This window comes from Lolium rigidum, chromosome 7, assembly GCF_022539505.1.
Source record: "Lolium rigidum isolate FL_2022 chromosome 7, APGP_CSIRO_Lrig_0.1, whole genome shotgun sequence".
In the NCBI taxonomy this organism is placed as follows: domain Eukaryota; kingdom Viridiplantae; phylum Streptophyta; class Magnoliopsida; order Poales; family Poaceae; genus Lolium; species Lolium rigidum.
In genome coordinates this window covers 119,850,829-119,922,917 of record NC_061514.1, presented here as the reverse complement: position 1 = coordinate 119,922,917, position 72,089 = coordinate 119,850,829, and the positions used below count along the sequence as shown (strand labels likewise).

General features: G+C 42.6%; 2 protein-coding genes across 2 annotated transcripts in view; both read right to left on the bottom strand.

Moving 5' to 3' along the window:
* Positions 1-180, bottom strand: part of LOC124674108 — a 597-nt gene extending 417 nt beyond the window's left edge. The window contains exon 1 of the mRNA XM_047210140.1: positions 1-180. This exon is cut by the window's left edge and continues 417 nt beyond it. Coding sequence (XP_047066096.1) covers positions 1-180 — 180 coding nt within the window.
* A 28,256-nt stretch (positions 181-28,436) lies between these two features.
* LOC124674107 lies at positions 28,437-34,006 on the bottom strand. Its single transcript, XM_047210139.1, has 15 exons — positions 33,930-34,006; positions 33,690-33,857; positions 32,153-32,218; positions 32,008-32,077; positions 31,771-31,910; positions 31,322-31,423; positions 31,183-31,239; positions 30,949-31,049; positions 30,779-30,860; positions 30,407-30,499; positions 30,254-30,318; positions 29,847-29,859; positions 29,681-29,761; positions 29,067-29,175; positions 28,437-28,988 (listed from the first exon to the last, which is right to left on the bottom strand). Exons 2-15 carry the CDS (start codon positions 33,816-33,818, stop codon positions 28,867-28,869), a joined length of 1,230 nt encoding a protein of 409 aa, XP_047066095.1. The 5' UTR covers positions 33,819-33,857; positions 33,930-34,006; the 3' UTR covers positions 28,437-28,866.
* Positions 34,007-72,089: the final 38,083 nt, after the last annotated feature.

The window sequence follows — 72,089 nt, the reverse complement described above, 5'->3', positions numbered from 1 at the left end:
GGTCTTGTTGATGGTCTCTTGCTGGTACAGGGTGAAGCTCAGCGTCCTGCCGCCATGGCCGTCGTCTCGGGTCTTGTTGCTGCGTGACGGTGCGGCAGCTGCAAGTGAGAAGAGCTGGAAGTGCAACACAATGGCGATCAAGCACAGCAGCAAGCTCGCGGACCGGGTGTTGGTAGCCATTGATGGGTTTGCTGTTTGAGCCACACTAGCTACAAAGCTTCTCTATAAATAGGGCCGCTTCGAGTCGATCGAGCCTTAGTGTCAAGGTTTAGTCCTCACGAGATTTCACACTGAACTGTTGGTCTTGGTCCAAGTCAAGCCGTGGTACATGTTGCTGAATGTTCTCTGTTTCTCTCTCTATCCAAGGAGATATATGGTTCGCAACCCTCGCCGGGCGTTAGATCTCGTGACCCGAGGCACACGGCCGCTCGTCGTCTCAGCAGAGGGCCACAAACCTTGACAGAACAGAAACAGAGAAGATTCAGCAACACGTACCACCGCTAGCTACAAGCCTACAAGGCTACAACAACCAAAACAGACTTTTGACTGAGAGAAACAGAAAACATGCAGCAAACTAGAAGGATTTGACGCGCTTCCCCGCGCCCAGAGATTGGGCATTGTTTGAGAGGGGATATTCCGCAACTAGTTGCGCCCGCACCCCATTTTTGTTCTGACATTTTTAAGTTTCCAAAAAATGCAAACTAAAATTCTAGACATATATTTTATTGTATCTTGTTTATCTGTGAAATTTCATCCAAAAATATGTCAAAATGTGGCCTACACAAAAAGAACAAATGATTTGTAAATTGTACGTGACACTATTTACGTACGTCTTCTCTTTTTTACACATGTCACATTTTGACATATTTTTGGATGAAACTTCACAGATGCACAAGACACAACACAATGTATGTCTAGAATTTTAGTTTGCATTTTTTGGAAACTTAGAAGTGTCACAACAAAAAATGGGGTGCGGACGCAACTAGTTGCAAATGAGAGTTTCCCGCATTGTTTGGATTGTGGCCAACACCCTACTCATTTTTTTTTAACACAGGGAGGGCCTAGAAGGCCCCAGAAACTGCATTAATAAGGAGCGGTGGGATTACAAGTTACACAGAGGGACTCAAAGAGAAATAAAATTACAAAAACACCCTATAGTTTTTCACAAAGGACCCCGAAAAGAAATGTGGAAACGCCATCGAGTCCTTCTCCACCGAAGTTGACGAAAAGCTCGCCGCCATGGCCACCCACGCCGTCACCGGGGACGGAACCACTTGGGACAGGGCAGGTGATGGACGCATTGACGGTGTTGAGGAAGATCTTCCCCTCTGGCTCTTTGGCCTGGAGGAAGTAGTTGAGGTAGCACCGGCAGTTTGCCGGAGCCAGCGCTCGGAGCGTCCGCCCTTCGGCCATGAGAGTCGGCGGCAGGACAGCACCTTGCCGTCGACGAGTTGCCGCCGAGGGTGTGCTCCTGATGATCTCCTTGGTTGCAGCTGCTGGACGATCCCGCTTCCCAAATCGGCAACGGAATCCAGGATCTATCCCTCTGCCTTTCCCATCCCCACGATGGGCAATAGCAGAAGAAGAACCACCAGAATCTGCCCGCTCTGGTTCGCCACCGCGCTTATTGAAGACGGCTTGGTCAGCTCCGCCTCCAGAAACCGACCTCCACCACGGAGATCCGCCGGAGAGCGCCGCCAGCCACCACCCAGTGCTGCGCAAAAGCACTAGGAGCATCAGCCGCCACGGCATAACGCCATACTCCACGAAGGAACAAACCCTAAACCTACTACTAATATATACAGGAGACCGGCCTCCTCTCCCACATCCCCTCCGGCCGGCGAGGCCGCCGGAGAGGAGGGGGAGAGGAGCCAGGGGGAGGGAGGAGACTCTCAAGGGGATAAGGTTGGGAGAGAGCGAGGTGGGGAGAAATGAGCGGCTATTGCGAACCCTAGAGGTCCCCCTACTCATATTTTGGTCATGGACAAAACTTATGTCTTTGTTTGGATGGTTGCCAGTGATTTTGTATGCCAATGCCTCTTTGGCCAATCCAGATCACTCTTCTAGCCCATGTTGACGAACTCATGCGCAATCAAAAGGTTAACAAAAAATTTGGGTAGCCAAGTATTTGATGGGGCAACCATGGGTGTGTTGATGAATGATGTCACGCCATCCAGACTGAGTAAAGAAGTCGACATATATGCGATCAATAGGTTATAGGATGGACACAAACCCGTATTTTTATGGTCTAATAACTTTCATTCACAAAAATAGGAAATTTCCAAAATGAAATATCAATAAGAAAATCCAATAACATAGTCAGCTACAAATATATATCTTCAATAATACAGGCTCCTGAAGCTAGATGGTTCTTGCATGATCTATGTAAATCAAAATAAGGTTACTAATCCTTATTTATCTTTTTTCACTCCATATGTTTACGAGAGCTATGTTTTCTAGCGGCTTATTGGCTATGTTAGCCCTCTACACAGCTACTATGATATCTCTTTTTGTTTTCTTCCGTTTGAATCTGCCTAACAGAACTAGTTATGTTTGTACGTATCCCATTTGGTCGCAGACCTGGTTTCGAGGCACTGACATAGGAGGAATGTGCTAAATTTACTGTGTCTGGTCATGATTCAAATTAAGGAGGTGATATCGGCTTGTTTCGAACAAAAAGATGGCTTTATCTATCTATTATCTATCTATCTATTATATACTAAAAACAAAATGCAGAGGTCTAAAATAGAGACACAAGGTTAATCCACATCATCAAAATTATCTAATTCGTCTGATTTTGGTGGGACCTAATTATAACGGCTGAGATCAACAAACTTTTATTCACATAAATAGGTACAAAGTGATTGTTTGTCACGTCTAACCTGCCATGCACATCACGATTGATGAGACTTCCTAATAGACCGTGTACATATATAGTCATGGGGCACGTAACAAGAAAATATGTTATGTATCAGGTACAGAGAATCCTACCCAGTCACGTACCTTTATTGCAAATAAAAAATTATCTACAAGTAGAGAGGAATTTGCACAGCCCACGACATGATCGAATTTGACTCGGTTAACAGAAAAAATGATACTCGGATGGCTAGCCGATCAATCAGATTACCACAAAAAAAAAATTTATACGCATGCATGTACATCATCAGTTTTGAGTCGTTAGAGCGTCTAGCCATACGAAGGGTCATGTACATATTGATGGAGATTGCATAGAATGTATATACGTACGTCTGCATCCAACTAATATGGGTGTTAATTAATTATATCATAGGATTTAATTTTGAGGGTAGTTTGTTTCATGGTGCCATTGTTTGCTCTACTCATCAAACTTTTAAACTTTTATAAAATAAGTGTTGCAGTTTTGTCTACACATAGATGTATCTAGAGTTCTAGATGTATTTTAGTTACATATTCATCCGTATATAGAAAAAGTTTTCAAAATGGAGGGAGAATCTACATAAAAAAGTTACTCTCATCAATCACAACCTCAGTGTTACTAGCTGTTTTATGTAAAATGAGTGATAGATTGTAAATCATCTTACTATTAATGTAGCATAAACAGATTTTCCTTTTTTACACACAATGAGTATTCAAAGTACCGATAAAGATATTGTAGTCAATATTTTGCCTCGTGTGCTTCCATAGATTCCCAAAGCGGCTGAAAGGTTTTCTTGATTGAAATATAAGGACGGCTGAGATTAAACGATACCTATTCGGAATTAGAGGTAAGATGACTGAGATTAAACGATATCATGATACCATTTTAGGGGTTTACACTGTTTTGAGGCTTGGGGTTCTAGAGAAGCACAAGCTATTTTCAAAACAACAACATTTATTATACAACAAACGTAGTAGCATTGTCACAAAGATACTTGAGAATATATTTCATGTACAAGCTATACCAAATACTTTTTTGACAAAAAGTTACCGACGATAATATGCAGGAATGAAAAACTTATTACCATATCATGACACTGACTAGCTACAAGAGATGTCAGATGCACACGGAGGTGAGGGGGCGTGTAATTAAAAGGAACATCAATTTTATCTCGGCAAATCGAGAGAAATATACTATTGTGGAAGTATTGTTACCAATAAAAACATGGTTGTAGTCAGGTAAAGAAGTCAATCAGGTTTAATCTTCTACATCAACAACGAAGATCTATAGCTTTTAATCAATTGTCATTTAAAGACATAATTTTTAGTTCAGGTGAATGTTTATTTCATAGACTTTTTGCTTGCAAGATTACGAATCTTATGAATATCTCTTACATATCATGAATTAAAAGTAAAAAACTGCTTTGTGTTTAACCTTTTGGAAATATATTATCTAGATCGTGGGTTCGTATGTCTTTCCTAGAATGAATCAAACACATAATTATGTTAACTTAATAGAATGTCCCTTTTGCAATCTAGCAATGAAATTTACAATTGACTGAGATGACATAACTATATCGTGTTTTTGGAGTAGCCATGTAACACAACCTAGCAAATACATGCGACTGAGATTGTACGAAACTAGGTCAAAGGGCGGAGGATAACTTAGAGAACAACTGAAAATATATAAAATTAGTATTACGACCATTTTGGATAAACAATGTGTTAGAAAATTTAGTCAAACTACTCTAATTTTGTCCTTACGATGTATAAATATGCTATTGGAAGGGTTGACAAGAAAATAGTAACACCATTTTTCCTAACCACATTTTTGAAACATAATCATCTACTACCTTCGTTTCAAAATAACTGCCTCACTTTTATCTAGATACGGATGTATGTAGACGCATTTTAGTTTTAGATACATCCATATTTTGAAAAACTTGAGACACTTATTTCAGCACGAAGTGAGTACAAAATAATTATCAAGATTTCATTTTGGAGATCATCAACGTGTCTAAAACATCATGCATTTCAAAAGTTAGTAAGTAATTGAAAGGAACAAATAACTCAAAAAATAACTAACAGATAAAGTTCTCATTGTTTTGTTTGTCCTACCCGTTAAATGACATTCTTACTTATTCATCTCATCTAATATTTTTATTTTTGTATTCCATTTGAGGACTCAATTGGACGTCATCTAGACATTGCTCCTTTAGCTAGACCCCTATCATTACTTGGACCACAACATATAAACTTTCATAGTTGTACATCGAATAGAAAAAAAAAATACCACCGTATGTACGATATGATTATAAGAAAGATACAATATCTAACGAGGTGAATTGAAATTTACACAATAATCTAATATCATATACTAGCAACACATATGATTATTAGATGGTCCTTTCAAAAGGGTGCAATAATCACTTGCATAAGTACAGTTGCTTGAAGATGTTACCTACAAAACAGGTATCTTAATTAACACAATATCTAGGTGGTGACATAGTTATTTTATAAACTTCACATAATATGAATATACGTGAAATCATAGATTTAATTCACGAACATAGAAAAGTAAATACGGTGTTTCCCTCGCATTTGCGAGGGCCACCCTTCTAGTTGTTAAAAAAACTAGTTTTATGGCTTTAATCTCATATGTTAATTAATGTTTGATTAGCGTGTTCAGCAGCTGATGTTTATTTGACTTGTGTATGTTACTTGGAGAAGTATAATATATAACCTCTGATTATTATTGAAGATATGCACATCTACTGTTTATACCTTATGTCATCGTAAATTTGTGTGATTTACATCTCGGAGTTTGGCATGCCTTCATGCTAATTTATTCTACATGCAACTGTGTAAGCAACTTTATAGCCATGTGATTTGAATTGGAGCTTAACCATCTTAATCCAATGAATATTTGTATTTATTTCCAACAGAAGAATGTGCATGAGATATTTTATACCGCACGGCCGCATGAAGTTGTAGACTGAGATGCAGTCTACATGGGTGCGTTTGGTAGCTCGTATGCCCCTTGGCTCGCATCTGGATAGTAAAAAAAAATGGTCGTACCGTTCCCTTAGGGCATGTTTGGTAGGGGAAGACTTGTATAGGATCACTCCATTAGGTGAGATCATAGGATCGGCTAACAAAATTCATTTGTATAAATTGCAAAAAAATCTAAAACTTATATACAACATACCTACGGGTTGTATCTACAACTCTAAAAAATATTCAGCCCAAATTCCATCTACAGACAAAGAAATAAAAATAATAAAGTCTATTGTGAATAGTGCTAGCTTTAGGTGAACAGGATTTCACAGTATTCACACCCAAGATTTGTCTTTTTATTTGTTCTCTAAGTGTAGGTCGAATTTAAAGCTACGGTTTTTAGGGGTTGCAAATATAGGACATATGTTTGTTGCCAATTTTTTCTAGAATATTTGAACATGGTTTGTCTGTTTAAAAATTGTGATCTCACAGATCCTATGCAAACACAGATCCTATCCAAGTTGCCCCCATGTTTGGTAGCCCAGATCCTATTTGGGGCTTACTAGCGCAGTGGTGCGAGGTCACTTGTGCGTTCGAAACGAGCCACGGACCAGAATTGGGTTATTGTTTGGTAGGTCGGGTTGCATGGTTTGGGCGAAAAGGCTTTTTTTATTTGTTTGCGTGCAACCAACCCCAAATCTCGATGGAGATGAAACTACACACGTTTGGTACCATCCATGCAAGCATAAGGTCACCTCTTCTCTACAACGGGTAGCCTTACCATACTATCACCTCCCATCACACAGAAATCACAGTTCATCAGTTGCACACTTACGAAGCTAGCAGCTCACGAATTCAGCCCTAGCTATTACAAATGGTACTTCATAACGATACTCCCTAGGTACTATGAATTCATCACGGGGTAGTTCAACATACGGGGATCAAATTGGGGTTCGAGAAACATGGGATTGATGGGATTCGTAGCATAGAAAACAAAAAAATTCCTACCACAAGAACGAATAACAAGCCAAGATCTAATCTAGTAGATGGTAGCAACGAGATGAAGATCGTGAGACTAACCCTCGAAGATTCCAAAGCCTACGAGATTAGATCTCGTTGTTGATGTAGTCGATCACTTGCCGCTTGCAAAAGTGCGTAGAAGATCTTGACGGTGCCACAATCGGGCAGCACCTCCGCACTCGGTCACACGTACGGTGTTGATGACGACGTCCTTCTCCCTGTTCCAGCGGGCAGCGGATGTAGTAGATCCTCCTCGGAATCCCGCCAGCACGACGGCGTGGTGACGGTGGTGGTGGAGATCTCCGGCAGGGCTTCGCCGTAAGCACTGTGGGAGAAATAAGAGGAGGGAGGAGAGGGCGGCTAGGGTTTGGGCGCAGGGTGGTGCCGCGACTTGGGAAGCTAAGGATGCGACTTGAGGTGCCCTTGGGGTGCCCATTGGTCCCTTTAAATAGGTGTCCAAGCCCCTTGGGTCGTCCATAAACCTGCCCCCAAGTTTGACTGAGTTCCGATAGGTTTCCAGTTCCGAAAACCTACTCCTTCTCGAACTCTTTTGCCAATTCCGAAACTTCATTAAGAAAAGACTTATTTTCCTTTAACGCAACATGGTTGCACCTATTATGGAACCCTCCGGACTTCCTTAGACATCCCGGGTCGTCCCGGACACTTCCGTAACCTTCCATAATATTCCGTACTATTCCGGTCCTTCCAAAACCTTCTAGAAGCTCCGGTCAAAACACCGAACTTTTTCCGAACCCCGGAAAATGACTTCCCATATATGAATCTTATTCTTCGGATCATTCCGAACAACATTCGAGCTCCATTCCATATTCCATATCTACTTAAAACGACATCAAACCTTAAGTGTGTCACCTTACGGTTCGAGAACTATGCAGACATGATCGAGACTCCTCTACGATCAATAACTAATAGCGGGACATGGAGATCCATAATAGCTCCCACATATTCAATGATGACTTCGTGATCGAAAGAACCATTCACATAAAATACCGATTCCCTTTGTCAAACGATATTTTACTTGTCCGAGGTTCGATCATCGGTATCTCCATACCTAGTTCAACCTCGTTACTGACAAGTACTCTTTTACTCGTACCGTGGTATGTCATCTCTTGTGACCTAGTCACCTGCTTGCAAGCTAATCAGACGACATTCCACCGAGAGGGCCCAGAGTATATCTATCCGTCATCGGGATGGACAAATCCAACTCTTGATCCATATGCCTCAACTCACACTTTCCGAATACTTAATCCCATCTTTATAACCACCCATTTACGCAATGGCGTTTGATGTAATCAAAGCATCCTTCCGGTGTAAGTGATTTACATGATCTCATGGTCGAAGGACTAGGTAACTATGTATCGAAAGCTTATAGCAAGTTGAACTTAATGACTTGATCTCATGCTATGCTTACTATGAGTGTGTCCATCACATCATTCACCTAATGATATGATCTTCTTATTAATAACATCCTATGTTCATGATTAGTAAACCATGATCATTTATTAATCAACAAGCTAGTTAAATGAGAGGCTTACTAGGGACTCTGGTTGTTTACACAACACACATGTATCAATGTTTCCGGTTAATACAATTATAGCATGGAGTGTAAACATTTATCATGAACACTAAGATACAACAATAACTATTTTATTATTGCCTCTTGGGCATCTCTCCAACTGTCTCCCACTTGCACTAGAGTCAATAATCTAGTTTACATATGTACAGATATAACACCTTGGCCTTCTGGTGCTTATCATGTTTTGCTCATGGGAGAGGTTTCAGACAACGGATCTGACACGCTCAGAAACGTATGTATTTTGCAATTCATTTGCGTCTCAACGCATCACTTATTTTCCAAATGAGTCGGCATTAATCATATATGTTCAGTCTTCTGGTGGAACCTTAATTCCGCGGTCTGAAATATGTCACTAATATTGTCACACACAATATAGCTTCAAAGTTCTGACACTATCGGAACTACACCAAGTTCTCAAAGAACTCCTCGACTTAAAACTCCTTAGTCATTGTCAAAACAATGACATACTCTGCCTTTGTTTGTAGAATGCGTCACAATATTTAGAACTCATCTAAATTTAGCATAGACTTCTTCTAACTCATTGTGCTACCTTTTAATCAACACTTAGCCTAATTGAGATTTTATATGTGACCAAACTAATATCGGTGCAACACCTTACAGTGATTTGTTTGTCATTACCCCATACAAAACTAATATCCTTGGTTCTTCTAAAGCACTCAGGGATATTCTTACTGTTGTCCAATGATCAACACATGAATCATTCTGGTATATGCTCCTAACTCTTTAGAGCACAGGACATATGATTGTGTACATATTATTCGTGATCTAAAATCACTCATGTGTTTTTACTCATTGAGTGTCAGATACACTCAAGTCTTGGTAAACCTTCACACGAAAAGAACACCTTCTTAATATTTTTATATTGAACTACTTCAATATTCATTCTATGTACTTTGACTTAAAGTTATTATGCGTTTCAATATATCTTCATAGATCTTGACGCTAAATATGTTTCAGTCCATATCCTTTCATAGAAGTTGATTTTCAATGAAACCTTCTAATCATATCAAGTACATGATTACATTATTTATAATCAACGATATGTCATCTACATAAAGTATTATAAATATATCTCAGCGCTCCTACTTAATTTCTTGCAAATGCAAGCTTCTTCATCGTTTTTGATGAAATCATAACTCTTTGATCATTTCATCCGGTGAAGATTCCAACTCCGTGATACCCACTTCATCCAGTGAAGTTTGTACACCTTTTTAGTATTCTACGGACTAGCAAAACTCTCAGTTGTATCTTGTATACACCTTTAATACACACTTCTGTTAAGTAATGTATTTTGCCATCCTACTAGCATATCTCATAAAAGAAATATGCAGCGATTACTAGAATAATCCACATAGACTATAAGCATCGCTACGGAAGATCTAATCTTATCGTAGTCAACTCTTTGAACTTTGTCGTAAACAACTTTTCGACAAGTCGAGCTTCTTCAAGGATATTCCATCCAAGTCCATCAATTTTATAGATCCATTTACTTTCAAAAAGTATTCACCTATCTTGGATTTCATGGCGCATAGCCATTTTAACGGAGTCAGGGCCCATCATAACTTATTTGTATGTAGTTGGTTTATCATTGTTCAAAATCATTTATTTGATCACAAAGTAAACCAAACCTACAAGGTTCAATAGGTACTTCGATCTCCATGACTATAACACTTTGTAGACATGGGAGCCATGATCAACGTGGCCGCTTTCAGAACCATTTCCGATGCTGCCCTACTCTGATCATCATGCTCAGGTTCATCAACCTTATCAAGTTATATTGTCCTCCCACTCAAATACTTCGCTAGAAACAATTTCTTGGAAATAAGAAACATCGACAAACACTTTTGTCTTTGACTTCATTGTGGAAAGAATTCCCAATTTGTTCTTTGGGATAACCAGCAAAGACATTCATCCGATTTTGGTTGTAAACTCATTTACTTATATGCAATGCATACCAAAATTTAAGAAAGGACTATTAGGGTTTATACCCATGCCATAACTCATATGGTGTCATTTCAATGGATTTATGATGACGCTCTATTTAGTGTAAAAGCGGTAGTCTCCAAAGCATAATCCACAAAAATATAATGGCGTCATTTTATTTTATCTCCTCATTAATCCAACAAGGTTTGGATACGTCTCTCGGATACTCCATCATCACTATGATACTCCAAGAAACGTGAGTTGTAGAACAATTTCATAACTCTCTTAGATGTTCGCTAAAACTCGTAATTCAAATATTTCCACCATGATCCAATCATAGATATTTGACTTTTCTATTACGATGATTTCCACTTCATGCTGAAATTTATTTGAATCCATTCAAATGTTTCAAACTTCTTCCTTATTGAATAAATATATTCACATATATATACTCAATTCATTGTTGGAAGTTTTCATGAAGTAGAAGAATCTCCCGCACACAACTATGCCCAGTGAACCACATGCATCATCATGTATGTTTCCACTAAGTTAGTTGCCCGTTCAACTCTTGGCCTATGAACGGTATTTCAGTCATTCTCTTTAGAAGAGATTTGCAAGCGCCAAACGATTCAAAAATCAAATGACTCCAAAAATCCATTTGTATGGAGTTCCTTCATGCGTTCCTTTCTAACTTGACCTAAATGGCGGTTCCGCTAATAAGTGGAATTCACATCATTTGCCTTATGGCTTTTTAGCGTCAGTGTTATGCATGTGTGTTTCATCATAAAGATTTATAATAACTTATCCATCGTACATGGAATACTGTCATAATTTGAACAACTCATTGTTTTCATTTGACCAGAACAAAATAACAATTATGAAGTTCTTTATTATAAATTTGAAGGGCTAGGTAGAATGCCAACGACAAACATAATAACACTTTATTTTGTCCAGACGTGCATTATTACCACATTCCTTACCAGTCACTTAGGCCATTGTATTCTTGTATTGCGTTGTGTTGTATGACATCTCATACCAACCAATATGGTACTTATACCCAAGAATTTCATTGTGTGACCAAACAAGGAATACATTCATAACATGTATATCATCTATATACACCTGAGCTAGACTTTCTAGTCTTTTCTTTCTTTCTACCAAAATATTTTGTAGTTTCTCTTTTAGCTTTCCTCATTCTCAGAAAACACTTCACCTTCAATAACTTTTAGGTCCATTGGTCAAATATTAATAACCTTGAGGTTCTTACTATGAAGTTGGTCATCACATGACAAGTGTTCCAGATTTCACTATTAGTAACCTTTTAATGTGATGAACAATTTCACTCATAATTTTTATCCATCATCAAATCATGATGACTTTCCGAGACCATGTCTGTACATGCTAGGCTCGTAAAGTTTAACCTTAGTACTCGTATGTGCAAATCTGGCTTGCACCCGTTGTATGCACACGTAGAATCTATAACACCCGATCATCACGTGATGCTTCGAAACGACGAGTCTTAGCAACGGTGCATACTAAGGACGATCACTTCATGGATATGCGAATATCGTTAGTGCCCAACTAGTTGGAGGATTGGGATGCCTGGCGTCTTCAACCTTCGTACATTCCCATAAAACTTATGAGTTTATGTAGTATCACTAGATTATATTTTATCATCTTGCAATAATGTCTTAGATATCACATATATCTCATACCATGCTTATTTCTGAAAACAAAATTTCCAACTCCTTACTTTTCAAACGGATTTGAACTTCAAGTTTCACGGAGACAAGATGATTTTAGGTACTAATTGAAACCATTGCTCTTTGAATCAGTGTGAGGTTTACTAAAAGTTTGCAATAGGACTTAATCATTTCTTGATTCTTTAACAATACGGTACCAGTCCGTAAAGTTTCTTGTCAGACTTAACAGTATTTCTATATCAGTTACAAGACTAGCGCATGGTAGATAACGGATGCCAATTCTACAAATTTAATTCAAAATACTATTCAGACTATGTTCATGATAATTAGTTCATGTTTTAATATAATTACTAATGAACTCCCACTTAATACAACATCCCTCATAGTTGTTTAGTGGCACCCAATCCATATCCATTAAATCAAAACCGATCATCACGTGAGATGATGTAGCTTCAATGGTGAACATCAACATGTTGATCATATCATCCATATGACTCGTGTTCAACCTTTCGGTTTCCTGTGTTCCGAGGCCATGTCTGTACATGCTAGGCTCGTCAAGCAAACCCAAGTTTTTCCGCGTGTGCAACATGGCTTACACCCGTTGTATGTGAACGTAGAATCTATCACATCCGATCATCACGAGATGCTTCAAAACGACGAACTGTAGCAACGGTGCATACGAGGGGAGAACACTTTATTATCTTGATATTAATGTGAGGGGATCATCTTATAATGCTACCGTCGCGATCTAAGCAAGATAATATGCATAAAGGATTAACATCACATGCAATTCATAATGTGATATGATATGGCCCTTTTATCTCGCGCCTTTGATCTTCATCTCCAAAGCACGAGCATGATCTCCATCATCGTCGGGGTGCGTCAAGGTCCATGGCGCCGTCTTCATGGTTGTTCACCACATGTAGAAACTATTACAACTACTTTGAAATAATACTACTACATGAAATATAAAGACAACCATAAGGCTCCTGCCGGTTGTCACAATACAATAATGATCATCTCATACATATTCATTATCACATCATGGCCATATCACATCACCAAATCCTGCAAAAACAAGTTGGACGCCTCTAATTTGGTTTGCATATTTTACGTGGTTTAGGGTTTTCGAGTAAGATCCAATCTTCCCACGAACATGAACCACAACGCTAATACTAGTGTTGTCAATTGAAATAGTAAATTGAATCATAACTATGGTGAGAGAGACAGACACCAGCAAAGCCACTTATGCAATACAAGTTGCATGTCGAGCGTGGAGCAAGTCTCATGAACGCGGTCATGTAAAGTTAGCCCGGGCCGCTTCATCCCACCATACCGCAAGATACAAAGTACATATTGAAAGGGTGAATAGGTGCTAACCAAATTTTAGTTCTTTTTCAATTTAGGCTTGACACAAAGGTAAATTCTCTAGATATGCAACTATGTGAATTTACCTATATGACAAGGTTAACAACTAAGCAAGATATAGCTACGCAATATATAGGGGATAGAATAGGATAGAGGTAACCGAGAGTGGAGCACGCAGAGACACGGAGTTGATTCCCGTAGTTCCCTTCCTTTGCAAGAAGGTACATCTACGTTTGGAGGAGTGTGGTTGCTACGAAAGCCAAACCAACGCCACGAAGGCTTCACTCAGGTCTCCTGTGAGCAACGCCACGAAGGCCTAGCCCACTTCCACTAAGGGATTTCCTTGAGGAGCGGAAACCAGGCCTTTACAATGTTCTTGGGGCACACATCCACAACCAAATTGGAGGCTCCCAAATCTGTAACAACACAACAATCAACAAGAATACATCAACAACAAACAACTAGGGATCCAATGAGGAACACTAGCAAGATGGCCCTCAAGCATATGAGGGGGAAATGAGAATCGCTTCGGTGAGGATGTAGATCGGGGTCTTCTCCTTCGAATCTCCAAAGATCAAGAGCTTTGGTTGGGTGGAGGAGGAGATCTTGCAAATCTTGTGTTCTTGAGGTGGCTCTAATGGTGGTGAAGCTTGGCAAAATTTTGTGCAATGATTGAGCAACTTGTCCCAATGGAGAAGAAATCTATTTATATGAGTGGGGCTTCAGATCTGACCGTTATGGACGTTTTTGTGTAACACCGGAAGTTCCGGCCATGAGGGCCGGAAGTTCCGGCTGGATGCTTTCGCATCAGACCAGCTGAGGAACAGAGCGTGGGCGGAACTAGGGCGGAACTTCCGGTGACCAGAAGTTCCGGCCAAGTTCCGGCCTACTTCCGGAAATGCGCGAAAACCATACTGGACATACTGAGGCACATAATGCCGATTTTCGGAACTTGCCCGGAGGTAGGGCGGAAGTTCCGCTGACCGGAACTTCCGGCCTACTTCCGCCGAGCTTCATCGTGAGCGGAGCTGAGATTCTTCTGCCTGAAGCATCTGGGCGGAAGTTCCGCCAACTGAGGCCGGAACTTCCGGATGAAGTGAAAAACCAGCAGAGCCTTCAGAACTGAGATTCCTCTGCCTGGAGCATCTGGGCGGAAGTTCCGCCAGCTGAGGCCGGAACTTCCGGCTGAAGTAAAAAACCAGCAGAGCCTTCAGGACTGACATACCATTCCACCAGCCATGTACATATAAAGAGACCATGTACCTGTCTATATCAACACACATGAGTAGATACCTGTTGTTGACATCAAACACACAAAACCCAAAAGGGCGGGAAATGTTCTTTCAATCTCCCCCTTTTTGGTGTTTGATGACAACACAAGTATTTGCAAGGAATAATCAATGTAACCAACAAGTATGTGAGAGATATAGAGGAGCTCCCCCTAGATATGAGCATGAACATATATGAATCAAAGCTCCCCCTATATCTTGCATCTATCTTCCATGGGTTAACAATTCAACATAGTGATAAGCATATAGATAGATAGATCATACACACAAAGATATCCATAGAAGACTCACATACGGAGTTTACCATACACATAGATAAGGTTCACACACCACATAATATCTAGGAACATAGTTTGACACCAAATAGAGAATAAAATGGAATCACAACCGATAGAAATCAAAGAAAACACGAGCTTGTGACTCCCCCATGCAAATACCCAACGGAGAGCAACCTAATAAGGTCTCACTCTCCCCCTGTGGCACCAAGGCACCAAAAAGGGACAGGAGAAACTACGCGTCCCAAGGGTCGGCATTAGCCCAGCCAGGAGGAAGATCCGATGGAGCGTCGGGCTGAGGTGGAGTGTGAGGAGGAGACTCGATCTCGAGACCATCGGGTGGGAGAGGAGCGCCATTCTTAGAGACCCACTCAGCCTCCGGAGTGATGTTCTCGTCGGTACCGGGTGGAGACACTTCTAGATTGAGAGCCCTCATGATGCTCTTCTGACGAACCCGAGACTTCTTGGCCTCAACATGTTGCTGATACTGACGGTGATTGACAGCTGAGGTGAGAAAAAAGATCTGTTGCATGCGGCGGGCAAGCTTGGAGGCCCAACTTGGTGGCTTCTCATGAAAGGGAGGAACATCTTCTATGGGCGAATTGTGACGCTTAACCCGGAGGCTCTTTACTTCATGAGCGGTGATGTTGAGAGGAATGGAGTGAACAAGAGGAGCATCACGGGTAGCAATCCAAGTGTCTTCAATGAGCTTCATGATATAAGGAGAAAATAGAGGAAGCTTCTTCTCCATCACACATGTCCACATCTCATTGTAGATGTAGTCCATCACATCAAGCCTCTCACTGGTGCCCTTCTTAGCAAGAGAGTTTGCCATGAGATCCACTTCATAGGTATGCAATTCATCAACGTTGCCACCCTTGGGTCCAATTGTTTCCCGGTAGACATGAAGCATGATGTCCCAAGTAGGGAGAAGATTCGTACTCTTGCCCGGAATACTCCATCCTTTGATATAGAGAGGTTCCAAAACCTCCTTGGTTTGAGCAAACGAGCTATCATGAGACCGCCAACCATTTTCATCCACAACCGGAGAACGAGGGTATCCAAGAGCTGCTCCAAAGCTTGCCAAGTTGTCCTCAAGAAGAGTCTCATGAGTCATCCACCGGAAAGTTCTAGCTTCATCTTGTTGAAAGTGAACGGTGGAATAGAACTGTTGAATCAATCCGATGTCGAAGTCCTTGTTGAGCTCCATAATGGGATAGAGCCCAAACTCTCCACACATAGCATATGCTTCATCAAAGTACCTTGTGGCGACCATCTTGGCGGTGTCAATGGAGTGTTGGATGACTATTCCCTTCTTGAAAGTCACATATATCTCATAGAAGATTTCTTCTTGTGCCTTATTGTGGAAGCGCTTGTCCGCAACCCTATTGTTCCGAGGGATGAGATAAGGGTTGTCTTGCTGCAGCTCTTTGTACTCAAGATAAGGCATGTTCTTCATCGACACATGAACTTGCTTTCCACGGACTGCGGGTGACTTGGTCCTCTTTTGAGCCGCAAGTTGGCGAGCCGTGAGCTTGGAAGGACGAGTGAGCTCCATCTCTTCTTCAATTTCGTCAACATGCCCCTTGCCTCTCTTCTTGGAACCACCTGGGATACATATATGAAGATTGTAGATGATAAATGAGTGCACACGAACAGAGGAGGCCAAAACCAGATCCTGAACAGAACATTGAGTACAGAACAGTAAACATGACAGGCCGGAAGTTCCGGTGGGAACCGGCGGAAGTTCCGCCCGAGCGGAAGTTCCGTTGCAAGCTGCCGGAACTTCCGGCTGCACGAGGCAACACAGTTTCCCTTCGGATTCGCGGTAATGGCGATGTGAATCGCTCTACACCAACGTTCTAGACAAGCACTAGCAGGGGACAAGCACCTAGAAGGAATCTACCAAGGCTAGACCTAGATTATGCCCTAAAATTCATCTAGTGAGGTCAACCCACATCTAGAGAGGGAAAGAGCACAAACCGGGGGGAGCCATGGAGGAGGAGAGGGAGAGGATGCCGATCCACGGAGCCGACCCGGCGGGGGACGCCGGAGGGGAGAGATCTGGCCGGAGGAACCGCCGGCGTTGGAGGAGGGAGAGCAGCCCACGAACAGATGATTTGGGGAAGAATGGGGGGAGTGAACCGTTCCCCCCGTTCCCGACCCCATATGTGGGAAAAGGTTTGGGCGGAACTTCCGCTCGTTGGGCCCGGAACTTCCGGTCCCAGCCGAGCGAGCCCACCGACAGCACAACGATGCGGGAACCAGATCTGGCCAGGGGAATCCAGCCGGAAGTACCGGCCGGGACGGTCGGAACTTCCGGTGCAACAAAAAAAACTGGGCCAGAACAGGAATTTGACTAGAATTGTGTGCACTCGGAATAGGAAAATGATATGGCTTAGATGCGATAGGCTTAGGACAGATGAGCCAAACTGTGGGATGGTACATGATCACTCATTTTTGCAAGAATGCAAATGAAGGCCAAAAATGAGTGATTTCCCATAAGAACATGGAGATGTCAAATAAAATCCAATAAAGATCTAAATAACTCACAAAGAAGAGTGTGGTGGCCTAGGCCACCATGTAGGAGTGATATGGTTTGGCACCGCGAAGATATATCTTGGGCCCAAAACCAATACTCGTCATTGAAGCTCACATATCAACATATGATATAAAGAGTATGATTTCTTACTATCGGCATTATGGGGGGAGGGATAGCTCAATAGTTTAAACCGCACTCCCCCTATTTCCATGCCCACATCTAAACCAAATAAAGTTTTGAGACAAAGGTGTGTTTGCAAGATGGTCAAGCTATACTCCTTGAATCAATGATATTTAGCTCATTCCTCAAATAGCAAAACCTTGCTTCATCAAGAGGCTTCGTGAATATATCGGCAAGTTGATCTTTGGTAGGAACATATATTAGCTCAATATCACCACGGGCAACATGATCCCTAATAAAATGATTACGGATCTCAATATGATTCGTTCTTGAATGTTGCACCGGATTATAGGCAATCTTGATGGCACTTTCATTGTCACATAATAGAGGCACTTTGTCACAAGTGACACTGTATTCCTTTAAAGTTTGCCTCATCCATAACAATTGAGTGCATCCACTTGCGGCGGCAACATATTCGGCTTCGGCGGTGGAGAGAGATATAAAATTTTGCTTCTTAGAAGACCAACACACCAAGGACCTACCAAGGAATTGGCAAGCCCCGGAGGTTGATTTCCTATCATCCTTGTCTCCCGCCCAATCCGCATCGGTGTATCCATTGAGAAATAAACTTGAGCCTTTAGGATACCAAAGACCATATCTTGGGGTATCAACTAAATATCAAAAGATTCTTTGAGAGCCATCATGTGACTCTCCTTAGGAGAAGCTTGATACCTTGCACACACACCAACACTCAACACTATGTCCGATCTAGATGCACAAAGGTAAAGCAAGGATCCAATCATAGAGCGATATACCTTTTGATCCACCTCTTTACCATTGGGATCAAGTGCAAGATGACATTTAATAACCATAGGAGTGGCTACACTCTTCATCTCGGTCATCTTGAACCTCTTGAGCATGTCTTGAAGATATTTTGCTTGATTGATGGAAGTCCCTTCTCTCAATTGCTTGATCTCAAAACCAAGAAAGAACCTCATCTCTCCCATCATAGACATCTCAAACCTATCGGTCATAAGCTTTGAAAATTCATCATTGAAAGCTTTGTTAGTAGAGCCAAAGATAATATCATCAACATATAATTGGCAAACGAAAAGCTCCCCATTGACCCTCTTAGTAAAAAGAGTGGGATCGATTAGCCCAACATCAAACCCACGGTCTATCAACAATTCTTTAAGGTGCTCGTACCAAGCTCTAGGAGCTTGTTTGAGCCCAGAAAGTGCTTTATCAAGCTTATAGACATGGTTAGGAAAGTTGAGATCCTCAAACCCCGGGGGTTGCTTAACATAAACCTCTTCATGCAAAGGAACATTAAGAAATGCACTTTTCACATCCACTTGTTGTAACTTAAAGTTATGATGGGCGATGCATAAGCAAGAAGGATACGGATGGACTCAAGGCGAGCCACGGGAGCATAAGTTTCTCCAAAGTCAATTCCTTCAATTTGAGAGAAACCTTGAGCTACCAATCTTGCCTTGTTCCTCACAACATTCCCAAACTCATCTTGCTTGTTCTTGAAAATCCATTTAGTGCCTATAACATTGTGGCACTCTTTTGGCTTCTCCACTAAAGTCCATACTTTATTGCGCTTGAAGTTGTTGAGTTCCTCATGCATAGCTTCCAACCAATCCGAATCTTCAAGGGCCTCAAAAACTTTCTTGGGTTACACTAAGGAGATATAAGCATGATGATTGCTAAAGTTAGCCAATTTCCTTCTTGTGGAAACTCTTCCTCTTATATCACTTAGGACCTTATCATGAGTGTGTCCAAGAATTTCCAAGTTCCTATCTCTTCTAGCTAGACGACGGGACTCGATCTCCTCCTTGGTTCTTCTTGGCCTTGGAGGTATCACTTGATCAACTTGATCATTTGGGTCCCCGTCTTGACCTTCAACTTGAGCTTCCTCAATTTCTTGAGAGCGCTCAACATCATGTGCTTGACCTTGGACATCATTTGGTGAGGAGCAAATATCAAATGGATACTCATCGGAGCCATCATGAATTCTTGGTTGATCTTGTCCTTGATCTTGCACACTAGAGGGAGGGTCTTGTTCTTGGGTTGGTGCATCATTAGCTTCAATAGATGGGGTTTGTTGATGTTGAGAAGATGAGGGCTCCACCGTGGTAGAGCATAGTCCTTCCCGAGACGCCACACCGTGTCCCTCAATGGGGCGGGAAAATCCCACACCCATTCTTACTATGGCATCTTGAGGTATTTCATCACCTACACATACATCAAGTTGCCCCACTTGGGAGCCATCATTTTCTTCGAACTTCACACTACAAGATTCGATGATAATCCCGGAATATACATCAAAGACTCTATAAGTGTGAGATTCGGCACCGTAACCAACAAAAATACCCTCCAAAGATTTAGGAGCAAATTTAGATAAACGAACTCCTTTGATTTTGTAGAAACACTTACACCCGAACACCTTGAAGTATGAGATATTAGGCTTGTTCCCGGTGAGTATTTCATATGGAGTCTTGTTCAAGCCCTTGCGGAGGTAGAGCCGGTTAGAGGAGTGGTAAGCGGTGGAGATGGCTTCGTCCCAAAAGTTATAGCGGGATTTATACTCCGCCATCATAGATCTTGCCATATCCATAAGAGTCCGGTTCTTCCTCTCCGCAACACCATTTTGTTGAGGGGTTTATGCAGCGGAATATTGATGTCGAATCCCCTCATCACTAAGAAAATCATTGAGTGTATAGTTCTTGAACTCGGAGCCGTTGTCACTTCTTATTGCCATTATAAGGAGGTTGTGTTTGCGTTGCACCTCTGTGGCAAAGTCAATGAAGATTTGTTGAGTCTCATCTTTCCTTTTGAGAAAGTAAACCCAAGTGTATCTTGAGTAGTCATCAACAATCACCAAGCATTGTTTCTTTGCACCAAGACTTGCATGAGTCGTGGGACCAAAGAGATCCACATGAAGGAGCTCCAAGATCCTCTTGGAAGAGATAATAGTCTTGCTTGGGTGCGGAGAGTCATGCATTTTGCCTTCAACACAAGCCCTACAAACACGATCTTTGGAAAAAGACACATTTTCCAATAGTCCCACAATATGGTTCCCCTTGTGAAGACTTTGCAAAGTTCACATATTGACATGGGCCAAGCGGTGATGCCACAACCAACCCACATCCGCCTTTCCGAATAGGCACATCGCACTTGTCGTGGTGGTCCCCGAAAAGTCCACCACATACAAGTTATGTTCGCGATACCCAACGAAAGCGACTTTTAGAGTCTTGCTCCACAAGAGGACCACAATATCATTATCAATAAAGACGGCGAAACCCATCTTGCCAAGGGCGGAAATGGAAAGCAAATTGTAACCAAGGGTTTTGACAAGCATTACATCCACAAGAGTAATGTTGTGTGCAACCACAACCTTGCCAAAACCCAATACCTCGGATGTAGAATTATTGCCAAAGGAGACGGTGATATGATTTATGTTGGGCCTCAACTCCTTGACGAGGTTCTTGCCGCCGGTCATATGACTTGTACATCCACTATCAAGTACCCATTTTGACCCTCCGGCGGCATAGTCCTACATGAGATCAATTCTTGGATTTAGGTACCCATTTTTCAATGGGTCCTCTTTTGTTAGCAACAAGGGTCTTTGGGACCCAAATAGACCAAGCAACATAACCATCATATGGACCAACATATTTTGCATAAACATCACCATAGTAATATTTAAATAAAACATAGTGAGGGTTAGCAATTCCCGCATCATCATCATTAATGATGTTGGCCTTAGGGGCTTCATCATTAGTGATAACCTTCTTTTGTGCGGGCTTGGTTTTCTTCTTGTTAGCCTTCTTTGCCTTGGCAATATAACCAATGCCCTCCTTCCATTGTTTGATCTTTGATTACTCAAAAGATCATCTAAAGACAATTTACTTTGGGGAGAGGAGGCCTTAGTAAGTTCATCCTTAAACCTAGCATTTTCCTCAATAATATTTGCATGATCACATGAAGAGGTAGAGGAACTAGGTATGTCATATGAAGCAAGCCTAATTTGAAGTTGCTCATTAGACTTGGAGAGGAGAGAGTATTCACTCTTCAAGGCTTTGTGAGCCTTGTCTAGTTCATCTAGATTCTTCACAAGTTTCTCATGATCAACACCAAATTTGGCCTTTTCTTTTTTAAGCACTTTAGACTTAGCCCTAGCAAGATCTCTAGCTTTAGTGAGCTTGTTAATTTCATCTTGAGGCTCTTCAAGAGTTTCTAGCCTCTCTTCAAGGGAAGCTATAGTTTCTTGACTTTCCTCAAGAGCATTTTTAAGGGCATGTATTTCAAGAGAGTCTTCTCTCTCTCTATTTGACATTTTTTATCAAGAGTATTATCTAGTTGTGCTAGACGAACCATGAGATTTGAAACATGCCTTTTAGTGTCACCTTGTAAGTTAAGAATGAACTCATCAAAATCAAGCATTTCTTGTTTCACTTTTAAACTGGCATGATCAACCCCTAGATCATTTGATATGTTGGGCATAGAGGGGTTAGGAGATGATACCTCGGAAGATTTAGCCATGAGGCAACTTTCTTCCTCCACATGAATGACTTCATTGGGGGATTCACTTGGTGATGAAGAGTTGGTGGAGAGGGAGGCAAGAGCAACCAATCCATTTGGAGTTGCATCTTCTTCTTCATCATCAACATCATCACCTCCGGAGGTATATTCTTCTTGAGTTGATAGCACAATAGATGTGTCCAAGGTGGACCTTGCCATGAAGCAATGTGCATTCTTGATATGAGGATTCTCATTGGGGGATTCAAAGAGAGATGAAGAGGGAATGTTGGTGGTGGCAATGGCGGCCACTTCCTTTGAGCTTTCTTCTTCATCACTACTACTTTCAACTTCATCGGAAGAATATTCTTCCTTAGTCACTAGCACAATCCTTGATGGCCTCTTTCCCTTCTTGCTCTTGTTGTAGAATTTCTTGTTGGGGGCCTTTGAATCTTTGCTCTTGTCCTTGGGGATGAGCCTTCCACCATGAGTTTCTCTATGCTCATAGGGACCATCGGCTATGAAATGGCGCTTGTCACCACAATTGTAGCAAGATCTTGATTTTGGCCCCGAGCTCTTGAACCCACTTGAGTTGTTTCTCTTGATGTTGTCTTCCTTGGCCTTGGATGGATCAACCCAAAAGGTTTTTGCATGGAATTCCATGTGGTCATTGTAGTGGTATTCCAAATCATCCGGATAGGACATACTCCAAGATTTCCTATATGGTTCTTGAGGGTTCACTTCTTCCACGGAGTTGAACGCCAAGGCAAGGTTGGTCCCTTTTGACATTCCAATGGCACGATTGCGAGAATCATGAGAGTTTTGCTCGAGCACCTTGAGAGCTTGCAACTCGTGCACTGCTTGTTGAGAAGTGAGAGAGGAAAAGCATTCTCTCCCAACAAGAGTCTTGACATCAATGGGCTCAAACGGCATCATGCAATCAATATACTTATCTTTGATCCAAGAGTCATCAATTGTTTGGCACCCACATTCCGGAAAGCATTGGCAACGGTGATAAGTCTTCTATACATGACTTCATGATCTTCATCCGGTAGCCTCATGAATCCTTCGGCTTGATTCTGAAGGGTATTATACTTGTTCCTTCTCATGCTTTCACTTCCCATGCAACTAGCGTCCAAACCATCCCAAGCTTCCTTGGCGGTGGAGAAATTCCCAACACGAGACAATTCCTTTGTCCCCACACTAGTTTGAACCATGTGCAAGGCAATGTCATTGAGTTGATTATCAACCGCTTCTCTTCTAGTCAACTTGTCGGAGTTGTAAGGCTTGAACCCTTCCAAGATGATTCTCCAAAGTTCATTGGAGGCACTGCGAACATGAGAGCGAAACTCAAATTGCCATGTATCGAAATCTTTCTCATTAAACTTAGGTGGGTCGCCCCGAATGTTTATATGAGGATGAGGAACCGGGATATCGGGACAGAGGAAAGGCGGAGCCACTTGATTGTAGCTAACACCTCCACTAGTTCCCCTAGGAGAAGCAACGGGGGTTTTAATAGTGTTTAAGTTATCACCATTCAAGGGAGTGGTAGAGGAGGGTAATGCCGAAGCATCTCCCTCTTCTAACTCACCCTTGTCCTTTACCTATAAGGTGGGGATGACGGGGGGAGCCACGGGAAAACGGTCGGAAAACATTTTCATCAAGGTTTCCATTTGGGTTTCCATGGCGGATCTCAAGGATGCTTCCACCGACTTGAGATCATCCATGGAGACCGGCTTTGCGGCCCCTTCCGAAGGTGCGTCATCCGGCATACTCTTAGGCGGTTAAGCCCGAAATAAGAGTCGAGGCTCTGATACCAATTGAAAGGATCATATGCTGCACCTAGAGGAGGGGTGAATAGGTGCTAACCAATTTTTAGTTCTTTTTCAATTTAGGCTTGACACAAAGGTAAATTCTCTAGATATGCAACTATGTGAATTTACCTATATGACAAGGTTAACAACTAAGCAAGATATAGCTACGCAATATATAGGGGATAGAATAGGATAGAGGTAACCGAGAGTGGAGCACGCGGAGACACGGAGTTGATTCCCGTAGTTCCCTTCCTTTGCAAGAAGGTACGTCTATCTTTGGAGGAGTGTGGTTGCTACGAAAGCCAAACCAACGCCACGAAGACTTCACTCAGGTCTCATGTGAGCAACGCCACGAAGGCCTAGCCCACTTCCACTAAGGGATTTCCTCGAGGCGGAAACCGAGCCTTTACAATGTTCTTGGGGCACACATCCAGAACCAAATTGGAGGCTCCCAAATCTGTAACAACACAACAATCAACAAGAATACATCAACAACAAACAACTAGGGATCCAAAGAGGAACACTAGCAAGAGGGCCCTCAAGCATATGAGGGGGAAATGAGAATCGCTTCGGTGAGGATGTAGATCGGGGTATTCTCCTTCGAATCTCCAAAGATCAAGAGCTTTGGTTGGGTGGAGGAGGAGATCTTGCAAATATTGTGTTCTTGAGGTGGCTCTAATGGTGGTGAAGCTTGGCAGAATTTTGTGCAATGACTGAGCAACTTGTTCCAATGGAGAAGAAAGCTATTTATATGAGTGGGGCTTCAGATCTGACCGTTATGGACGTTTTGTGTAACACCGGAAGTTCCGGCCAGGAGGGCCGGAAGTTCCGGCTGGATGCTTTTGCATCAGACCAGCTGAGGAACAGCGTGGGCGGAACTAGGGCGGCACTTCCGGTGACCGGAAGTTCCGGCCAAGTTCCGGCCTACTTCCGGAAATGCGCGAAAACCATACTGGACATACTGAGGCACATAATGCCGATTTTTGGAACTTGCCCGGAGGTAGGGCGGAAGTTCCGTTGACCGGAACTTCCGGCCTACTTCCGCCGAACTTCATCGTGAGCAGAGCTGAGATTCTTCTGCCTGAAGCATCTGGGCGGAAGTTCCGCCGACTGAGGCCGGAACTTCCGGCTGAAGTGAAAAACCAGCAGAGCCTTCAGAACTGAGATTCCTCTGCCTGGAGCATCTGGGCGGAAGTTCCGCCAGCTGAGGCCGAAACTTCCAGCTGAAGTAAAAAACCAGCAGAGCCTTCAGGACTGACAAACCATTCCACCAGCCATGTACATATAAAGAGACCATGTACCTGTCTACATCAACACACATGAATAGATACCTGTTGTTGACATCAAACACACAAAACCCAAAAGGGCGGGAAATGTTCTTTCACATATAACAAGAGATAACAAAAGCATCAACGTCCACAAAACCATTGTGTTCTACTCGTGCAACCAATCTATGCATTGACACGGCTCTGATACCACTGATGGGATTCGTAGCATAGAAAACAAAAAAATTCCTACCGCAAGAACGAATAACAAGCCAAGATCTAATCTAGTAGATGGTAGCAACGAGATGAAGATCATGAGACTAACCCTCGAAGATTCCAAAGCCTACGAGATTAGATCTCGTTGTTGATGTAGTCGATCACTTGCCGCTTGCAAAAGCGTGTAGAAGATCTTGACAGTGCCACAATCGGGCAGCACCTCCGCACTCGGTCACACGTACGGTGTTGATGACGACGTCCTTCTCCCCGTTCCAGCGGGCAGCGGATGTAGTAGATCCTCCTCGGAATCCCTCCAGCACGGCGGCATGGTGACGGTGGTGGTGGAGATCTCCGGCAGGGCTTCGCCGTAAGCACTGTGGGAGAAATAAGAGGAGGGAGGAGAGGGCGGCTAGGGTTTGGGCGCAGGGTGGTGCTGCGACTTGGGGAGCTAAGGCTGCGACTTGAGGTGCCTTTGGGGTGCCCCTTGGTCCCTGTAAATAGGTGGCCAAGCCCCTTGGGTCTTCCATAAACCTGCCCCCAAGTTTGACTGAGTTCCGATAGGTTTCCGGTTATGAAAACCTACTCCTTCTCGAACTCTTTTGCCAATTCCGAAATTGCATTAAGGAAAGACTTATTTTTCTTTAAGACAACGTGGTTGCACCTATTATGGAACCCTCCGGACTTCCTTAGACATCCTGGGTCGTCCCGGACACTTCCGGAACCTTCCATAATATTCCGGACTATTCCGGTCCTTCCAAAACCTTCTAGAAGCTCCGGTCAAAACACCGGACTTTTTCCGAACCCCGGAAAATGACTTCCCATATATGAATCTTATTCGGACCATTCGGAACCTCCTCGTGATGTCTCAGATCCCATTCGAGACTCCGAACAACATTCGAGCTTCATTCCATATTCCATATCTACTTAAAACGACATCAAACCTTAAGTGTGTCACCCTACGGTTCGAGAACTATGCGGACATGATCGAAACTCCTCTCCGATCAATAACTAATAGCGGGAGCTGGAGATCCATAATAGCTCCCACATATTCAACGATGACTTCGTGATCGAAAGAACCATTCACATAAAATACTGATTCCCTTTGTCACGGAATATTTTACTTGTCCGAGGTTCGATCATCGGTATCTCCATACCTAGTTCAACCTCGTTACTGACAAGTACTCTTTACTCGTACCGTGGTATGTCATCTCTTGTGACCTAGTCACATGCTTGCAAGCTAATCAGGCGACATTCCACCGAGAGAGCACAGAGTATATCTATCCGTCATCGGGATGGACAAATCCCACTCTTGATCCATATGCCTCAACTCGTACTTTCCAAATACTTAATCCCATCTTTATAACCACCCATTTACGCAATGGCGTTTGATGTAATCAAAGCATCCTTCCGGTGTAAGTGATTTACATGATATCATGGTCGAAGGACTAGGTAACTATGTATCGAAAGCTTATAGCAAGTTGAACTTAATGACTTGATCTCATGCTATGCTTACTATGGGTGTGTCCATCACATCATTCACCTGATGATATGATCTTGTTATTAATAACATCCTATGTTCATGATCAGGAAACCATTATCATCTATTAATCAACAAGCTAGTTAAATGAGAGGCTTACTATGATGAGGACATGATTACCTCCGATTTGAAGGCATATCTTAGTGAAAAAGATGAGACTACGTCGAGGACGACTTCAATTCAAGTAGGGGAGGATGATGAGGACATCTTTATGATAGATACAACCAATACTCCTACAACCACATCTCAGGTACATTCGTTACTAGGAATCCTTCCTGATATATATGAGAATATGATGCTGCCTAAATCAAATGTATTTATATTATTTAGGAATGGTTGTTTACACAACACACATGTATCAATGTTTCCGGTTAATACAATTATAGCATGGAGTGTAAACATTTATCATGAACACTAAGATATAACAATAACTATTTTATTATTGCTTCTCGGGCATATCTCCGACAGGGATCAAAGGGGGTTCTTCTTCTTCACTTCTTCACTTGTTCTTCTCTTTCTCAAATGGTGGTGTGGCCTCTAGCTTCCCACACTGTGTCTGCCCACTCTTGCTTTTTCTCTTTCTAGGCTTCATTGTCGCCTGCCTCCACGCCATGGCCGTTGTTAACTTCATCAAAAGTGACAACCTCTTCGTTGGTTGTTGCGGCGGCGACCGAGCATGGCTTCTCAACTTCTTCCTCTGCAACAATTCCTTCGGTGGTTGTAAGGATCTCAAACCCTACCTGTAAATTGGATCCAATTGAGTGGTACATAGGGGTAGATCTAAGAGCCTCGATTGTAGGCGATCATGTCTAAGACGATGCCCCTTCCCAGATCTCCTTCGAGTGCGACGCTGGTTCTCTTTGTTTTTCTTTTGTGCATGTTGATATGCACTGACATTAGCTCCTTGGTCAATTGCAGAACAACCCAAGTTACCTTGAGTTCCTGAACAGTCCGATCATAAACTACACTCATATGAAGACAATCTTCAAGCCTAGGTTTATCACCAAGGAGAAGCTCTACCAGCCACACTTTCTTATCAAGTCACTCAACACCATTGCTATCAAGGGCTCATAAATACTGGCTACAAATGCCACATGCCAAATGATTGTGTCCTCAAATATCTATAAGTTGAATTTGAATGCTACTGGTACTAAGACGAGTGCAGAAAAACAGTTGAAAGAAATACCGCAAGATTGTGCTCATTGTGTACTTGTGTAGCATTCAGAGATCCAGAAACGTCCCAATCACCATAGCTGCCAGCAGAAACTACCATGAAAGCACGTAAGTCTATCATAAATGGCAAGCTCCAGAAACTAGAAATATCCTCTAACTGTCACTGGTTAAGCATAATGTTTCCAGGTTATCTCTAAGCTTGTGCAGATCCCAAATAAGAGTTGCTGGAGTCTGGATCACAAGAATCAACTGCTTTTGACTTGGATGAGCCTCAGTTCGTTCAAAGCAGAAAAAACTGATTGACTGGCCCACATCCAACAAAAACAGCAAGACATCTCTATATAAATTAAGCTGCTCCTAGCTATGCAAAATCTTGTCAAATTTGCTTGAGTGAACTGCATGAGATGACAGCACACCATGAACTGCATGAGATGACAGCACACCCTGACACCTGATACAAGGAACTACAGGTAACTACTCTGTTGGACCCTACAGGAACAGATAGACCTAAAGGACATAGGCGGCAAGGCACTTGCTAGCAATGATTTGCGCTTCTATTTGAAAATGCTTGAAACATATGATATTTTTCATCTGATTGTCACAGCAGAATCATCATCTTTTTTCATTCTATCACGGCGGAATGATTCTTCGTCTCTTATCAGAGGAGGGATGTTCCATGTGCCATATGTGTGGCCAGATATTTTTCCACCTAATTTTGAAATCCAATCAAAATCAGATTAAGAAACCAATTATCAGAATGTCTTCAAACTGCATAAAGAAGACAAACCTTCCCTCGTAGCTTCCTCACACCTTCTCCAGTAACTCCCTGAGAGGCTAGGGTCCAATTTCTTTGAAAAGCTCTCATATTTTTCCTCAGCTTCACCTATGCACTTGGCCTACAGGTACAGAAGTCATTTCGTAGAACGAATTACCATCCCAAACTTTTAACATTTAACTAACCAGCAAGATCTAGTAAAACGTACCTCCAAGAATGTATTTAAATATTTAATAGAGCAATTTCCGTAAGATATAGTAAGCTATTATGGTGTAAATAAGTCATAAGGACGAATTCACATTGATTTTAAACTACCCAAAATATCATCGAAAGTGTGAATAACTCCAGTATTTAAGTATTTTCATGAATCTGAACAGCTACTCTCCATGCCATACATAACTACTTTGCCCACTGCATAAGCACGCGCCTTGTGGTTAATTCTGGAGACATGAATAATTACCCAATAACAGCATCCGCATGTTCTGTGATCATTTTTTATTTGAACAATGTAAGTCTTTGCATCAATAAAACCATCAAGAATACAATAAAACCATCAAGAATACAACAATGATATTACGAAGAAATCATGTGTGTGACGTCATAGGCGCAAATAATTTCTTACTCACCAACATCTTTGGTGCATCCAAAGGTCCATATATCGCAGTAAACATGCGGAGGATGTTAAAAGTGTTATTGATCACATCATCCTACAACACAAAAAAGGTAGTTTAACAGTACATGCATTAATAAGCTTAATTTTCAGCCAGTGGCGATATCATTAGCAACACTCACCTCATAATCGTACCTGCAAGATAGTTAAACCAGTTATTGGACCAATAACAGTTTCTGTTGTTGTACAGAAAAAAAAAACATCTCTAAATATTGAGAAGCTGAATCATAGTTTTACTGTAATCGGGTTTCTATTTCTTAGGTCATTTATCAATTAGGTTTACCCTTAACTTCATAACCAAAGTGACAACTTTGTTAATGATAAAACTACAGTTTTCGAGTTGAATATGTATCACCTCATTTTTCAGGTTACAGGTTTTACACATTTCTGGTTAAGTTCTACTTCCTTCCACTTGCACAAATACACATCACTAAAGCATTTAATTAAGCAGAACATATGTGCACACATTTCTTAAAGGAATAGCACTTTATGGTTGTGCATGCAAAAGAAAGATTTAGAGTATACTCACAGGTCATCAGATATCTCAACTAGAAATTCTGAGACAGACAGGAACTCCATGTGCAATTCATTGACCTAGAAATAACCAAACAAAATGTCCAGGTATTAAGAAAACAACAAAAAGTTAAAGTTTGATAGGAAAGAAAGATAAAGACTTGCATACCTGCTGACCAGTAAGCTGATACATCATCAGATTAAGAACTCGATAATCAAATGATTTGAGATGGATTGCTTTCATCACATCTTCAATTGATATCTATACAAAAAAAACAGCACTATATTTGAGTTTACAGGCAGAAAGCTTATCTTGATACAGACATGCTTGATTTAAAGAAAACGACATTTGGGGAATTAGTTACTTCACATTTTTGTGAGAAAGCTGCCAAGCTCTATATCTATTCCCGTTAGACAGTACATTGCTTAGCATCTGGCCTCTAATCTTTCATGTTTAAATAGTACACTTTGGTAACTTTCTTCGATCAACATCTGAGTAAATATAATATACTCCATATGATTAACAAACAGCTCTAATAACCTTATCATTTCTCGATAGTGCTTGACAAAGCTTCCTCTCAAGAGACCAATACTGGATGCCAGATTTGAGTTCATTTCGCAATCTAAAAACAGGGGAAAAGACTGAGCTATTTCAATCCAATAGGGTGAACATTCACATATTTACAAGTGCATGGACAAGAAGTTACTAACTGGTCTGTCATTAACCCCTGGCACTGAAGAAGATTATCAAGAGGGTCAAGCATGTCAGACAAAGACGCCTCAGTTGAAGCTATTTTTTTCCTTTCCAACACCTGCATTAAAAAAAAAAAACAGCATATAACTGAAGGAGGGGCTCATATACATACAATAATCCAAGACTTATGTCGATCAGATTCAACACAGACCATGTCCACAGGATAACCAAATTAAAAGTCCAAAACTTACTGCTGAAGGATAGTTGTCTGGGACCAAAAGCAAACTGTCTTCATTTGAAGCATCTAACTGCAACAACAAAAGATTGAGTTTGCACAATGGAAAATGAAGACCATGGGAAGAAACTGTGAAAGTGAGATGCACACTAAACCTGGTATATGTAGCTCTCTGTGAATGAAAGAAAAGGAAGAAACTTGAAAACAGCTTGTGGTTTGTCAATGTCCAAACCATGAAATATAAAGTATGACCTGAACTGCCATTTCAAGGGAAAAACAAGTTGAGAATACCACCGCTATATGTATATCTCTAAGGAAAAACTTATAAGAAAACAACAGTACGAAAGCATGCTTGTATGAGAACATCCAACACTGTAGACATCAAACTGAGGCTGTTTCTCTGTAAAGTTCCTTAAGCAATGTAATCAAAGAACTCCATGGAAATTTGCATAATTCTTTTACATGAATCTAAATATCTAATGCTCCTAAGTCGGCTCCTTCATTTTTTCCCATAAGAAAAATACGAAGACATTGATAAAGGACGATAGGGCAGCAATAGCACGGTCTTAGAAAAGCTGGGTAGAAGGTATCAAAGAGTACGCACAAAATCTTCAAGTGTGGAATTGGCTCTTGTCATCGCATCAAATCCAATCATAGGCACATCCTGTATGGTTAATTTATCAGTATTCATCTTGAACTTCTTAGTTGGCCGAAGTAAATGTCCAGAAGATATATCTTGATCAGCTGAAAAAAAAAGGTGATAATCTCTACAGAGTCCAAGCACCGATTAACAATAAATTTGCCGAACTGACTTACAAGGTGAAGGGAGGATAATCCTTACTTTCGTCTTCACCTTTAGTAACTTCCAGATTTGCGAGATGTTGTACTTCTTCAAGAGTGCCAGAGTTAACCTTACAAACAAGTCTTGATTACAATTCAGCATTGCAAACACTTGAAAGTAGTAGGGAATGTTAATCAAAGATTACCTCTCTTAACAGCTCAGAGACCAATAAGATTTTCTTTTCCACGGTAAGTGAATCAAAAGGTTGCACCTGCACACGCACACAAATATAAGGTGGTTCTGAACATTGAAATCAAAGTTAACAAAAATAGGTTCTAGATGCATTTAGTTTGCTAATGCAATCAATATATTAACACTTCAAAACTCAGCAAGAGATACTGATTTTTTTTTGTTCCGAGAATGGATACTGATTCAACAGAGGAATGGGAAAAATCAACATATGCAGACCAAGTGAGAAGATATCCTAATCAAATGATAGAACGGAAACTCTTGCTTACCTAACTAGTTTGATTTGTTCAGCGAAATACTATCAAAGTAAATCTATTAAAATGAAATCATCATAAAAGGTAAAAACCATTCGATGGAGAAATCAAGTTTTCAACTGTTGGCGATTTAGGCATGTCAAGGGATCATGTTTTTTCCGAACTATAAAACCTCAATCCACATCGCGCACTGGACCTTCAGATCCAACACCTCGCGCACAGTCATCCTCATGTGGGAGTGGTTGAACCAACGCAATAAGGCCAACGCCAGCGAGGGCGGCCCGGATCCTACTGTTGTCTGCTCTCGGGTGGAGCGCCTTCTGATTGACTTCATGTCTCTTCGGAAGCCAGAGAAGCCAGCAAAACCACCTGACACTCACAAGTGGTCAAAACCTCCTGATGATTATGTCAAGATCAACTTTGATGGCTCCGTTAACGCTGTTTCTGGCGACGGAGGGTGGGGCTTTGTCATCCGTGATCAAGAGGGCATTTTCATTGCCGCTGATGCGGGCAAGTCGAAGAACCTGGGGAGTGCTCTGCAGTTGGAGGCTGTGGCCTGTTTGGCCGCAATCAATGGTGCGTGCAGAGTGGGTGCCAACCGGGTTGTCTTCGAATCTAATGCCTCAAATCTGGTCCAGGGTCTGAAGAGCAAAGACTATGACAAATCAAGTATCAGAGTGTTGGTTGTAGAAGCTAGAAGCCTCTGTATCCTGAACTTTGACTCTTTTAGTTTCTCTTTTAGCCGCCGGAACTGTAACAATGTTGCCCATGAGCTTGCAAAGCTGGGAGCAACCTCTGAGTCTGCTGACTCCTTCTAGGATGCTTCTGCTCCCGTTTGTATCGCTACTATTTTGGACAGCGATTTAGCTGTGCCAGTTTAATGGAAGTCCGCATTTAAATTCAAAAAAAGAAAATGAGAGGTTTTTTCTCCATTGTACCATGTATTCATTATCAACACAATTTCCTACTAAAATTTAATTAATTTTCATTAATTGCTACAGATGACAATAAGAGATTATGCATTGTGTCACTTATCTCTATTGACTTTTAAGGTGGACTGCTAAGAGAAGACATATGTCTTCTCTACAATTGCAAATAAAAATTCTCTACCAGGTTCCGGAACCGTAGATACGAGATATCGTTCAACCGTAATCGCTGGACGAGCAGGCACGCACATAGCTTGCATATCGGAGGTGACTGAATTCGTGAGGCGGCGGAAGAGAAGGGGGCGAACCATACCAGGAAGAGGAGGAAATGGGCGAGGAAGCGGTCTCCGCCACCCCCGTCGGCGGTGGGGTCGGAGAGCCCACGGGACCCCATGAGGGAGAGCACCCTCTGCACCTTCTCCAGCTGCAGCAGCGCTTCCATTGCTTCCCCTCTCTGCTTTGATTCGGTTCGATTTCAGGTCTGTGCGATTGAATTCGATGAGAACTGAAAGGAGGAAAAAAATAGGAACAAAGAGAAGTTTTGGGCCCTGACATGATGGGCTGAAATGTATGATAGAAGCAATCCAGGCACACCAATGCGGGGAAAGAGTGACCCTAGTTTTGTCCATAAGAAAAGGGAGGCGCTGAGCGTCCCCCGGGGGATCTAATCACTAATCCCCCGGGTCGGCGGCCACACGATGGACACCATCCACGGATCGATCCGGGTCAACGCTCGTACGGAAAAACGAAAAAGGCAACCGCTATGGGATCGATCAGGCGCCAACATCTCCGCCGTCTTCATCGGCTCGCACCCGCACCGACAGCTCCGCCGTCTTCATCCGCACCGACAGCTCCGCCGTCTTTATCAGCAGCACCGCCGTTCTCGCCCGCAGCGCCGCCATTGTAGCACCGGCGTCCACCGGTCGTAGCAGTGCTGCCCGCCCATTGTAGCAACGGCGTCCAAGAGTTGTAGCAGCGCCACCAGCCCCAGGCGGCCACTGGTTGTAGCACCGGCGTGCACCAGTTCTAGCGGCGCCGCCAGTGCACCGGTTGTAGCAGCGCCGCCATCCCATTGTAGCACCGGCCACGGCCATTTGTAGCAGTGTTGGTGGCTGTATGTAGCAGAGCTGGCGGCCCTATGTAGCAGCGCCGTCTGCAGTCCGTAGCAGCGCCTGTAGCAGCGTCGTCGGCAGTTTGTAGCAGCACCGTCTGCAGTAGTAGCCCCTGTAACAGCGCTGGCGGCGGTTTGTTACAGCGCCGGCGGCCGTATGTAGCAGCCCCGTCCGCGGTTCGTAGCAGTGCCCACGACTGTACGTAGCAGCGTCGGCGGGCGTATGTAGCAGCGCCGTCGGACATCCGTAGCAGTGCCACTGGAGGCGTTCGTGGAGGAGGATCTGCTCGGGTAGAGCAGCTAGGCGGGGCGCCGGAGCAGGGCAGAGGCGAAGGCGGCGACGGCGGCGCCTGCTGCGGCGTTGACCCACGGCGGCGTGTGCGGATGCGGCCCGCGCGCATGGAGGCAGCTTGCCTGCTCGCGGAACAGCGTTGGAGAAGACGATGGAAATATTTTTCTGGCTTGGTTCGGCGGGACCCACCCATGTGTGTGCGTGGACCACGGAAGCGCGTGAGTGGGTGGAACCGGACGATTTGATCGCTAATCGTCCGGGTGATTGCCAGCGTTTCCCATAAGAAAATTGTGGGCAAACCCAATGCGGGGAGGCTGGTCCCAAACCCTATTCTCGCCTCATTGCGGAGAAACCTGGGGAACTGCTATACGCCGACCAGGTCGGCGTGTGCGGGGTGCCGCACACCCCCAGCGGCCCAGCGACCAGGTCGGGTGGTTTGGGCCGCGGCCCATTAGCTCAGGTACGTTTTTTTTCTTCTTCTCTTTCTTCTGTTTTTTTTTCTGTTATTAGTATTTTTCTTTTTTCAAAATCTAACATTTTTTATGAAATTATTTTTCAAGATTTTTTTCAAAATACGAACATTTTTAAATTCATTTTAAAATTTGAATGATTTTATATTTTGAATATTTTTCAAAAAATTATATTTTTCAAAATTTGAACATTTTTCACGTTTGAACGGTTTTTTTTTAATTTGAACGGTTTTTAAATTTGAACATTTTTCATGTTTGAACAATTTTCAAGTTTGAACGATTTTTAAATTTGAACGGTTTTTAAATTTGAACATTTTTCATGTTTGAACAATTTTCAAGTTTGAACGATTTTTAAATTTGAACGGTTTTTAAATTTGAACATTTTTCATGTTTGAACAATTTTCATGTTTGAACGATTTTTAAATTTGAACGGTTTTCAGATTTTGAACGGTTTTTTTTATATTTGAACATTTTTTTAATTTAATTTTTTAAAATATTTCTATTTTTTGAATCTGAAAAATAAAAGTAAAAAAAGGAAACAGAAAAAACGAAAGAAAAACGAAAACAGAAAACAGAAAAAAGAAAACATGAAAAAAAGAAACAGAATAAGAAACAAAAAAGAAAAGAAAAATCGAAAAAGGAGGCAGCCCATACCTAACTGGACCGGCCCGTACCGCGCGCGGGGGTGTGCGGCACGCGGTACGCGCCGACCTGGTCGGTGTATAGGGTTTGCCAGAAACCTGTGTCGCCGCTTAGGTTAACAAGTTTTGGGCAGGGCCCATCTAACGAAGGACTACTTTTTGTCCCCTTCACGTTCAGGTTTTTCGTTTTTATTTTTATTTCTTCCGATTTTCAAGTTTTTCAACTGTTTTCTGTTCAATTTATTGGGAGGTGCTATGCACCGAGCTGGTCGGTGCCAGTGCACTCGCCGCACACCCCAGGCGGGAGTACTGGGCTAGCCCAGTAGCTTTTCTCTCCTTTCTTTCTTTTTTCTTCTGCTATTTCATTTATGTTTTGCTGAATATGAACAAAATTTGAATCTAAACTTTCTTAAAATTTGAACAAATTTAGAATCTGAACATTTTTCGAATTTCAATATTTTTCGCATTTGAAATATTTTGAGTAGATTTCAAATTTGAACGGTTTCCAAATTTGAACGGTTTTCAAATTTGAACGATTTTCAGATTTGAACGATTTTCAAATTTAAATATTTTGTTAATTTAACCATTTTGTTTATATTTTCACATTTGAAATATTTTGAACAGATTTCAAATTTGAACGGTTTTCAGATTTCAATGATTTTCAAATTTGAATATTTTTGAATTTAAACATTTTCTCAATTTGAACAATTTTCAAAACTTAAAATTTTCGAATCTGAAAAAATATAAACAAAACCAAAAACAGAAAACAGAAAAAGGAACCAGAAAAAAGAAAAGAAAAAGAAAATCGAAATACTACAGGCTAAACAGAAATAAATGGGCCTAGCCCGAACCCGACCAGGGGGTGTGCGGTGGCCGGTAGCCACCGACCTGGTCGGTGTATAGGTTTTGCCAATTTATTTCGAACCTTTTCAATTTAAGAAAAAAATTCAATTTCGAACTTTTCCGAATTTTTTTCATATTTAAAATTTGTTTAAATTTCCAAATTTGTTCAGGTTTTGAAATTTGTTTCGATTTAAATTTTTTTCAGATTTCAAAATTTGTTCATATTTAAAATTTGTTCACATTTCAAAATTTGTTTCGATCTAAAATTTGTTCAAATTTCCAAATTTGTTTAGACTTTAATTTCTAAACTTTTCTCGATTTCAAAAATTCGTTTCTGTTTGAAATTTGGTTCAAAATTGATATTTGTTTAGAATTTTTAAAAGTTCAGTTTTAATAAATTTTCACTTTGAAAGTTGTTTAGTTCCAAAAAATGTTCAGTTTTATTTTTTATTTTTTAAAAAGTAATTTTAAATTGTTCTGTTTTCTAAATCGGATTTAAAATGCCTTACAAACATAAAAACAGAAAAGAGAAAAAAGAAAAATAAAACCAAAAAAGAGGGACTACCTTTTCTTGGGCCGCGGCGGGGAGGCCCATAAACAAGCTGCTTCAGGCGGGAGGGAGGCTCGCTCCCGCTTAAAGCGTGCAATAGGAGCTCCCGAGGCTGGTGGGCCGGAGATGGAGATGATGCACCTTCTCGAAAGACGATGAGCCAACCTCGCCGATGACGAAGGTGCTTTGGCGTGGCCAAAACTTAGGGGATGGGGTGCAATGCAGGTGGGCAACTCGCCAGCGACGAGGCATAGGGTTCAGGGTGGGGGCTCACCGGCGCCGGAGGCGAGACTTCAGAGGGAGGCAGAGGGTGACAGTAAACCGGTGGTGGGTTACAGGGTTGTGGATAGAGGAGGACGGGGCAACGAGGTGGCAACAAGTGGTCCGACCGATGGCACAGGTGGGGGGTGGCGACGGTGGCGAGCATGTTGCACCGAATTTTGACGACGGTGAGGTGTGAGAGATGGGCCTCGAACCGCGTTGTTTTCACTTTAGAAGTTGGTGCCCTAAACGACTCTAAATGTGGTCATACAGGAGGACCCAAAAATCTGCCCCCCTCAAAAAGCAGAAACTGTAGCACTGAGCTGAACTGCTGAAGGACTAAAAAAACTTTAAAAACAACCACCACTGCAAATGTTATTTTCACACAACTATGACTATCGGTAGCCGTGGACAGATTCTCAGCGACATAGCAGGATCGGAAACACACACGCGGCCGGTATGGCAGGAACCTTTCAAGGTCTGACGTCCGGTTGGTGGAGACGTTGTCCAGGCCAACAACACCTGAAGCAGCACGCCATGCGCGTGAGACCACAAGCTGCCGAGCTAGCACTACTGCAGCACTGTTGGTAACGTCAACGCTGCCGCGAAAATAAACATGCTCTTGCATTTGGGCATTTTGGGTTTGCCCCCATATACTGAACACCCCAAATTGGGTACAGACTTCGCAAGCTACAGCTGGTTGCGAAACACTATGATCAGGAGCTGCACATAGAGGTAGAGCTGACGATGCCTGGAGCTTCAGCTGCAAACATGGCTCGCCTCACCGCAGGTCCATCCCATGTCAGGCGTTACATATTTTTTTTCCAGAAGCAGCGCATTGGCGGATTGCATGTTGGTTGATGCTCATCTAGTCATCTGAGATTGATTCCGATTCAACAAGTTTGGGGATTGTGCTGTTGGTTTTTCCAGACATGCCAACACCATCATACGGTGATGATAGCAGCCTGAAAGATGGGAGGAAATTACCGTAGCAAACAGATCATCATTTTGGAGACAGTAACACTTTGATCAACCTATGATGGGTCTGTTTAACTAGACTTACTTCCGACAGTGACCCCCTGCATTGTAGGCTCGCAGTTCCCAAAACACTATCGGATGCTCTTCCGTTTTATAATCGCAGGTCAACTGAACCTCATACTACGTAAAAACATACTAACCGTTGTGAGAAGTTGAGCACGATCTCGAGCTTGGACTTCCGCTGCTGCGCGCTGCCGTGGAGCGTGGATCTGAACTTGGCACGCGTCAAGCGACCTCACATGCGGTGTCACCACGGTTTCACTTTCACATGCCAATGTCAGAATGAAGTACAGTACGTGCTTATGCAGTAATAACCGCGGACATCATGGCTAGTTACGCTCTGATCACATGTATACTTAGCGAGTTGGTTCTTTCCACATCTTGATTCTCGGGCACGGTTCAGGACCTTCAGGTTCACAAGGTCTATCAGGCATCGATTCATCATGGTTGACGCAGGCCGTCTAAATAACCCTCGTCCTTCCACATCTAAAAAGGCGTCCTGACTCGCTAGTTTACAGTGCTACGCGAACCGCGACGTGGTCGGTCGTTCTCGTTCTCCTGGGCCTCGAACTCCACAGCTTCAGCAGCTCGGATCGAATCTGATCTTGTAGCCCTGCCCGAAGCTTCTCACGGTCCTCCAGATTGCATGTGCAGCAAATCGTCTGTTCCATCACATCAGACCGTTGAGGTCTTCTTCGAGCCAAGGGACACACGCCCAAAGCTCCACCTTTTCTTCTCAAAAGAAAAAACTCCACCTTTTGCTGAAAAGAACCTTGCGTCCGTGCCCTCGTTCCACCGCCGTCGCAGGAGCAGGAGATAGGCGACGTTTGAACGGGTATCCGTATCTCAGACTCTCACCCGTCCTACGGCGACAGGCGTGCACGCATGGTAGTGAAGATGCTTGCACTGGAGCGTTGCCATCGCGATTAAGCATACGGTTGCCTTGCCTGCACATGCGAGTTCAAGCCGTGCCAAGCCTGGCCCGACCCCACCTAACTATGAACGAAAATAGAGTGGAAAGTTTCTTTTTTTTAGAGTACGCCATTGCGTACCTTATTTTTATAGAAGGCAGAAAAAAGAGTTGTACAAGAAAGACAACACGCTGTAATAGCGGTTGTCCGAAGCAACCACACACACACACTACGAATTCCCTAATGGACTACTCTGGCAAAAGCGTTACACCCTCTCAGCCCTGCCTTGGTCCAAAGTGCCCATTCAGCCAACACTTGCTCAACCAAACCCTCAACAGAGAACTGCCCTCTCATATTATCAAAAGCCATGGCGTTCCTTTGTTTTCAGAGTCTCCAACTCACCAAGATGACCAGAGTGTCAAAAGCCCTCCTTTCACTAGTTCAAACCCTAGCTCTAGTGGTAAGCCACCACTCATTCCGCTGACCATCTGCTGCTGGCGACTCCACCTGGAGCCCCAAGCATTGGAAGCACTGATACCAAACCTGTCTAGAGAAAACGCAACCCGCCATGACATGACTCACCGTGTCTTCATCCTAGAGGCAGGTATAGCATGTGGAGGTGCTATCCTGGAGCCCATGCCTTGCACGCCGATCGGACGTCCAAAGTCTCTGCTGCAAGGCCAACCATGCGAAGATCTTACACTTGAGTGTTGCGCCGCTGCGCCAAATGCACGATGTCCCTTCGAACCTCTCACCTCCCATGCACAACATCTTGTAGGTAGATTGAGCTGAGTAGCACCCATTGGCCGACCATGGCCAACTAAAGGCGTCCGACGTGTTCGCATCCATGGCAAAAGAGCTGACAATGGCCAAGATGCAGAGGCACTGCTCCACAGCTTCTAGCCCCAGCACTCCTCCTACGTCACTGATCCAACCATGGTTGTGCACTGCATCTTGGACAGTTCCGATGTTCTTCCGCCGAGCACTAACGGAAGCAACAGCCAAAGGCGCGAAATCAGCGATTGCAGCGCCATAAACCATCGGTCTTTCCAAAACCAAGTGTTCACCCCATCTCCGACCTTGATTGCCACCAAACTGTTAAAAGTGTCTGTGGCCTCATCATCCTTTAGACCAGGCAACCCCTGCCAGGGCCTGTTCGGCTCTTTTCTTCTCAGCCACTCCGAACGGACCCGTAGAGCTAAACCTTGGAGCCGCAGGTTCTTGATCCCTAGCCCACTGATACGTCCAATTTGCATCACTATTTTATATCATAATTTGCTGTTATTCATTGATATATTTCATATTGGGACACAATACTTATGTTATTTCATCTATTTTGCATGTTTCATCATTATTGGAGGATCAAGCACCGGAGCCAGGATTCTGCTGGAAAAAGCACCGTCAGAAAGCAATATTTCGGAAGATCACCTGTGGAAGAAAATTATACCAAAAATCCTATTTTTCAAGATGACGAAGGAAGCCAGAAGGAGGAGCCAGGAGGAGCCAGGGTGGGCCCACACCCTAGGGCGGCGCGGCCCAAGCCCTGGCCGCGCCGCCACGTGGTGTGGAGGGCCCACGACCCCTTTCGCCTCCTTTTCTTCGCGAAATCCTTCGTCCCGAAAACCTAAGCCGGAAGGGGTACCTCGCGAAGAGTTACGGCCGCCTCTGCGGGGCGGAGAACACCGGAGAGAAAAGAGCTCTCCGGCGGGCGGGAATCGCCGGGGAAATTCCCTCCGGGAGGGGAAATCGACGCCATCGTCACCGTCATCGAGCTGGACATCATCACCATCACCATCATCATCATCTCCACCATCATCACCGCCGTCATCACCGCTGGACACCGTCACCGTCGTAGCAATTTGGGTTTGATCTTGATTGTTTGATAGGGGAAACTCTCCCGGTATCGATCTCTACTTGTTGTTGATGCTATTGAGTGAAACCATTGAACCAAGTTTATGTTCAGATTGTTATTCATCATCATATCACCTCTGATCATGTTCCGTATGATGTCTCGTGAGTAGTTCGTTTAGTTCTTGAGGACATGGGTGAAGTCTAAATGTTAGTAGTGAACTATGGTTGAGTAATATTCAATGGTGTGATATTTAAGTTGTGGTGTTATTCTTCTAGTGGTGTCATGTGAACGTCGACTACATGACACTTCACCATTTATGGGCCTAGGGGAATGCATCTTGTATTCGTTTGCTAATTGCGGGGTTGCCGGAGTGACGAAACCTGAACCCCCGTTGGTATATCGATGCGAGGAGGGATCGCGAGGATCTCAGAGTTTAAGGTTGTGGTTAGATTTATTCTTAATTACTTTCTTGTAGTTGCGGATGCTTGCAAGGGGTATAATCACAAGTATGTATTAGTCCTAGGAAGGGCGGTACATTAGCATAGGTTCACCCACACAACACTTATCACAACAATGAAGATTAATTAGCCGTATGTAGCGAAAGCATTAGACTAAAATCCCGTGTGTCCTCGAGAACGTTTGGTCATTATAAGTAAACAAACCGGCTTGTCCTTTGTGCTAAAAAGGATTGGGCCACTCGCTGCAATTGTCACTCTCGCACTTTACATACTCGTACTTTATTCAACTCGTTACATCAAAACCCCCGAATACTTGTCCGTGAGCATTTACGGTGAATCCTTCATCGAAACTGCTTGTCAACACCTTCGCTCCTCGTTGGGATCGACATTCTTACTTATCGAAGATACTACGATACACCCCCTATACTTGTGGGTCATCAAGACTATTTTCTGGCGCCGTTGCCGGGGAGTGAAGCGCTATTGGTAAGTGGGATTGGTAAGGAAAACCTTTACTTGTTGTGCTGATTTTATTTCTGCCTGTTGCTATAAGTCATTATGGAGAGATCTTCTCTTCATTTTCTATTTGGGAAATCTACTACTACTGCAACGGTAGTAGATGAGGCGCCAGGTGAGGAAGTAATACCATATAAAATACCTATGAAAATTATTGAACGTGTTATGGATAACCGCTATGAAGGGGATGGAACTGTCCACCCCGGTGATCATTTACTTGTTTTTGCATGAATTATGCGGGTTATTCAAATGTGCAGGTATTGCTATGGATGAAGTGAGGAAGAAATTATTCTCCTTATCGCTGTCCGGTAAGGCGGCGCATTGGTATAAATTACTTGGATAATGGGGATTCTCTTGAATGGAATGATATTGTGCCCCGGTTTTATTCTAAGTTCTATCCTCCAAGTGAAATTCATAAGGATCGGAATCGCATATATAATTTTTGGCCTCATGATGGAGAGAGTATTGCCCAAGCGTGGGGGAGATTGAAGTCTTTGATGCTCAAATGCCCCATTCATGAGCTTCCTGGTAATGTTATTATTGATAATTTCTATGCAAGACTTTCTTTTCAAGACAAGACCTTGTCTGGATACTTCATGTTCTGGATCATTTACACGCAATAAAGAAGAGTTTAAAAGGGACCTTCTTGATCGAATCCAAGAAAATACTGAAGGATGGGAGAACGACAAGGATAGAGAATCAGGTATAATTTATGATTATAAATGCATTGAAGCTTTTATGGATACTTGATTTATTTCGTAATATGAGTGCTACATATGGTCTTGATTCTCAAGTCGTTGTAAATCTTTATAAAGCTTTTGCCTCTCATTATGAATTGCCAAAGAAGAATTTTGATAAGTATCATGAACCGTATAAAGATAAAATTGATTCATCTATTAATAAATGTGCTGTAGTTGAAACTGCTGAGCATGTTATTCCTGAAGTTTATATTGAAAAAACTCCTTTCCCTGCTAAAATGAAGGAGTACTCTGTTATAAATAGTGCGGTTCATAAAAGTGAAAAGAAACCTGTAGAACCTGAAGAACAAATAAAAGTTGAACTTCGTTGTTGCAATAGTTAAAGATCTTGTGACTCGAAAATGTGGAGGATGGTCATATTATTTTCTGTGAAGATGCTTCTAATATTGTTTCACATCCTAATAAACCCAAACAAGCTAGTGTTCCTATGATGTCTGTTAAAATTGGTGATCATTTCTATTATGGATTATGTGATATTGGTGCAAGTGTTAGTGCTATTCCGTATGAGCTTTACACGGAGATTATGCACGAAATTGATTCTTGTGAACTTGAAGATATTGATGTGGTCATTCAGCTGGCTAATAGAGAAACTATTTCACCAATTGGTATTGTTCGAGATGTGGAAGTCTTATGCGGTAAGATTAAATATCCTGCTGACTTTTTGGTACTTGGTTCTGCTGCTAGTGATTATTGTCCTATTATTTTTGGTAGACCTTTTCTAAATACTTGTGGAGCTATTATAGATTGCAAGAAAGAGAAAATTTTGACTAAATTTGCTGGTGAATCTTATGAGTTTAACTTCTCTAAATTTACTAAAACTCCTTATAAAGCTGATTTGCCTAGTAATGATTTTAAAATGGAGCAATGTGCATCTATTGTTCTTGTTCCTAACAATCCTTTGCAGCAACATTTGGAGGATAGCGAGAGTGAAATTTTTAGGAAAGAAAGAGATGAACTTGAGGAAATTTTTCTTCGCCAACCTATTCTCAAGCATGATTTACCGGTGGAAGATTTGGGTACAACACCGCCACCAAAGGAAGATCCTGTTTTTGATTTAAAGCCTTTACTCGATAATCTTAAATATGCTCATATTGATGATAAGAAAATATATCCTGTTATTATTAGTTCTAAGCTTTCGGAGTTTGAAGAAGAAAGGTTATTGGGAATATTGAAGAAACACCGAGGAGCTATTGGCTACACTCTTGACGATTTAAAGGGGATTTCTCCATCTATTTGCCAACATGCTATTAATATGGAAGATGATGCAAAGCCTCGTTGTTGAACCTCGGCGTCGTCTAATTCCGAAGATGAAGGAAGTGGTAAGGAATGAGGTATTACGACTTCTTGAAGCCGGTATTATATATCCTATTGCTGATAGTAGATGGGTTAGTCCTGTGCATTGCGTTCCCAAGAAAGGAGGTATGATCTGTTGTGCCTAATGATAATGATGAGCTCATTCCTCAAAGAGTAGTTGTAGGGTATAGAATGTGCATTGATTTTCGAAAAGTTAATAAAGTTACTAAGAAAGATCATTACCCTTTACCATTTATTGATCAAATGCTAGAAAGATTGTCTAAAAATACTCATTTTTGCTTTCTTGATGGATATTACGGGTTTTCACAAATTGCTTGTTAAAGCTAAAGATCAAGAGAAAACCACCTTTACTTGTCCCTATGGAACTTATGCTTATAGGCGTATGCCTTTTGGTTTATGTAATGCTCCTGCTACCTTTCAAAGATGCATGTCTGCTATTTTTCATGGTTTTTGTGAAAGTATTGTAGAGGTATTCATGGATGATTTTTCCGTTTATGGGAATTCTTTTGATAGTTGCTTGCGAAACCTTGATAAAGTTTTGCGAGAGATGTGAAGAGACTAACCTTGTTCTTAATTGGGAGAAATGCCACTTTATGGTTAATGAAGGAATTGTATTGGGACATAAAATTTCGAGAGAGGTATTGAAGTTGATAGAGCTAAAGTTGAAGCAATTGAGAAGATGCCCTATCCGAGGGATGTTAAAGGTATCCGTAGTGTTCTTGGTCATGCTTGGGTTTTATAGGAGATTTATTAAAGATTTCTCCAAGATTTCAAAGCCTCTTACTAATCTTCTTCAAAAAGATGTACCATTTGTTTTTGATGATGATTGTAAGGAAGCTTTTGAAACTCTTAAGAAAGCCTTAACAACTGCTCCTATAGTTGAACCCCGACTTGGAATTTACCATTTGAAATTATGTGTGATGCTAGTGATTTTCTTTGTAGGCGTTGTTCTTGGACAACGAGTAGATAAAAAGCTGAATGTTATTCATTATGCTAGTAAAACCCTTGACGTTGCTCAAAGAAATTATGCTACAACTGAAAAAGAATTATTAGCTGTAGTCTTTGCTTGTGATAAATTCAGATCTTATATTGTTGATTCAAAAGTTACTATTCATACTTGATCATGCTTTGCAATTAGATACCTTATGACAAAGAAAGATGCTAAGCCGAGGCTTATTAGATGGGTACTTCAGTTGCAAGAATTTGATTTACATATTGTAGATAGGAAAGGTGCCGATAATCCTGTTGTCGATAATTTGTCTAGATTGGAAAATATTGCTTATGATCCTGTTCCTGTTAATGATAGTTTTCCAAATGAACAATTGGCTGTAATAAAGGTGAGCTCGCGAGACAGTCCTTGGTATGCTTGATTATGCTAACTTTATTGTTTCCAAGTACTTGCCTCCAACCTTTTCAGCTCAGCAAAGGAGGAAATTCTTTTATGATTTGAGGCATTATTTCGGGATGACCCACACTTATATAAAGAAGGAGTGGATGGTATTATGCGAAGATGTGTCCCCGAATATGAACAACAAGAGATATTGAGTAAATGTCATGGTAGTGCTTATGGAGGACATCACGCCGGAGAAAGAACCGCGCAAAAGGTTTTGCAATCAGGTTTTTATTGGCCAACTCTCTTCAAGGATGCGAGAAAGTTTATTTTATCTTGTGATGAATGCCAAAGGGTTGGTAATATCTCCGGACGCAATGAAATGCCAATGAATTATACTCTTGTTATTGAACCGTTTGATTGTTGGGGATTTGACTTCATGGGACCTTTTCCAGTCTTCGAAGGTAACACTCATATACTTGTTGCTTGTTGATTATGTTACTAAATGGGTGGAAGCTATACCTACAAAAAGTGCTTGATGGTGAGACCTCTTTAAGAATGCTTTTAGATATTATTTTTCCTAGATTTGGAGTGCCTAGATATATTATGAGCTGATGGAGGTTCTCACTTTATTCATGGAGGTTTTAGAAAAACTCTTGCTAAGTATGGTATTAATCATAGAATTGCTTCTGCTTATCATCCTCAAACTAGTGGTCAAGTAGAATTATCAAATAGAGAGATTAAATCTATTTTGCAAAAGACCGTTAATAAAACCGGAAAAGAATTGGGCTAGTAAATTGAAGGATGCACTTTGGGCTTATAGAACTGCTTATAAAAATCCCATGGGAATGTCACCTTATAAAATGGTTTATGGGAAAGCTTGTCATTTACCTTTAGAACTAGAGCACAAAGCTTATTGGGTCTGTTAGAGAATTAAATAAAGATCCTAAACTTGCCAGGTGATAAGAGGTTGTTACAATTGAGTTCTCTAGATGAATGGAGAAGTGAATCTTATGAAAATGCTAAACTCTTTAAAGAAAAAGTTAAAAAATGGCATGATAGGAGGATCATCAAAAGAGAGTTTAATATTGGGGATAAAGTCCTATTGTATCGGTCTCGTCTCAGATTCTTTGCGGGGAAATTACTCTCGAAATGGGAAGGACCATATGTTGTCGAGGAGGTGTATCGCTCGGGAGCAATCAAGATTAGCTCTCTCCAAGGCAATGCTACGCAAGTGGTGAATGGACAAAGACTCAAGCATTATATCTCGGGTGATTCTTATAATGTTGATGTTGATATTATTCAAGTGGAAACACCGGAAGCTTTCATCAAAGGACAAATTGACGAGTCCGCCGAACTCGACTTTGAATAGGTAACGATACTGGTAATGAAAAGTACGCAATTTATTTTCCGAACTATATTTTTGCTGTTTTTGGAAAATATGAGAAATTACGAGTTCGAAACGGAGTGGAAAGGACGCACGAGGGCGTGGCACCATAGGCCGGCGCGGCCTGACCTGGGCCCGCGCCGACCTATGGTCTGGCCGCCCCGTCGCCCTTTCCAGACTACGGTTCGATCTGGTACTTTCCGTTTGTCGAGAAAATTTTTGCTATATAATCCCCCGGACTCCTGGAGGTCCGTATATCGTGTTCTCGACGTGTTTTGTTTCGAGCTGTTTCTGCCAGGATCTGTTTTTAGTCTAGAAGCACCATGGCCTCCAACAACAAGGGCAAGGGGCTTTCGGAGGAAGAAGTGAAGGAGGTGCCATCAAGACAAGAGCAGCAAGCCGGAGGGAGCAAGCAAATCTTGGTGGGATCCGTTGACACTCGACGTTCTTTTTCTCATAACCTGCGGGGACCTTTACCACCCGCTCTTAGCCTCGACTCCTTCCCCATGATGGAAGAAGTTCTACGGGTTACCGATGAGTTTTGTGATCAATATCGGGCTCGAGAAGAGAAGTGGAGATACTCCAGGAGGAGAACTGCCGTCTCCGAAGATTGATTGAATACCACTCGATTCGCGTCACAAGGTCGTCATCGCCAACTTCGGATAACAATGAATCTCTTCGAATCTTAGTGCGGAATTATCAAGCTGAGAAGCGAAGACGAAGGAGCTTATTAAGAAGCTCGGGAAGAATTCATCACCACCATCTCCGCAGGAGTAATTCATCATCGGTATTGGCATCCCCTTGGTTTGTTCCAAGCTTGGGGGAGTGCCGCGGTATCACATCATCACTACCTTTTACTTTTATTGTCAAGTAGTGTCATATCATGAGTAGGGAAGTTATCATATGAGATGGGTTGCGTTTGGAAGTATCTCTCCTTTAGTTGTCTATGTATCCCTTGGTGTGAGTTATCGATATGGAATATTAATGAGAAGTCTTATCATTTACATATTGCACATCTTATTTTAGTTTGCATTCTCTACTATATGATTCGTCTTGTTGTTAGTATAGGTATCACTTTGGGAGCATTGAATAAATCTATTTGGTTTTGGCAAACTTAGCATTGGTCAATAACAACAACACTTTGAGGTTTAAATAGAAAAGAGAAATACATGTAGATGTTTCATTGTCTTTCTTGTTAGCTCATAGCTTATTATTCTGAAGTTAAGATTGTTTGTGCTTACAAGGAAGATGCATGATTGTTTCTATAACATGTATATTTGTTTGTTTCCCTCGACTCTTATGCTTGCTAATTAACCTTGCTAGCCAAAGACCCGTGCCGAGAAGGAATACTTCTCGTGCATCCAAACCTTCAACCAAACCTATGTCATTTGTGTCCACCATACCTACCTATTACATGGTATTTTCTGCCATTCCAAGTAAATACTTCATGTGCTACCTTTAAACAATTCAAAACTTAGTATCTCTTATTTGTGTCAATGTTTCATAGCTCATGAGGAAGTATGTGGTGTTTTATCTTTCAATCTTGTTGGGCAACTTCCACCAATGGACTAGTGGCTTCATCCGCTTATCCAATAATTTTGCAAAAAGAGATGGCAATGGGATTCCCAGTCCCAAATTAATTAAACTAAATAGACACTCCTCCATGGTATGTGATTGATGGACGGCACCCGAAGGATTCGGTTAGCCATGGCTTGTGTAAGCAAAGGTTGGGGGAGTGTCATCATCATCATAAAGCTAAAATAAAAAGGCGCTCCTTCATGGTATGAGATTGTTGGCGGGCACCCGAGGATTCGGTTAGCCATGGTTTGTGAAAGAAAGGTTGGAAGGAGTGCCACACAAAATGAAAATATTATGGGAGCCGCTCTTAGGAGGTTGTCCGGCAAGGGGTTAGAGTACCCGCTACCGATCGTTGACAACAACAAACACCTCTCAAAATGTTACTTTTATTATCTCTATATGATTTCAAAACTGAAAGAGCTCTAGCACATGATTTAATCCCTGCTTCCCTCTGCGAAGGGCCTGTCTTTTACTTTATGTTGAGTCGGTAAACCTATTTCCCTCCATCTCAAGCAAGCATTTGAGTAGTTGTGATCAAACCATTATATTGTGATTTGCTTCATCATGTCTTTTATTCTTCCTTGTTTAGTACAAGTTTTATCTCGAATGAATATAGCTTTGCAAGTTATCAATGATCATGAGAGGACCATTATGATTGAGTATGCAAGTTGTGCCTTATAAACTTTAGTATGAGAGCGCTGCTCAATGAGATAAATATAATCTGTTAATTGTTCTCTGACCAAGAACGAAGTTTGCCATCACCAATGATGATTTCTTATGCACCTTTACTTGTGATTACCTTATACTTGTTTCAATATGAGTTATAAGAGATTGTTTACTATAATGTCCTGTGTGAATGAATATGATGCTTCTTGTCCGTATTTTATTTATCGACTCTTCACTCCATAAACATGTGGTCATGTCTATCGAGTTCAGTTTCGCTTGGGGACAAGCGAAGTCTAAGCTTGGGGGGAGTTGATACGTCCAATTTGCATCTCTATTTTATATCATAATTTGCTGTTATTCATTGATATATTTCATATTGGGACACAATACTTATGTTATTTCATCTATTTTGCATGTTTCATCATTATTGGAGGATCAAGCACCGGAGCCGAGGATTCTGCTTGGAAAAAGCACCGTCGGAAAGCAATATTTCGGAAGATCACCTGTGGAAGAAAATTATACCAAAAATCCTATTTTTCAAGATGACGAAGGAAGCCGAGAAGGAGGAGCCGAGGAGGAGCCAGGGTGGGCCCACACCCTAGGGCGGCGCGGCCCAAGCCCCGGCCGCGCCGCCACGTGGTGTGGAGGGCCCACGACCCCTTTCGCCTCCTTTTCTTCGCGAAATCCTTCGTCCCGAAAACCTAAGCCGGAAGGGGTACCTCGCGAAGAGTTACAGCCCGCCTCGCGGGGCGGAGAACACCGGAGAGAAAAGAGCTCTCCGGCGGGCGAGGAATCCGCCGGGAAATTCCCTCCGGGAGGGGAAATCGACGCCATCGTCACCGTCATCGAGCTGGACATCATCACCATCACCATCATCATCATCTCCACCATCATCACCGCCGTCATCACCGCTGGACACCGTCACCGTCGTAGCAATTTGGGTTTGATCTTGATTGTTTGATAGGGAAACTCTCCCGGTATCGATCTCTACTTGTTGTTGATGCTATTGAGTGAAACCATTGAACCAAGTTTATGTTCAGATTGTTATTCATCATCATATCACCTCCGATCATGTTCCGTATGATGTCTCGTGAGTAGTTCGTTTAGTTCTTGAGGACATGGGTGAAGTCTAAATGTTAGTAGTGAACTATGGTTGAGTAATATTCAATGGTGTGATATTTAAGTTGTGGTGTTATTCTTCTAGTGGTGTCATGTGAACGTCGACTACATGACACTTCACCATTTATGGGCCTAGGGGAATGCATCTTGTATTCGTTTGCTAATTGCGGGGTTGCCGGAGTGACAGAAACCCGAACCCCGTTGGTATATCGATGCGGGGAGGGATCGCGAGGATCTCGGAGTTTAAGGTCTGTGGTTAGATTTATTCTTAATTACTTTCTTGTAGTTGCGGATGCTTGCAAGGGGTATAATCACAAGTATGTATTAGTCCTAGGAAGGGCGGTACATTAGCATAGGTTCACCCACACAACACTTATCACAACAATGAAGATTAATTAGCCGTATGTAGCGAAAGCATTAGACTAAAATCCCGTGTGTCCTCGAGAACGTTTGGTCATTATAAGTAAACAAACCGGCTTGTCCTTTGTGCTAAAAAGGATTGGGCCACTCGCTGCAATTGTCACTCTCGCACTTTACATACTCGTACTTTATTCAACTGTTACATCAAAACCCCCGAATACTTGTCCGTGAGCATTTACAGTGAATCCTTCATCGAAACTGCTTGTCAACACCTTCTGCTCCTCGTTGGGATCGACATTCTTACTTATCGAAGATACTACGATACACCCCCTATACTTGTGGGTCATCACCCACCATAACAAAGTGGCTTGCACACCTTCTGCCAAGCGACCAGACATTGACCACCGGCAACCTTCTCCTTCCCCGCCCAAAAAAACGCCCTGGTCCATCGATCAATTTCCTCTAAAAGCCATACCGGGACCTCCATTGCCAGGAGCTGGTGAAATGGCCTCGCGCTCACCACGGCCTTGATCAGGATTAACCTCCCCGATCTAATGATCAAACCCCGCTGCCAAGCTGGAAGCGTAGCCAAGATGCAGTCCAAGACAGGTTGCCAGTGCACCTTCCTTAGCTGGCCGGTGGTTAACTGTAGGCCTAGGTACTTGCAAGGAAACGCGCCGATTTCGCATCGCAACATATGCTTCACCGTCATGTTGTCCAGGCCCTCCCCTCTTATCAACACTGCCGCTGTTTTGTTGTAGTTTATACGCAGCTCAGACGCTTCCCCGAAAATGTTCAGCAACTCTCTAATCACCACTGTATCTTGAACTTGCGGCTTGATGAAGATTGCAACGTCATCAGTGTAGATGGATACGCGCTGCTTGGGCGAACACCCCACCAAGGGAGCAAAAAATTCAGCTTATGTGGCTTTGACGATGCACATCGTCAGCATTTCCATGGCAAGAACGAATAACTGTGGAGAAGTGGGATCCCCCTGCCTTAGCCCACACGCGACTCTGATCGACTTTCCAGGCACACCATTGACCACAATCCTCACTGTGGCCATGTACAGAAGCACGGCCAACCACCGCAAGCACCTATCTCCAAAACCCAGCTGACGAAGCACCTCACAAAGGAACGCCCAAGATAAGGAATCGAAAGCTTTTGAGATGTCCAGTTCAGGAAAAAGAAATTATGCGGAATGGAAACGAAAATGAAAACAGAATGGTGTTTTTGAAGCTGAAACAGAACTTCCATTTCTTTTTACACAAGGTGCATGTCTTCAAATAAAAATTGGCATGTGACAAGGAAGGGGATCTTGTCATGGTAGCTGACCAACCAGCCTAGAATTGATTGCATTCATAATAAGAAATGTATCTAAGATCACCTCGGTTGGCATGAAAGAAGAGGACCTGAAAATATTGATGATTCCTATGATATCTCCAGTCATGAAAATTGGTGACATTTCAGCAACTGTGTGAATAGTGATAGTGGTAAGAATTTGTTGTTTAGTAGCTTTGTTATAGACACCATATGATCACTGGTTGATAAGGTTCGCAATCTTTAGTTATGACACTAACTTGAAGCATATACTTTTTTCTATCTATACATGATGGTAGAGTGGTCATATCCACTGGTGTATTAGCAGCAACGAGTTTGGTCTTTAGTGTGTCCTGAAAAATTATTATTTTTTCTGGTACGTCGAGATTCGTTTCATACATGGATTTTCCCGTCGCTTGCATCTCTACCAGACAAATTATCTGTTATAAAAAGATGTGAAAATCTATATGAGAACAAGGACACCCTATATATATTCACAAGTAAAATACATATATTTCGCTGATGTACTTAAACATAAGTGACATAAAATTGAGGTCGCAAAAACCCATGACTATGCAATTTTCATGTGCATTACCTTAAAGGTGCAAAGAGAACAAACGTTTGAAAAGTGGGAGGTAGTCATCGTGAGCAAGGAGATGTCGGGTGATGATGGTAACTTTATTAGACCGTAGCAACGCACGGATTGTGGCGGAGCCATGACATCAACCCTGTGTTATCATCTTAATATTGTGCAGTTAAATACATGTATTTGTATGAATTTTTAGTATTTCTTACACACTTTTAACTTGTTTTGTCAAAACAAACTATGTAGTTATTTGACTACACAGGCTACGCCTTGCTTCGTCACTACGCACGGACAATCAACTAGTATGCTCATTACATGACAGTCAAACTTTCAAAGCGGCTCATTCCAAAATAAGAGACCACGTAATCCTTTCATGCATTTTGACGAGGATTCCACGGTTTGAGATTTCCCCTATTCCCGAGTAAATCATGAAGTCGCGTCAGAGTCATGGTAGAAGTTTGGTTTGTTGTTTGCTTAAATGTTTGATTCAATGGCTCTCTCGGATCCAGCGAACACTCGCATCCCTCTCGGCATTCGCACGTATTCAATCTATATATGTTTCTCACAATATAAGCTTTGGTCTTTGATTGTAGAGATTATGTATTTTTTATTTTATTTTCCACGGAAAAAATAAGAACAAATGTGGCACAACACGGTTTCTTCCTCCTTGTCTCTTTTTTCATCCCTACACCGGTCTTAGGGATAAAAGTGTAGCGGAAAGTTTTTGACTTTTACGGGAAAAATGGAATGGAAATATTGAAATGAAAATAGAATTTTGCAAAACGGAAATAACAACAGAATTTTTTGGGCGGAAACGGAGACAAAGACAAAACAAAGTTTTCTAGGGAAACAGAATTTCCATTTATGTCTAATATGGAATTTATGTTTTAGAGTTGATGGGTGACATAGTGAAAGATCGAGATGTCGCCTAGAGGGGGGGGGGGTGAATAGGCAATTACAAATTCTTGCGGATTTGTCTTGTAAGAATGCGGAATTAAACTATCGTTTAGTTTACAAGCACAGACCCTAAATAGCTAAGCTCAACTAAGTGTAACAATAGCAACTAGAGCTAAGCAAGATAGGCACAAGATATATGTAGCACAAGTGATAGCAAGATATATGTACTTCAAGCACGATGGCTATCACAAGGAAAGAGAGCTCGGGTATAGAAATAATCGAGGCACGCGGAGACGAGGATGTATTCCCGTGTTCCCTTGCTTTGCAACAAGGTACGTCACGTTTGGAGGAGTGGAGGTCCCACGAAGGATTCCCCGCGCCACGAAGGCTCACCCTATTCTCCGAACCACACCCACGAAGGATAATGGCCCTTTCCTTATGGTTAGCTTTTCCTCCGCTCCGGAGATGGCAAGCTCCACAACCACTTCACAAGCTCCACGAAGGAGAAGCCCGGGCCTCTTCACAATCTTCTTGAAGAGATCACCGGAGCACCAACCGCCAAGCCAACTAGGAGGTCACCCTCCAAGAGTAACAAGCTCACGGTCTCTCACTCGAACAAATCGTGGTGGAGAGCTCAACACTATGCAATGATGCAAAGCAAGAACACCGGAGATGTTCAAGTCCTTCACACTCAAATCCCACCAAAGCAACGAATGCTAGGATGAGATTGGAGAGGAAGAACAAGGGGGAAAGTCAATTAAAGACTCCAAGATCTAGATCCCAAGAGATTCCCTCACTTAGAGAAGAAATGGTTTGGTGGAAGTGTAGATCTAGATCTCCTCTCTCAAATCCTCAAATATGAGCAAGAATGGTTGGAGGAATCAAGGGAGAGAGCAACTTCTTCAAATGCAACAATGGAGGTGAGAGAAAAGGGAAGAAGCTATTGTCTCAAGGTAGGAGAAAGGTATTTATAGTGGGGGAAGAAGAAATAACCGTTGGGGAAGAAACGGGGTGAAAAACGCATAAAAAACGCCCTGAAAAAGAGCCCAGCCGGTTGCCAGGCCGGCCGACCGGCCTGGGCACTGAGGAGCCCGGTCGGTGGCCCGGTCCGACCGGCCCAGCAACCGGGTGCGGCCTGGTGGCGCGCTGGGCTGCGGGAAGGCCACGAGCCGCGCGGAGAGCGGCCCGGGCCGCGTGGGCGGCGGCGGCCCAGCAGCGCCGGGCGGCGCGGACTGCAGGCCGCGCGGGGGCGCGACGGGGGCGCGGGCCGGACGGAGTGGCGGCCCGGTTAAATTCCCGGTTGGACCGGGGGCAGCGCCGGGCAGGCCGGTCACGGACCGGGCCTGCGACCGGACTTGGGCCGAAAGGCCCCGGGAGGCGGCCCGGATGGCACCAGCGCCGGATCCGGTCGCGGACCGGGTGGGCCGGTGGCTGGGCCGGTCGGCCGGCCGGCTCCCTCCCCTTTTTCTCTTTTTCTTTATATTCTTTTCTCATCTTTCCTTTTTTCTTTAATAACTATTGCTCCCGAACTCCGATTGACATGAAATCAATTTTGTTGGAAAGATAACAACGAAATATGGAGACTCCTCTCAGAACATTTTAGATGATTTTAGAGAGGGAGTCTCCCACCGTCAAGAACCGGTGAAGACGTCCAAACTCGAAAACACAATAGAAGATGCATGCGGATTCCGTTTTCGATGAACTTGGGCTTGTTGTAAAGCTAGCAACAAGCTCAAGAACCTCACATAGAGAAACACCAAGAAGCAAATAAGGATATGCAAAGTATGCAAAGGATTGAGCTCCCTAAGACGATGTGATCAAGTTACCCAACCGAAAGCCCCTCTTAATAGTGCGGCTATCTATCCTATAATCCGGTCTCCCATCAACCACCTTGAGACCGGTAAAATGAAAACCTAGCAAAGCCATACCTTTGCCTTGCGCATCCCGCTTGATCTTGATGATAGCTCTTCAAGCTCCATACAAGCCGGTATGCCTCACTTGATCAATGTTGCTTTGTGAAGACTCACAAATGCTCCCCCATACACTATGATGGGAAACCTCCATTGATGCACATCTTCACATGTCCATTATCACCAAATGGACGGCAAGCTTCAAGCATGTGATCCACTCAAGATGCTCATCTTGAACTTGCCCAACTCAACCTTGTATCTTCTCATACTCACATAAGATCGAGCATGGCTAATATTGAGTTCCACATAAGAACTCCATCTTCATTTCTTCTTCTTGATCATATCACATATATATCTTTATACCTATGATCTTGATGCCAATACACAAGGTATACCTTTATCTTCATGGCATCCATACTTGAATCCAACACATGGAGTACAAGTAGTACCTATGGAATATTCCTTCATATAAACTCAATGAAAACATTAGTCCATAGGGGTTGTCATTAATTACCAAAACCACACATAGGGGCAATATACCCTTACACATAGGCATCCGAATTGGCCTGCTGAATAAGGTACCCGAGGTTATTTGGAGACCCATTATCCGAAGATTATGAAGTCCAGAAGCCCAATTTTTTTTTTGAACAAGGGGAAGGGTCTCGAAGGACCCCGACTGCCACATTAGATTATCGTCGGTGGAGAAACTTTTACATGAAGGACCTCGAAACCAGAGAAAATTACAACATGGCCCTTGAATATTGCACTACAGACCCTAGCACAAATATTAGAAAAGCAATCAAGACCAGGGCGTCCACTAGCTCCTTCTCCACCGAATCCTTGACGGAGCAACCGATCGCAGTCGAGCGCACCACCACCGGGGACATGGCCACTTGGGGTGGACCGTCGGGAGCGCACTGCATCGGCGCCAGAAGGCCTTCAATCTGGCACAAAGGCCTGGAGGTTGTACACCTCTCGCCAGCTTGCCGGCGACCAGGGCGGGAGTGGCTGTCCCACAGCCATGAGGCTTAGCAGCTGGATGGCAGGCAACCATCGATGAAGAGCTGCTAAGAATGAACTCCCAGATATTTCTTCACCAAGTCGCAGCAGAAATCTTCCCCGCCAACATCCCTCTGCAGAGGATGAAGCATCGGCACCCTTCCTCTCCTCGCCGCCACGGCCGACCAAAGGAAGAATCCCAGCGCCTCCTCCCCACATCAGGTGATGGCACAGAACAACGGCTTTATTAAAGGAGATGGTGGCCTTCTCCTCAACTCCCAGCTCCAACCAGAGAAGCCTGAGGGCGAGAAGAAGAGACCCGAGAGTGCTCCAGATCAGGCCGCCAAGATCTGGAACTCCACTCCAAACTACAGGCATGAAGCCAACAAACGGCAGACCGCCGAAACAACTAAAACACCTAAATCTACTCTGTATAGTCTGAGCCACCCATCCTTCTCTCCTCCAAGCGGCAACGCCGCCGGAATCGAGTCGGAAGAGCTCTCGGGCGGAGAAGAGGACTCTCAAAGCACTGTAGCGAAGAGAGAGAAGAAAGAGATGAGAATCCGATGTAAGATTTTGATAGATTCCAGAAGCCCAATAAAACCCCGATATGGAAGATAGAGATAGATTAGGAATAGTCTTGTATCAATACGGGAAGGACTCAAATAGTCTTCCGGACTTTGTAACTTGTACGACAGAAAAAGCTACGGCTCCACCTCCTATATAAAGGGGAGCCGAGGGTGAAAGAAAGGATCGAACCAATTGTCAACATAACCCTAGTTTTTCATAGTCGAGCACCTTTTTTGGCTGAACCTTCGAGATCTACTTGCCTTCTACTTTCTATGAAAACCCAACTCTACAATCTGTAGGCATTGACAAGTTAATCCCTTGTCAATTGGCGCCATCTGTGGGAATCGAACCCACGTGGATAAGATACTTCATTAATGGCTGAACGCAATTCGACAAAACAGAAAAATACCATCAGGAGGGAAAAAACTCGACAAGCAAAAGAGATGTTCAATAGAGAAAGGGGAACTTACATCTTCTAGGAAGGGAGTCGACATACTCCCAGCGACAACTTCTTGAGTGTGTCCAGCCCCGGTCCTAGCAGCTTTCTTAGTTAGAGGCGCTCGGGGGCTGGGCACAGGAGTCGACGCTTTTGGGCTATGTTCCGGAGGAGGCGAAGTTTCCGCGGCAGTGCGTTTTCCTTCGGAAAGAACCAGGGTGTTGGAAGTGCTCGTAGGAGTTGTTCTATGAGCCGCGGGTTCTTCCTCTTCTGCCCCTTCAGTAGACCTGACAATATAGTGACAAAGCAAGATATTAGAGCATTGAAAGAAAAATAAGACAGATGGAGACAAGAAAGTAGCAACTTACGAGCTAACTGCGCCCGCGTCGGCAAAAGGGTCGAAGGCGCCTTCTTCTTTCGGAGAAGATTCTTCGGTGATAACTTCGGCAGGTTTAGAATGGAATGGGCATAATCAGAGGGTTGCCCTGACTCTGTCTCTTTTTTGGAGGAACCCGCAGATTTTTGGGAACCTGCAGTTTTACTCTCAGGAAGAGAGGATTCTTGCGAATCGTCGGTGACAACGACCCGACCATCTACCTCTCCACCTTCAAGAAGGGGGAAGAGAAGAAAGGACTTGGTGATCCTACATGAAGCAAAACAGAGAAAACATGAGAAAATGAACACAAGGGAAACAAATAGAAGTCGAAAAACTAGTGAACTCAACCCGAGAGAAAGCACTCACTTAAGGGAGAGCATGGCTGGCACTGTATGGCTCCACGCGACAGGATGAAGGGACTTCATGTTTTTTGCTCAAGGAGGTAAAACGTCGGATGAGTTTCTCCAAGTTCTTCACAGAAAGATCTTTGGACAAGCGGTCGACATCTTTTGCTCTTGAGTACATCCAAAGAGGGTTTTTGCGAGCCTACAGTGGCTGCATCCGACTCCTAAGGAAATAGGCGATTATTTGTACACCCGAAAGTTCCTCTCCGTCGGTGTTTTGGAGCTGATGGATCCGGGTCATCAGAGCTTCAGTGGCTTATTTTTCCTCGGCAGTGGCTTCCATATCCCAAGATCGACGCCTTTGAATTTCTTCGGCATCCTCGAACGGCGCAATGCCATACTGTTGGGAAGAGGAGGACTCGTCTTGGATGTATAGCCACTTCTTGCGCTAGCCTTGGACGGAGTCGAGAAATTTAACGTCAAAGTAATCAACGTCGGGACGGACGTAGATAAAAACGACACCTACATTGTAGATGACGTTCTAGAGTTGTTGCGCCGGAGATAGAAAATGTGTTTCCACAGGCCCCAATGAGGATGGATGCCGAGGAAACACTCGCAGAGAGTGATGAAAATAGAAATATGGAGGAGAGAATTCGGGGTCAGCTGGTGCAGCTGAATTGCGTGAATAAAAAGGAGACCAAGAAGAAATTCGTGGATAGGAGTGGAGAGGCCGCGAACAAGGAAGTCGATGAATGTTACCCGGAATCCGATTGGAGGATGAGGGAAGCTTTCATCGCCGGGGAACTTCAGCGATTCCTGCTTCTTCAGCAGACCCAGTTTCTTTAGAGTCTTCTGGTCCTAAGCGGAAATCTTGGACCGCTCCCAACCTGAAACCCGGGCCTTCCCCGCGGGCGCGTCAGTGCCTGAAGCTTTGTTCTTCATCAGCTTCGTGCGAGGAGGCATAAGGAGCGCTTTGGTGGAAGAGTGGGATGACAGGAAGCAAGAGCGCAAGGAGCTCCAATGGATGGCAATGGCGGAGAGAGAGGGAGAGAGCAGATGTGCGACGCGGTGAAGGGTATGAATGAGGACAACACGGTGAATTTACAGAGAGAAGCTGACCCGCCGCGCCGTTGGCTGAAAACAGGAAGTGTTCCTAACCCTACGCGTGTCCAAAAGGGTAAAACGGTCTCGTCGGTCTGAAATTACTGGACGGAGTTATTGCGCGCGTGACGGAAATTACGGAGGACGTGTGTCCCCCACTTGCGCGACGTGTCGACGGTGCAGAAATCCTGGACCCACAACCCAGTGAGGTGACAGGAGCTGTGGCTTCCCAAGGAGGAAATTTTGGCTCTCGTCAGCAATGACATCATTCAAGAAAAGCTTCGAGTGGTTTTATTAAAGATAGTGACAGTAAAATTTCGAGTGCTCCAATAGAGAAACTTCGGGAGCCTATGATGAAATGCAAGCATCTGTTCATATGCTCGGGGCTACTCTTATCAGAAGTATTATTTATAGTTCTGATAAGAGGACAAATTGAAAGACAAGAATATAGAGTTGGTCAAAATAGCAAAAGCTGAGCCTACAGCCAAGTGCAAACACTTGACTGTAGCCTCGGGGGCTACTCCCATCGGGAGCGCTGGTCACGCACCCGATGAAATAAAGAAAGAAAGGAAGCGGCCAGTTTGACCTAAAAATATAGAGTGGATGGATAATACAAGTTGAGCCTACACCCAAGTGCAAGCACTCGCATGTAGCCTCGGGGGCTACTCCCATCGGGAGCGATGGTCGCGCACCCGATGAAACATGAGGAGGAGAAGGAAAAAAACAGGATGACAAGACAAAATATAAGGCGAGGAATTATCTTCGTACATTTTCGAGTTACATATAACTCGTCATGTACTCCCATCGGGAGATCAAGATATTATCATTAAACAACTCGAAAAAATTAGCAAGTCCAGCAGCAGACAAAGGCACTCGACAATATATTTCCAGAGCGCGTCCGCCGCGCTGAAAACTCTGGATGCCGTAATATTTTACGAAGGTAAGTCTCCAGGATCCATCCTGAGTGGCGTGGTATCGCACCCGAATGCGCTCTACTACTTTATCCGTGTCAACAGACGCGAAGAAAAATCCTAGCGGACACATTAGGTACTCGATAAAATTTAACTGGAATTCGGCTCATGGTAAGACCTTAAGCGGCGCCAGTATCCCATGGTTGAGTCCAGGAACTTGACCTTGAAGTAGGTTTTTACGGGTTTGCCACAAGAGCAGTTAACTGGTACCTAATCCATCAGATGAACCAGCTCCATCTACCATTATCCCTGTGCAAGATATAAATACCTTGAGCAAAGTGTTGTAGAAATCCGGAGAATTTATGGATTGATTCTACGATGGAGATTTTACTCGACTCTACGATTCAAGCAAAATCTCGGGAGCTACTGACATAAGCATCCCGAATGGGCCTGCTGAATAAGGTACCCGAGGTTATTTGGAGGCCCATTACCCGAAGATTATGAAGTCCGGAAGCCCAATAAAACCCCGATATGGAAGATAGAGATAGAATAGGAATAGTCTTGTATCAATACGGGAATGACTCAAATAGTCTCCCGGACTTTGTAACTTGAACGACCCGAAAAGCCTCGGCTCCACCTCCTATATAAAGGGGAGCCGAGTGTGAAAGAAATGATCGAATTCATTGTCAACATAACCCTAGTTTTTCATAGTCGAGCACCTTTTTCGGCTGAACCTTCGAGATCTACTTGTCCTCTACTTTCTACGAAAACCCAAGTCTACAATCTGTAGGCATTGACAAGTTAATCTCGTCAATGGGCATAGCCCAATCTCTCATACCCATCACATGACCTTGTCAAGTCGAACTTCCAAAGCGGGTTTTCCCAAAATTATCTAACTTGTAATTCCTTGATATATTCGAAGATCCTTCCATTCCACAGTAAATCGAGGATCACGCTTGAATCAAGAAACAGCCTTGTTAGCTTGTTTTTTCGATAAAGGGAATATATTAATATTGAGAGATATTAATTACACCAAGCCTCTACAACAGCGCAAAACTCTAATGATAGTATGGATGCATACATCCAAAAAAATATACTAAGAGAAAAAGTCTCGCTACGGTATTTCAGCCCTATCAACAACAATATATCTACCACGAAGACAACATATGTACTTCAGGCTGTCCAAAAGCTACGCCTCCAAGAACAAAACAATGCACAAGCGCAATCGTCGCCCGATCCAAAGATCTTAGGTTTTCACCATGAAGATAGTCCACACTCTCAAAACAATGCTTTCAACGAGGCCTTTGCCAGACACAACCAATTACGGCTAGACCTTGGATTTTCACCCTGAAAGATAAGACTCTAAACTTCACATATGTTCCGCCCCACATGCACATTATTGCTACGAGATCCCAAACCCCGAACACCAAGCAAGCCCCTCAACAACACAGAGCCTCGAACCTCCATTGCTAGTCCTTCAATCCGGCCTTGATGATATTCCCCGCCTTTGATTTCACCATAGACCAGAATGTCATATGATGAAAACACATAACAGAGCTTCATGTGATGGGATTCGTAGCATAGAAAACAAAAAATTTCCTACCGCAAGAACGAAACACAAGCCAAGATCTAATCTAGAAGACGGTAGCAACGAGGGGATCACGAGACTAACCCTTGAAGATTTCCAAAGCCTACGAGATTAGATCTCGTTGTTGCAGAAGATGATCACTTGCCTCTTTCAAAAGCGCGTAGAAGATCTTGACGGTGCCACAATCGGGCAGCACCTCCGTACTCGGTCACACGTACGGTGTTGATGAAGACGACGTCCTCCTACCTGTTCCAGCGGGCAGCGGAAGTAGTAGATCCTCCTCGGAATCCCGGCAGCACGACGGCGTGGTGGCGGTGGTGTGGAGAACTCCGGCAGGGCTTCACCTATGCGCTGCGGGAGTATTATGTGGAGGAGGAGAGGCTAGGGTTTGGGGAGGGGAGAGGGCACTTGGGCGCCGGCCCTTGGATGCCCTAGGTGGTGCGGCCAAGCCATGGGCAGCCCCCTCCTTCTCCTCCTCATTATATAGGTGGAACCCCAAGGGTTTGCCCAAAGTCTTCGAATAAGACCCCAACAGAAAAACTGCCTTATGGACGAAACCTAGAGGGATAGGGACTCTCCCCTTCCCCCTTTACTTGGCCGGCCAAGGAGGTGGAGTCCACCATGGACTCCACCCTCCCACTTGGTTGGCTGGTTAGGGTTTGTGGAGTCCCTTCGGACTCCTCCTTCCATAGTGATTTATTCCGGATAATTCTAGAAACCACCTTCCATAAATTCACCGGATCATTTCCAAACTTGGAAAGTGACTTCCTATATATGAATCTTATTCTCCGGACCATTCCGGAACTCCTCGTGATGTCCTGGATCCCATCCGAGACTCCGAACAAAACTTCTAACTCCATTCCATATTCCATATCTACTTAAACGACATCAAACCTTAAGTGTGTCACCCTATGATACGTCTCCAACGTATCTATAATTTCCGATGTTCCATGCTAGTTTTATGACAATACCTACATGTTTTGCTCACACTTTACAATGATTTCATGCATTTTCCGGAACTAACCTATTAACAAGATGCCGAAGTGCCAGTTCCGTTTTCTCGCTGTTTTTGGTTCCGAAAGGCTCGTTCGGGCAATATTCTCGGAATTCGACGAAACGAAGACCAAACATCATAATTCACCGAGACGGACCAGGACACCGAAGGGGAGTCAGAGGGGAGGCCTGGGGCCCCCAGACCATAGGCCGGCGCGGCCTGGAAGGGGGGCGCGCCGCCCTATGGGGTGGGACCCCCAGGCGCCCTCCTGCGCCGCCTCTTCGCCTATATAAACCCTTTCGACCTAAAAACAAGAGACCGATTGACGAAACTCCAGAAAGACTCCAGGGGCGCCGCCACCATCGCGAAACTCCAATTCGGGGGACAGAATCTCTGTTCCGGCACGCCGCCGGGACGGGGAAGTGCCCCCGGAAGCCATCTCCATCGATGCCACCGCCTCCATCATGCTCCGTGAGTAGTTCCCCCATGGACTACGGGTTCTAGCTGTAGCTAGTTGGTACTCTCTCTCCCATGTACTTCAATACAATGATCTCATGAGCTGCCTTATATGATTGAGATTCATCTGATGTAATCGGTGTTGTGTTTGTTGGGATCCGATGGATTGTTACATTATGATCAGTCTATCTATATAAGTTTGTGAAGTTATTGTTGCTGCAATCTTGTTGTGTTTAATGCTTGTCACTAGTGCACGAGTGGCATGATCTTAGATTTAAGCTCTATATGTATTGCTTAGATTGTATCTACAAGTTGTTTGCACATGTCTATGTCCGGAACCCGAGGCCCCAAAGTGACAACGAATCGGGATAACTGGTGGGGAAGGCTTAGATATGAGGATCACATGTTTTCACCAAGTGTTAATGCTTTGCTCCGGTGCTCTATTAAAAGGAGTACCTTAATCGCCAGTAGATTCCCTTGAGGCCCGGCTGCCACCGGTCTGGTAGGACAAAAGATGTTATGCAAGTTTCTCATTGCGAGCACGTATGACTATATATGGAAAACATGCCTACATGATTAATAAATTGATGTTATGTCTTAATGCTATTTCAATCCTATCAATTGCCCAACTGTAATTTGTTCACCCGACACTTGTCACTTCTTATTGGAGAGTTACCACTAGTGTAGATAGCTGGGAACCCCGGTCCATCTCTCATCATCATATACTCGTTCCTATATGACATTGGAAGTAGTATCAACTATTTTCTGGTGCCATTGCCTCGTATTACTCATGCTATCTTGCTGTTGTGTTATTGTTACTATTGCTCTCATATTAATGTTGCTTTCACATCACCCTCGTTACTAGTGCTTTTCCAGGTGCAGCTGAATTGACAACTCAGTTGTTAAGGCTTATAAGTATTCTTTACCTCCCCTTGTGTCGAATCAATAAATTTGGGTTTTACTTCCCTCGAAGACTGTTGCGATCCCCTATACTTATGGGTTATCAAGACTATTTTCTGGCGCCGTTGCCGGGGAGGCATAGCTCTACTCATAAGTTCACCTGGGGAGTACACTCTACCTCTCTCTCTGTTTTATTTTATTTTGTTTTGCCTAGTTTACTTTTGTCTAGTTTATTTGTGCTTAGTTTATTTCTGTCTAGTATTATTTTGCTTAGTTTACTTTTGTCTAGTTTGTTTTTGTCTTGTTTTATTTTCCCTATATACCCGAAAATCCATAAAAATTTGAAAAACCGAAAAATTAAAAACTGTTGTTATGGAAGAACGCATGACCATGTTGGAGCTTATAGAATTATATAATAATTATAGAAAATCAAGAGCGAGTGAAGTGATGAGTGTTGTGATAGAAAAATTGAATACAATTGCTAAAATCTTGCTTAAACGCCATGATATAAACTGTTGCTCTAAACAGGATACTAAACATCTTAAATTTCAATGTGGCTTTAGTGAAGAAGTTTTAATTAAGAACTATAATTGGAATAGCTATATTCATTTTGGGTTCAAAGAGGTAGAACAATTTGTTTTATTTATGGGAGCCTCTGAGATAGAATCCTTCATGGTTAAAAATTATGAAACTTGTGTTGTTTGTAAGGACCTTAAAGATTATGTCTCTTCTATCCTTAATTTTTGCATAGAAAGTTACAGTGATAATCCTTATATCATTGATTAGAAAGAGAGACTCATTAATGCACAAGATTGCACTCCCAATTTGCAGGAACCAGTGAAAGAAGAAATTGATGAACCTGAAAGCTCATTGGATGAAAAAGAGGAGGAAATTGATGAACCTGAAAGCTCATTGGATGAAAAAGAAGAGGAGAGTGATGAACAAAAGGAGGAAGAATGGATTAGCTACCCATGCCAACCTTCTAATGAGAGTAACTCTTTATCTCTTACACTATTTGATTGTCCTCCATGCTTACCAAAGGCGGACGAATGTTATGTTCCTGTGGATTCTCTTTCAATATTCCCTATGAGTAAAACTTGTGAGAATAATTATGCTATTGTTATCTATGATAATCCATGCTATTATGATAAATCTTATGATAATGCTTTGTTTGTGCCTGATGTCGAAATGCATGGTACTAAAGAGTTTTGCTTGGCAAATGTTTATGATAAATCTCTAGATGATGGTCCTATGTTACTTGATACTATTAATTGTACTACTAATGAAAATGGGATTGCAGAGGTCTTGACTTTATCTATGAGTCCATATCTCTTGAGAATGATCAATCATCTTGTTACATTATTGATAAAAGTGGGTTTGAATGTTTTAATCCCACTATTTTTGAGCTTGATAAAAATTATGTGTTTGTAGATAATGGAAAGCATGCTTTATGTGATAGTTATATTGTTGAGTTTATTCATGAAGCTACTGAAAATTATTATGAGAGAGGAAAATATGGTTGTAGAAATTTGCATAGTACTAAAACACCTCTCTACATGCTGAAAATTTTGAAGTTACTCTTGTTTTATCTTCCTATGCTTGTCACTTTGTTCTTCGTGAATTTATTTGTGTACAAGATTCCTATGCATAGGAAGTGGGTTAGACTTAAATGTGTTTTGAACTTGCTTTTTGATGCTCTCCTTTGCTTCAACTCTTATTTCTTGCGAGTGCATCATTAAAATTGCTGAGCCCATCTTAATGGCTATAAAGAAAGCACTTCTTGGGAGATAACCCATGTTTTTATTTTGCTACTGTTTTGTTGTCTCTTGGAAGTTGTTACTACTGTAGCAACCTCTCCTTATCTTTATTTTATTGCAATGTTGTGCCAAGTGAAGTCTCTAATAGAAGGTTGATGCTAGATTTGGATTTCTACGCAGAAACAGATTTCTTGCTGTCACGAATTTGGGTAGGATTCTCTGTAGGTAACTCAGAAAAATCTGCCAATTTACGTGAGTGATCCTCAGATATGTACGCAACTTTCATTAGTTTTGAGTTTTCTGATTTGAGCAACGGAAGTACCTCTTACAAATCCGTCTTTACTGGCTGTTCTGTTTTGGCAGATTCTGTCTCTGTTTTTTTGCATTGTCTCTTGTGGACTTTAAGCAAGGCTTTCTAGACTTGGAGAGCTGTAGCTAATGTTTTATTGAGTTCTTGCAATGTGTCACTACAGGACTAAAGTGGATTAAAGTTTTTTTTAGTACTAACCCCTCTAATGAAGTTTATGAGAAGTTTGGTGTGAAGGAAGTTTTCAAGGGTCAAGAGAGGAGGATGATATATGATCAAGAAGAGTGAAAAGTCTAAGCTTGGGGATGCCCCCGTGGTTCATCCCTGCATATTTCAAGAAGACTCAAGCATCTAAGCTTGGGGATGCCCAAGGCATCCCCTTCTTCATCAACAACTTATCAGGTCACCTCTAGTGAAACTATATTTTTATTCGGTCACATCTTATGTGCTTTACTTGGAGCGTCTGTGTGTTTTTATTTTTGTTTTTATTTGAATAAATTCGGATCCTAGCAATCCTTGTTTGGGAGAGATACACGCTCCACTTTTTCATATGAACACTTGTGTTCTTCGCTCTTACTTTTAATGTTCAATGACAAAAGTTGGAAGCTATTGCACTTATTGTTATTTGGTTGGAAACAGAAAATGCCTCATATTCTCTTGAATAATTTGATACTTGGTGATACGTCTCCAACGTATCCATAATTTCTGATGTTCCATGCTTGTTTTATGACAATACTTACATGTTTTGCTTGCACTTTATAATGTTTTTATGCATTTTCCGGAACTAACCTATTAACAAGATGCCACAGTGCCAGTTCCTGTTTTCTGCTGTTTTTGGTTCCAGAAAGGCTGTTCGGGCAATATTCTCGGAATTCGACGAAATCAACGCCCAAGTTCCTATTTTTCCCGGAAGCATCCAGAACACCAAAGAAGAGTCGGAGGAGAGCCAGGGGGCCACCACACAGGTGGGCTGCGCGGGCCACACCCTGGCCGCGCCGGCCTGGTGTGGGGCCACCCTGTCGCCCCTCCTGCGCCGCCTCTTCGCCTATTTAAGCCCTTTCGACCTAAAAACGCAGTACCAATTGATGAAACTCCATAAAGACTCCAGGGGCGCCGCCATCATCGCGAAACTCCAATTCGGGGGACAGAAGTCTCTGTTCCGGCACCCTGCCGGGACGGGGAAGTGCCCCCGGAAGCCATCTCCATCAACGCCATCGCCTCCATCATGCCCCGTGAGTAGTTCCCCCATGGACTACGGGTTCTAGCTGTAGCTAGTTGGTATTCTCTCCCCCATGTACTTCAATACAATGATCTCATGAGCTGCCTTACATGATTGAGATTCATCCGATGTAATCGGTGTTGTGTTTGTCGGGATCCGATGGATTGTTACGTTATGATTGTCTATCTACAAAGTTTATGAAGTTATTATTGCTTGCAATCTTGTTGTGTTTAATGCTTGTCACTAGGGCCCGAGTGGCATGATCTTAGATTTAAGCTCTATAATTATTGCTTAGATTGTATCTACAAGTTGTATGCACATGTCATCTGTCCGGAACCAAAGGCCCCGAAGTGACGAAATCGGGACAACCGGAGGGGATGGCGGTGATGTGAGGATCACATGTTTTCATGGAGTGTTAATGCTTTGCTCCGGTGCTCTATTAAAAGGAGTACCTTAATATCCGATAGATTCCCTTGAGGCCCGTGCCGCCACCGGCTGGTAGGACAAAAGATGTTGTGCAAGTTTCTCATTGCGAGCACGTACGACTATAATTGGAAAACATGCCTACATGATTAATGATCTTGATGTTACTGTCTTAATGCTATTTCAATCCTATCAATTGCCCGACTGTAATTTGTTCACCCAACACTTGTTATTGGAGAGTTGCCACTAGTGTAGATAGCTGGGAACCCCGGTCCATCTCTCATCATCATATACTCGTTCTACATGTCATTGGAAGTACTATCAACTATCTTCTGGTGCCATTGCTCTCATATTACTGCTCACTGTCTGTCGTATTCTTGTTATTCTTGCTCTCATATCATTGCTACTTTCACATCACCCCTGTTACTAGTGCTTTTCCGAGTGCGACTTGAATTGACAACTCAGTTGTTAAGGCTTATAAGTATTCTTTACCTCCCCTTGTGTCGAATCAATAAATTGGGTTTTACTACCCGCGAAGACTGCTGCGATCCCCTATACTTGTGGGTTATCAAGACTGTTTTCTGGCGCCGTTGCCGGGGAGGCATAGCTCTACTCATAAGTTCACCTGGGGAGTACACTCTACCTCTCTCTCTCTGTCTTTGTTTTATTTTGTTTTGCTTAGTTTACTTTTGTCTAGTTTATTTGTGCTTAGTTTATTTCTGTCTAGTATTACTTTGCTTAGTTTACTTTTGCCTAGTTTCTTTTTGTCTTGTTTTACTTTTCTCATATACCCAAAAATCCATAAAAATTTGAAAAACCTAAAATTAAAAACTGCTGTTATGGGAGAACCCATAACCTACTTGGAGCTTATAGAATATTATAATAATTATAGAGAATCAAGAGCGGGAAAAGTGATGAGTGCTTTGTGATAGAAAAATTGAAAACAATTGCTAAAATCTTGCTTAAACGCCATGATATAAGCTGTTGCTCTCAACAGGACACTAAACATCTTAAATTTCAATGTGGCTTTAGTGAGGAATTTTTAATTAAGAACTATAATCGGAATAGCTATATTCATTTTGGGTTTGAAGAGGTAGAACAATTTGTCATATTTATGGGAGCCTACGAGATAGAATCCTTCATGGTTAAAAATTATGAAACTTGTGTTGTTTGTAAGGACCTTAAAGATTATGTCTCTTCTATCCTTAATTTTTGCAATGAAAGTTACACTGATAATCCTTATATCATTGATTATAAAGAGAGACTCATTAATGCACAAGAATGCACTCACAATTTGCAGGGACATGTGGAAGAAGAAATTGATGAACACTGAAAGCTCATTGGATGAAAAAGAAGAGGAGAGTGATGAACAAAAGGAGGAAGAATGGATTAGCTACCCATGCCAACCTTCTAATGAGAGTAACTCTTTATCTCTTACACTATTTGATTGTCCTCCATGCTTACCGAAAGAGGTTGAATGTTATGTTCCTGTGGATTCTCTTGAAATAGTACCTATGAGTAAAACTTGCGAGAATAATTATGCTACTGTTATCTATGATAATCCATGCTACTTTGATAAATCTTATGATAATGCTTTGTTTGTGCCTGATGTCGAAATGCATGGTACTAAAGAGTTTTGTTTAGCAAATGTTTATGATAAATCTCTAGATGATGGTCCTATGTTACTTGATAATATTAATTGTACTACTAATGAAAATGGGATTGGAGAGATCTTGACATTATCTATGAGTCCCATATCTCTTGAGATTGATCAACCATCTTGTTATATTATTCATAAAGGTGTGTTTGAAAGTTTTAATCGCACTATTTTTGAGCTTGATAAAAATTATGTGTTTGGGAATCATGAAAAGCATGTTGTATGTGATAGTTATGTTGTTGAGTTTGTTCATGAAGCTACTGAAAATTATTATGAGAGAGGAAAATATGGTTATAGAAATTTGCATGGCACAAAAACACCTCTCTATATGCTAAAAAATTTCAAGTTACTCTTGTTTTATCTTTTTATGCTTATCACTTTGTTCTTCATGAATTTATTTGTATACAAGATTCCTATGCATAGGAAGTGGGTTAGACTTAAATGTGTTTTGAACTTGCTTTTTGATGCTCTCTTTTGCTTCAACTCTTATTTCTTGCGAGTGCAACATTAAAGCTATTGAGCCCATCTTAATGGCTATAAAGAAAGAACTTCTTGGGAGATAACCCATGTGTTTATTTTGCTACTGTTTTGTTGTGTCTTGGAAGTTGTTACTACTGTAGCAACCTCTCCTTATCTTTATTTTATTGCAATGTTGTGCCAAGTGAAGCCTCTAATCGAAGGTTGATACTAGATTTGGATTTCTGCGCAGAAACAGATTTCTATCTGTCACGAATCTGGGCTGTTTTCTCTGTAGGTAACCCAGAAAATTATGCCAATTTACGTGCGTGTTCCTCAGATATGTACGCAACTTTCGTTAGTTTTGAGTTTTCTGATTTAAGCAACGGAAGTACCTCTTTTAAATTCGTCTTTACTGGCTGTTCTGTTTTGGCAGATTCTGTCTCTGTTTTTTTGCATTGTCTCTTGCGGACTTTAAGCAAGGCTTTCTACACGTGGAGAGCTGTAGCTAATGTTTTATTGAGTTCTTGCAATGTGTCACTACAGGACCAAGGTGGATTCAAGTTTTTTTTGAGTACTAACCCCTCTAATGAAGTTTATGAGAAGTTTGGTGTGAAGGAAGTTTTCAAGGATCAAGAGAGGAGGATGATATATGATCAAGAAGAGTGAAAAGTCTAAGCTTGGGGATGCCCCCGTGGTTCATCCCTGCATATTTCAAGAAGACTCAAGCGTCTAAGCTTGGGGATGCCCAAGGCATCCCCTTCTTCATCAACTTATCAGGTTTCTTCTATTGAAACTATATTTTATTCGGTCACATCATATGTGCTTTACTTGGAGCGTCTGTGTGTTTTATTTTTGTTTATGTTTGAATAAGATTGGATCCTAGCAATCCTTGTTTGGGAGAGATACACGCTCCGCTTTTTCATATGAACACTTGTTCTTCGTTTTACTTTTAATGTTCAATGATAAAAGTTGGAAGCTACATCACTTATGGTTATTTGGTTGGAAACAGAAAATGCCTCACATTGTCTTGAATAATTTGACACTTGGCAATTGTTTTGAGCTCTCAAGTAGATCATGATTAAGTTTTTTTCATGTAGTTTAAACCTATTAGTGGAGAACTATTGTAGAGCTTGTTGAAATTGGTTTGCATGATTGGTCTCTCTTAAGGTCTAGATATTTTCTGGTAAAAGTGTTTGAGCAACAAGGAAGACGAGTGTAGAGTATTATAATGCTTGCAATATGTTCTTATGTAAGTTTTGCTGTACCGGTTCATACTTGTGTTTGCTTCAAACAACCTTGCTAGCCAAAGCCTTGTACTGAGAGGAAATGCTTCTCGTGCATCCAAAACCTTGAGCCAAAACCTATGCCATTTGTGTCCACCATACCTACCTACTATGTGGTATTTTCTCGTCATTCCAAGTAAATACTTCATGTGCTACCTTTAAACAATTCAAAATTTATTATCTCCTATTTGTGTCAATGTTTTATAGCTCATGAGGAAGTATGTGGTGTTTTATCTTTCAATCTTGTTGGGCAGCTTTCACCAGTGGATTAGTGGCTTCATCCGCTTATCCAATAATTTTGCAAAAAGAGTCGCGGCAGGGTTCCCGGCCCCAATTAATTAACTTTCATTAATAATTCTCTTCACGTGTTTTGCCCTGATTCATCAGTAAGCAACTTAATTTTGCAAATAGACACTCCTTCATGGTATGTGAATGTTGGAAGGCACCCGAGGATTCGGTTAGCCATGGCTTGTGTAAGCAAAAGGTTGGGAGGAGTGTCAACCATAAAACTAAAACTAAAGTACATGTGTAAACAAAAGAGAAGAGGGATGATCTACCTTGCTGGTAGAGATAACGTCCTTCATGGGAGCCGCTCTTTGAAAGTCTGTTTGGCAAGGGGGTTAGAGTGCCCACTACCATTCGTTGACAACAACAAACACCTCTCAAAAATTTACTTTTATACTCTCTATATGATTTCAAAACTTAAAAAGCTCTAGCACATGATTTAATCCCTGCTTCCCTCTGCGAAGGGCCATTCTTTTACTTTAT

Bases quoted from the DNA above. Each gene is read 5' to 3' on its own strand.
- LOC124674107 (XM_047210139.1), bottom strand. From the start codon at position 33,818: ATGGAAGCGCTGCTGCAGCTGGAGAAGGTGCAGAGGGTGCTCTCCCTC. The intron at 32,219-33,689 runs GTATGGTTCGCC...GTGCGTGTGCAG, and splicing joins CCCATTTCCTCCTCTTCCTG to GTGCAACCTTTTGATTCACT. The intron at 31,424-31,770 runs GTGCGTACTCTT...TTGAAATGGCAG, and splicing joins ATTCCACACTTGAAGATTTT to TTCAGGTCATACTTTATATT.